Source organism: Antechinus flavipes, chromosome 5 (assembly GCF_016432865.1).
Source record: "Antechinus flavipes isolate AdamAnt ecotype Samford, QLD, Australia chromosome 5, AdamAnt_v2, whole genome shotgun sequence".
NCBI lineage: Eukaryota > Metazoa > Chordata > Mammalia > Dasyuromorphia > Dasyuridae > Antechinus > Antechinus flavipes.
In genome coordinates this window covers 231,331,951-231,392,898 of record NC_067402.1, presented here as the reverse complement: position 1 = coordinate 231,392,898, position 60,948 = coordinate 231,331,951, and the positions used below count along the sequence as shown (strand labels likewise).

Genomic DNA, 60,948 nt, shown 5'->3' with positions numbered 1-60,948 from the left:
AGGCTGTGGCAGGAAGAAACATGCATTTTTGGACATGAACAATTTAGGGAATTTGTTTTACCTCGCTGTGCATATTTGTTACTAGGTTTTGTTTTTCTTTTCAATGTGGGAGAGATGAGGGAGAAAAACAAAATTAAATTTTAAAAAAATACCAAAAAGAAAACCTTTGGGCTTTAGCAAAGCTAATTTTGGGGAAATAGGATTGTTCCTAGAAAGTATGCTTAATATCTAATATGGACATGGCCAATATGAGAATTTTTTTTAAAAAATTATATACATTTGTAACCAGGGTTTTGTTTTTGTTCTTTTCAATGTGGTATAGGTGGGAGAGAAAATAAATGTTAGTTGAAAAGCTAAGTTAAATTAAAAACAAATAAAAAAAAATCTATGGGTTAATAGCAAGGCTAAATTTAGGAAAGTGCGCTCTCCAATGCACTTTTCCAACGCACAGATTACAAGATACAGCTGTAATATCTAAAGCAGTAACTTTTTTTTTTCACATGGCTAATGTGTGAAATTGTTTTGCTTGACTATGCATATTTGTTGTAAGAATTTTTTTCTTCCCGTCTTCACAATCCCCAGAAGGGAAGCTTGTAACTCGAAAAATAAAAAATGAAATGAATGCTATGTCAGAATCTTGTGAGCTGAAGGCCATGATTTTGTAAAAAACAAAAAACAAGTGACCGAGGCAAAAGCAAAACCTATAGCATATACATTTTTTCCCCCTGATGGATGTAAATGGCTCAAAGGTTTATTATGTAGATTTTACTAAGCTCCCATTATTTTGTACAGCATTGTAGTTCGGAAAACTCTGTTCCGGAAGGTTTGAGTTCTATTTGGGGTCCCAGGTGCAGCTCGCCAAGGAAGAGCTCGGCCTGGTGCGCAACCTCCAACCAGCGAGGGCGCTGTTGCAGCGGGCGACCAGGCCCTTCGCGGCTCCACGAGTGCTTGGGGATAGTATGGGCGGCTGCGCGGGAGGAGGCGGATCCTCGGAGCCAGCGTGACCTGCGGGTGTAGGTCCCCGCCTAGCTTGGGCACCTGAGGCTTCGCAGCTTGTCTCCCGTGTTCTTTCGCCGCTGTGCCTCCGCTGGTTCCCGCGGCATCACCCATGGCGCCGTCTCGGCTGCAGCTCGGCATTCGTACAGCTTACTCGGCGGTCGGCTGTATGACGGGTCTTTCCGCCTTTCTCGCCTGGACCTTCGTTTTCCCCCAGCCCGCGACTGCCGCTATGGGGGGCCTCGCAGGTACCGGCGGGGGCGGGAGGGCGGATGGGAACTTTGCTTCGGCCTGAAGCTCTTCGCTCCTTCCAGCTCCCTGTGCCTGGGCGGAAACACTTGTTCCTTCCCTTCCCGAGGAAGGATGGAGGTCATCTTCCTCTGCTGCTCGGGGCCACCCAGCCCCCCCGGGGCACCGTGAGAGCGCTCATTTGTATAGATCTACATAACTGCCCTGTCTCGCCCCTGGACCTTGGGGTCGCGCTTTTCTGTTTCCTTGGGCACTTGGATAGCCCGGACCCCGCCCTGTGCCTCCCCTCCCACCAAACATGCCCGCCTCCGTTTTAGGATTATTCTTAACACCTGCTCTTTACTAACCCAAACTCAAGGCCGAACTAAAGTGGCAAGGGCTCCAGGCACCTCTTATTCCGCTGGCCTTTGTGTATCATCTATCTGTGCAGCTTTTCTCCATTCATCCGTGGAACTGTCCTCCTTCTTTTAAGGCCTAGTATAAGGAGGCAGGGAAGCTGTCAAAGTGGGGCCTCATCCCGGGGGTTGCCATAGGGAGGAGGGAATTGAGTCACTTCTTTTTGCATTTAGAAATGCCCATCTGGAGCCCAGGGCCTTGCGGGTTAAAGCTGTCCAGTATTGTCCAAGAGTCTGGTAGGGACCTTTTCTTGGACCCGAGGGTAACGCAGTGCTGCCTTTTCCCTCAGGAGCTGGTCAGTGCTGTTGACATTGTTTATTCAGATGGATACTTGTGCTAAGAAAAGGGGTAGGGGGGGAATGTATCCTGGTGCGGTAAGAAAATCCTCGACCCAAGGTGTCATGTTGGTTAGCAGACTTTATTGTTATGTCTGTTTTCTTTTCTCTAAAAGATGGCACCATTCCCTTTATCTTAGGAGTGGATAAAATAAGATTATTTATGGGAAGCCACTTTGGACAAAGAAAAAACAAAATGTAAAGCTTCTGTGATTATGCTTGATTATGAATACTCAGGTATTCTGCCTAGAAGTTTGAATGTCAGTCTTTGAAAAGTGACCAAATCTGCATTATTTATTTATTTATTGTATCTGTGTGTGAAGAAAAATGTGGCTTTTGCTATGAAATAGGGCCCTAATAATAAAAGCTTCTATTATCTCCATTGATTCTCATTTATCTATAAAACCTTTGAGTAAATCTCATTTTACAGATAAAGAGACATGGAGAGCAAATGACTTTAGCAGAGCTTGAACCCATACCAATAATCTTTTTGCTCTTTCACATGCTTTGGCTACAAAGATGCCCCATAAAAGTATTGAGTGAAGGGAGTGGGAGTGAACCAAAGACAGGTGTTTGTTTTTGTCAGGCAGAACCTTATTCCTTTTACACCTGTTCAGACATGCCACATCCCTTAAGAAGAGTAGCTGGCCAGTTTCTAGTCTGCATTCTCCAATTCTGGCTCTTTCCCTCTGTCAATTAACCTTGACTTTCTTTTTATTTATTTTTTTTCTACCATAGATTTGCTCTGAATTTTTCCCCTTTGCCCCTTATGAGACCTGCAACTTGATGGAAGGAGTTACCAAGGAGAATCAGCTGTAAAATGATGAGATCTAGGGAAGAGAGACCAGTTTCTAGCAATAGAGAAAGAGCTCTTAAGGATATCCAGCTTGATTCCTTAAAAGGGGCCTGATAGACAAGGTGCTAAAACCTATTTAGTTGAGAAATCTTAAGTAAGTCCCTTTGGCTTTAGATTTTTCATTTGTAAAATGAAGAAATTAGAGGATGATGTCTGAGGTCTCTTCTTATGATATAATTCTAATACTTAGTCATAAATTTAAATATCTTAACATCTGCAGAAAAGAGCCTCTAGTTTGTACTTTGTGCCCAAGTCACAAAAGGCAGAAGTGAGGCCCTAGGGAGTGCTGTGACTCTCCCAGGAGGGTGAATCTCTGGGACTATAAAATCCACCTTAATTTTGTAGGTATTAGTGAATATATCTAGTGATCCATAGGAGAAGCAACTGCTTCTTGATAGAATTTGCATGCTGTCATCCCTCTTTGCCTCCTAGATATTAGAGTTTTAGGGATGAGGGTAACCTCAGTAATTTTTTGCACAAAAGAAATTACATCGCTAACCTCTTGACTTGAGATCACATGGGTTTTGACCCCTTGCCCAGAAAACGCTGAGTCATTGGAGAGAAGCTCCAGCTTTTTTTCTCCTCCCTCCTCAGGGGCATATGTCCAGTAGTGCTGGCATGTGAAGCAGTCTAAGCATGATAACCAGAGAGCAATGAAGGAGTCATGCCAGACAGGCATAGTAGTGAAAGGAATTAGCTCTTGAGCTAGGTGGCATTGACCAAAATGGGGACAGCAGATGAAAGGCCAAGCCCCACTTGCTGGGGCTTGCTTCAGATCTAAACAAAGCATAGCTTTGTTTATAAAAGAAAAAAGAACAAGTTTTTAACAGTAAAACAATAACAACAACAACAAAAATTTGTAAATAATCCTTTAGCTCCAATATACTGGGGGCTGGACTTGGTAGTATCCATACTAATATAACTGATCCACATCTTCCCCATCAGAGGCGCTGGAGGGCAGTGGTTCTGGGAAAATATGATGTGACAAGTTTGTTGCTGAAGTCCCATTTTGATGCCTATATATATATGTTTTTTCTTGATGGGTCAGATCTGTATTGAGTCTTATGTGTGCTAATAATGCTTCTCTTTGAACCCATTCTTTGGATTGAAAATAATCTGACAGGTACCATGGGCACCAGGTATTGGGCACATAGCTTTTCTGAACATATGTAGCCATTTTTACCTATGATGTAGCATGGGCTCCTATGGAAGTTTCCTCAGGTGAAGTGGAGCAGTTTGGGGGAGGGGGAGATACTGATGTAAATGATAGTGACATTTTGCTTCTTTAATATTTTCACACTTCCTCTTTAAGAAATGAATGTTGGGAAAACTGGAGAGAGGTGGGTGTCTCCTTTCATTTCCCTCTCTTTTTTTATATGATCCACATACCAAGAACCCCATGGTCAGCATCTCCATTTGTCACTTAGAAATTTCTAGTTCTAGAAAAAATGCTGAGTCACAGGAGAGCAGCTCTCTAGTCTCTGCTTGAAAACTTGGAGTGGTTGACTAGATTCCTTCTTTGGAATCATGTTCTTTGTGAATCCCCTCTGACCATGAAGGAGAATATCTCTGAAATGATAGTCCATTGAAACTTTTCAAGAAACAGCATTGATGGCATGGTAGAGAAATGCCAGGTCTTGAGTCCACGTTTCAGTTATAATACTGTTATAGTGGCCTCATCTGCATTTAGTGCTTCTTCTTGGCCATAGAAGGGTACTTAATTGTGGTCTTGGCTTTTACTTATTAACTAGAACTCTTACCTCAGGTGTGAAACTTCCCTCTCTAAAGGTACTGAAATACTATGGGAATCTACTAGCCTGAATACCCTTATTCTCTAGAGAGAATGGGATAGTTGTGCTGAGAGCTTGCAGTTAGTCTATCCTCTTTTCCTCTGTATTTTAAAATTATTTTTTATTGTCCACACACATTAGTAGACATGAACAATCACTATAAAGAAAAAAAAGTGGATTGTATATGAAACTTCGATGATATAAATTTTAAAAAATTATGTGTGGTTTGTTTGGCATCTTTCAAATTTAATATGGTAATTTTAACACCACTCTGCTTTTTTCCTTCTGAACTACTTTCTGTTTTCTTCTAGTATTTTTTAAATGATTCATTGACTTTTCTTTTTTATTAGTATCACTATCACTCTTTTTCTATTCTTTCCACTACCTCCCTCCAAAACAAAGGGAAATAAAAGCTCTCCTTTGTAACATATTCACACATTAGCAGCCTGTGGAAATGCATGTCTCATTCTGCACATCTAGTCCATTTCACTTCTTTCACATCAGTCTTTTGGAGTCAAGATTGATTATTAAATTGATCAGAGTTCTTAAATCTTTCCTAACTATTTGTCTTTTCACTGTTGTAGTTATTGTATAAATTTTTCTCTCCCCAATATCTTTGATGACTACAGAACCCCTGGGACCATAACCACATTCAGAGGATTGGTGCTAAGCAAGCAACTGGCACTGCCTGGCACAGAATGATCCTGTTATGCTGGCCTAATGGCTACTGTCATCCTGGGAAAAATGCCTCCCCACGTCCTGAAGGACAGGTTCAGAGAAGGGTGGTGGCAGTGTGTGTGTGGGCATCAGCCCGTCTTTCTTCCCCAAATTCTAACCCTAGGGGTCTCTCTAAATATTGAAGAAGAACCTTGAAAGATATGTGGCCAGAACTAATCAGATATGTCTTTTCTGCCATTTGAGAGAGGCAAAACCAGGATTTATTTGACATGATAGGAAATTTAGTGAGAGCATCCTATCAAATGATCTATACCTGCTGTGAGGAGTAGAGATTTGGGGGGGGGGGGGACTAGTTGTTCTCTTAAAAGAGAGGGAGCAGAGATTTCTGGTTTCTGTCCTACAAGTGTTATGATGGTCAGAAGTGAGACCCCAGAAAAGTAGGTGTTAGTAGTAGTTTTCCTGCTTGGGAAACAAAAGCATGGGAAGTACTTGAAGGGAAAGGAACAGAGAAGGGCTTAGAAAAGATCTGAAGGAAGGTGTAAGGTTCCTTTGAAGGAAGGTGTGAGGTCCCAAAGGAACAGGAGCAGGAAAGGAAAAATCACTTAGTCAAATAACTTTAGCATCTCCGAATCAACTTAATCTCCAGAGCTTTCCTTTTTTATAGATAGGCTAAAGGGGCTTCTTGTTTCTTGTCACTTCAGTTAGTGGAATTGTTTTGGCTACTGCCCCACTTCAAGAATACCTCCTTCCCACACAGGAGATATTCATACCTATGAATCTGTGCTCTTCAGTTTCCTGTAAGGAGGGCCAGGCTGACACTGTGCCCCTTCTCTAGGTGTTTTGGCGCTCTGGACTCTGACGACACACGTGATGTATATTCAGGATTACTGGCGCACCTGGCTCAAGGGCCTTCGATGCTTCCTACTTGTGGGCATCTTCTTCTCCACTGTCTCCGTCACCGCATTCTGCACCTTCCTTGTCCTGGCCATCACTAGACATCACGGTGAGGGCCTGGAATCCATGAGGGTATGCAGCTGGAGTGAAATGGGTATAGGGGAGAGGTCAAACAGGAGGAACACTCTTAAGACCAGACTCAAGATATACCATGTTTCAAGCAGTAGTAGTATCTGTGATGCCCATTGATCAGGTAAAAACTGAATTAATAGAGAATTGATAAATTTGTCATGAGTCTAGAGCATGTTCTACTTTCTAGAGATTTGAGGGGAGTATGGTTGTTCTGGCAGTATAATAATGCATATGTACATGCTGTTTTAAATTTGTTTCCTTGATTCAGTATAGTGCTAGAAAACAAGATTTGGGGTAAATATAAGGTAAGGTAATTGTAGTATAGTAACCCCAGGTTTAAGGATAAAGAGCTATTATGACTGGCCAGCCTCAGATTCATCTTTTAGAAGCCTTGATCATCTTTACTGCCCCAGCCTGTGTCAGTATTTATGCCTACACTCTTTGGACCAGAAAATACTTAATAAATTTTGGTTCTTCCTGTTGGGATGGCTCCATGATATAAAAGGCATCATGCAGCAGAGTTTGGGAAGGGGTTGTCTTTAGCCTTGTATACAATGGCTCCCTTTTCCTTGAGTGTTGGCACATAAGAAGCATTATAGGACAGGATCTGAAGTCATCTTTGGGTCTTTTATAACCATCTTTTCCTTGCTTCCTGCAGGCTTGACAGATCCCACCAGCTACTACCTCTCCTGTGTGTGGAGCTTCATCTCCTTCAAATGGGCCTTCTTGCTCAGCATATATGCCCACCGCTACCGAGCCGACTTTGCTGACATCAGCATCCTTAGTGACTTCTGACCTTTGACTTCTTAGCCTCCCCGATGGGGTGGTTCTTAGTGACTGGACTCAATTTCTAAGAAACAAGAATAGTTCTGTGCTTCTGTTGGGAGGCTCGGGAACAGTGGCAGAGGATATGCTGTTGGTGATGGTTGGGTGGGAGGGGCAGGGATGAGGATCTCCCAAGATATTCCCTCATGCTGTGAGCCTTATTTCTTTTTTAAATTCCCTAGTGTGGGAAAGGCCTTGCCACCTTGCTTCTTGGCTTGTCTAGGAAAGTAGGGAATACTTTATACTTTTTCATATGGATCTATTTTCTTATCATAAGGTAATCCCTTTTAAAGTGGAAAATGGAGCAGTGGAAAAGAATGCTGTGGACTTGTGGGCAAAACAATGGCTTAGGAAACCATTTTTATTGGTAAGGTCAGGAGATGAATGGAGGGAAAGGTAGTTTCGGTTCTTTCAGCTTGAAAGACTCTTCCCCTGTAATTTTCTATAAGGGCAGGATTGGGCCTGAAGATTGTGTTAGTGAAACTATGGGAGCCCCTGAGAGAAGATTTCCCAGCTTCCCTCATTCCCTGTTCCCAAGAAGAGCCCCAAGAAGTGGAGAAAAGGGCTGTTTCCTTTCTTTTATTCTCCCATTATCCTCTCTAGAGACCCTGGGTTAGGCAATAATCCTGCAGCTCAGAGCAGTGTTCTCTTGGGAAACCCAAATTAGGTGCAGATATATTGACAAATGCGAGGGGCAGATGACCCTAGAGGAGATTTGGGAAGTTTGCAAAAATAATTCAGACTGGGAGGGAGGTTTCTTCCAGGTCAACCCCTATGTGAACATACCAGCTTACATTCTATTGCCCAACCAGTCTTACCTAAGCCACTTTCCTGGAGTTGAGGTAATCTACTACAGGCCCCTTGTTTTCTTTCCTTCTTCTAGAGCTTTTATCTTTCCCCCCTTTTTCTGGACAAAATAACTACTTTGTAATGCTGTGCCCTGACCCAGGGACCCTTAATAAATTTTTAAGGGTCTGCTATAAAATTTTTACATCATATTGGCATTGTGCATGCTTCAGTTTTTAGCTCTTTGCTTCCCATTTCTCAAACTAGTTCTTGTGCCCACCTCAACCTCAATCATATACCCATGTCACTGCAACTTTAAGAAAAATACAACAAACAGCTGTTTTATCATTAAATGGCCTCTGGGTATCACTTGTGTGTGGGAGAGCTTCTGAGGAGACTTGAGGATAACAGTAGAATGAAGGGACTGCTAGGAATGGGAGTCATCAGAGGTTGGAAGGTTATCTTTTCATAGAATCACACAGAGGGAAAATGAGGTGAGGATATTCATGGCTTTAGGCATGAAGTAGCTAGGTGTTATAGGGAGTAGAGAATTGGTTTGGACATACACCTCTAGCTGTGGGATCCTGAGCTTAACTCTCATCTGTAAAATGGGGATAATACCTCCCTCCCAGGTTGGTTATGAGAATAAAGTGAGATAATATTTGTAAAGTATTTTGCAAACATTAAAAAACTATAAATGCTAGTTATTAGAACGAGGGAAGGGAACAAGCATTTTAAAGTATCTATTATATATTAAGCACTGTGCTATGCATGCAAGATCTTATTTGAGCCTCACAGCAATCCTGTGATATGGGTACTGTTATTGTCCCCACTTTACAGATGAAGAAACTTGAGTCAGACAGGTAAATCTCTTGCCCAGGGTCCCATAGCTAATGAATATTTAAGGCTAGATTATAATTGGTCTTCCTGACTCTTGGTCTAGTATTCTTATCTGCTACTCCAGGGAGCTTCTTATATTATGTGATAATATACATTCTTATGGAGTTGTCAATATACTTTATTCTAGATTTATATTTTATTAAATTTTAATATATTATTACTGGATCAAGATAGCCTGGGCCTGTCATGGTGCTCATTGTTTGTTTTGCAGTCCCAAGGAACCAGAAAGAGAGGGAAAGGAAGAAAGAACTAGGGCTTTTCAGATCCTGGAAGGATCTCTGCTTCACCTTCTTTTCTCCCCAGCAGGTGATGTGTTCTTAGGAATAATCTGCACCACAACTAACTTTGTAACTTACTGTCCCCTTCCCTGTCACAGGGTTTAGACCTTGGTTACTGGCAGCATTTAATTTCTCTGCTTAATGCAATGAGCCTCCAAGAGCCACTGCTATATTGCTTTTTTCTTTGTACTTCAATAATTTGTCCCTTTCTAATACTGTGTATTCTGTCTATGGAATGATGCCTGATCAAACATGTAGAAGATATAGAAGAAATAGTATCTCTAGATTTTGGAGAGTCTACCTTTCTCTGGCACAGTGGACTAAGCACTGGTTTTTGGAAATAGAAGTTCAGGGTTAAAATCTAGTACTTATTATCCATGTGTCATTGGGAGAGTCATTTAATCTCTGGACTTCAGTTTCGTCACCTATAAAATAAAGAGAATAGGTGAAGATACCTTCCACCTATGGTTCTAAAAGAGTTGACGGTATTCTTTCAGAAAGATGGGCTGGCACTGGCACCCACAGCTTGGGGGAGTGGGAATAGAAGGGAGTTAAGCAAATATTAGAACCAATCTGATTATTTTCAGAAAGGTGAATATGAATGAAAAACCAAGTACAAAAATTGCCACATCATCTCCCAAATTCTCTTTTCTATGTCTGACCTACATCTGTGCTCCCATGTATTCACATATGTAAGAATACACACACTTATGCACTTTATGTGCATAGTGTGTGCATACACTTTAACCAATTCATCACTAGGAGGTCCTTATGCAATTTTAAAGCAAATAAACTTTTATTCAGGTTTTTCTTTTTCTTTCTTTTTTCTTAAACAAAAACATGCACATACACAGGAGTTTTGTGGAAGAGACATACATGCGCACACGCACAAATACTTCTGGCCCCAAGCTAGAGCTAGGAAGCTTCTGTGCTGATGTCCCCAGGAGCAGTCCTCACTGACCCACATCTTAACCTTACCTCCTTCTCTTTAACTAAGGCAGTTTTGTGTGAGGACAAGGGAATGCAAGCCTTAATGGAAGCCTTAAGATGGAAAAACTAAGGCTCCCTGTAAGTTATGTTGTATCCCAGAGAGAAGATAAAGGAGTTGGCACCATCTGCTTGGGGAAGAGGGACAGCATGCTCACTTCCCAGGATACTGAGATGGTTAAATCAAGGTATACACAGTTCAGGCACTGAAGATGGGATGGGGTGGATAATTATCATAACTAGCAACTCTTAAAAAGATTATGCTATGTTCTAGTGCCTGGAAAGGGTGTCCCTGAAAGCCCAATAAGTTTGGGGTAGAGAGATGACAGGATATCTAATCATATTCAGGGAGGAAGAGATCACGTAGGGCCTCACAATGGACCCATCTTCTCTCTCAAGCTCTAACTTCAGGAAGGAGTGAGAATTCACATTTCCATACAGATCTTGAGACGCTGGCAAAGGGACCAGGGCCCCTGGAGTGGAGATAGTGGTTAGGATGGGTTGAGACATGGGAGCCAAGGCTCTTGGAGACTCCTGGAAGAAAGCTGTCATCTTCAGTGGGCCAGAGGTCCTAGCAGGCCATGCTCCAGAGGGCTAGAGGAATCTGCCCCTGAAGAGGTGCAGGAGTGGGAGAATGGCAGAGCACGATTCTCTTATCTCTTTAACTTAATTCCTTTCTGGAGACTTTTCCCTGTTCCCCTCCCTAGGGCTTGGGAGTCATCCCAAGTTCTCTGGGGTGACTGTTAAGGAAAGGGCAGAGCTGACAGGCATCAGACCCTAGGACCCTTAGAATCTGAAGCCTCAAAGACTAGACATGGTGGCCATTGGTTAGAAGATCTAGGTCTGAAGGTGATTTAAGTAGATGGTGTATTGATTTGTCTTGAAGCCTTAGAGATTCATAGGCTCTTCCTCTTCCTCCATCAGCTGTTCTGACGGCCTGATTTGGGAGGGAGAAGAAGCAGAAATTGGCTAGAGTTGGAAAACAGAGGGAATGCTGAGGTGAGTGGGAGACCCTGCCATCTCTGGTTAAGCACTGAGAACAAAAGAAAAGTTAGCAAAGGTTAGATATAATAGATATACTCAAGAAAGAGAAGACTGGAGATCTGTGAATAACAGGTAAGATTCCTAAAGAGGTTGTTGGTGGCACAGAGTAGGGGAGTTACCTCTTTTCATTCAGGATGCCCACTGAAAGAGAGGCCAGTGCTGACACTGTCTCCACTTCTTCTGTGTCAGCCATTGCCACTGAGGGGACCCAGGAATCTGGACTGGAGGCCAACCACTGCATCGAACCCCAGTACTTACCTGTAATAAGAAGCTAAGATTTAGGATTGATTCAGTATACCACCCCCAAGAGTTCAAAACTGTCTGAGTTCAGAACACCTCTGGAGGTTCAGACACTGTCATAAGCTCAGGCCCCGCTTTCCTCCCCTTAAACCTCACTATGTGAACCCATTTTGCACTGCTTTTTAGCTCTCAGATAAGATGTGTAATGAAAGCAAACTTTAAAAAGTACAAAGAAAAAGAATGAATAAAGATTTAGAGATTGACAGGATAGAAATGCTAATGAGGAAGGGTGTGAGTAACAAGGGATGAATTCTTAACACAAAAGTGAAAATGGGCTGCTGTTTATTTATCTTAATGCATTCAGAGGGGCTCTCATACTTACCAATTCTGTGAGGTTTGTGTCCTTGTCCTGCTTCAAATTTGGGACTCAGGTAAATTTGTACAGGATATGCTTTCTGAAAGCCCCTTGGACTATAATTGAGAAAGCTACCCTATTGCTCTATTCCCACTCCATCCTAGTACTGTTCTTAAGAGCAACAATGTTTTCAACTTGTAGATTTCAATACCTATAGATTACATTTTGGAAATGTGTTGGGGGACTTTTAATTCCCCAGATTCATTTCACACACACTTTTGAAGTCCCAGGAACATTTTCACAACTCCCAAATCAGATAGGAACTAGAACTCTTGTTAAAGTCTAAGCTCTGGCTAGCTGTCATAGGAGTACTTGGTACCAGGGGCATAGGATATCTCTTTACTCACTGTGCACCCGGATCACAGCTTCCAAGGATCTAATGGCATTTAAGTTGGGTTTCTGTTTCCAGCTCTCTTCAGAGAGGGGATCCACCTACAGGAAATGTACATACCGATCACTTATAGGGCCCAGATATCTTACCCTCACTCATCTGGAGAGTCTCCTGGGTTCTTGGCTTTGACCTGGCATGGAGATGCAGTCCTTTTAGATTCTAGTCTTCCCTTCTATGCCATAAGAACCTATCTTCTCTGTCCCAGTTGGGTATACAGAAGAATCTTACCTTGTTGCCTAGCAGGGCAGTCACACAAGCTTCAGAGGCATCACATATGGCTGTGAGATCATGGCCACCCTCCAGAGCCAAAACTACTGCTCCTCCTGCCAAGCTCATCAGTTGCTGTGTCATGTACCCAAAACCTGGGATAGGAATGGATGGGGAGGGGGGGAGCACAGAAGCAGAGGCTTCTTCTGCTTCTCTCTTCTGTATTTGATTATTTTCTCCACTGCCTTGGGACCTCTTTGTTCTCTAGGATGTCTCCCACCTATGACTATTCCCCAGGGCCATACTGGCTCCCCCAACCTTGTGTTTGTCTCCTAGTCTCATCCATTAACTAAAAGGGTTGCCAGTTCAATCTGGAACACAATATCCTTGGGAGATGGCTTTATTGCTGACTTATTTCAACTGCTAGAGTGTGGCCTGCATCCCTAAGGAATTGGGCAGTACCTTGTGCCCACAGTTCAACAAGATGACTTGATAATATGAATTGATAAGAATAGATCTTGGTTAACAAGTCACTAGGACACGAAAATTTCCCCTAATTTTGAGTGAATCAAATTCATCATGTTCCTATATACAAACTGATCAAAGTCATATTCCTTCTCCCACTTGCCACTTTTCATGTTTCAGTCTCAGGATGAACATAATCTTTTTTTCCCCAATCTAGAAGTCAGTCACCCCTTGGGAATCTTCTTACATTTGGCAGAGACATGGTAGCCTCCCAGAGGTGGGGGGTGGCCATCTGCAGCATCAAACCCAGCCGACACCAGCACCAGGTCAGGAGAGAATTCTTGGGCGATGGGCATCACAACTGTTCTGTGGGGGTACATATATTCTCATTTGGGAAAGAGTGATCTTTGGGAGCAAAAGGGAACATTATCTGGAGCCTCAGAATCTGGTGAAATTCAGCCTTAGTGACCCATATCATGGAACCTGAGAAAATCAGAACTGGCTCCCATTTTCCCCAGACTTAGGATGGAGAAGGCCATAGCTTACACAAATACTAGATTCTCCCAAATGAGTGAAAAGTACAAAATCTTTGAGAATCTGTTTTCCCTCCCACTCTTCCACTGTCAGGTCAACCAAATATGTCTTTCTCCCTTTGTTAAGCTTGGTCTGTCCTTTTCTTTAATAGATTTTTTTTTTTTAAATTTAGGCATTCCTGGGGCTTTTTACAATGTGATATATTCTCCCGTTTTAAATATCCCATACTTCCACAATCAAGGGAATTGCTCCTCAAAGCTCATTTCCTTCACAAAGCCTTTTCTAACTACCCCTATCCACCTCGAATAGATAACTTAATTTCCATACAAGGAAATTGAGACAGAGAGCTTAACTGGCTTGCTTAGGCTCACACAGCTACTATGTGTCTGAAGTAGGATTTGAATTTGGGCCTTCCTTACTCCAGTGTCTTTCTACGGTGATTGCTCAGTAGATGGCTGATTGGTTGTCTAACCTGGAGCTGTTGGAGGAAGAGGCAAGACAGAGAGGACTATTTTGACCTATCTTATTTTATCTCCCAAACTCCCTCAGCAATCTTGCCATTGAGTACAGACCTGAAGGCTGCCAGGTATTCAGGGTCTCCCATGGGTGGGTCGAGACCTCCACCCCAAGCAACATTAATGTTGAAGCCTTCTCCATTGCCCGCTCCCACCTTCAACACAGGAAAGAGAAAAATCAATGTTGGGAAGAATTTGAGAGACCATCTAGTTTAATCTTATTTTATAGAGAAGAAAACTAAGGTTAATTAATGGCAGAGTTGGGACTAGAATTCAAGTCCCCTGGTTCTCAATCTTAAGCACCTGCTGAGCAATTCATGTTGAATTATAGACTCTTTAAGCAAAGAATCAATGCTCTCATCTACCATATCAAGAAGGGAAACGTCAACCTTGGGGCCATCTTTAACTCTTCACCCTCTCTCTTCATATCCGATTGATTGCCAATTTCTGTCATTTCTACTTATTAACATTTCTTGTTAATATGCTCTTTTCTCTTTTGAAACTGCCATTATCTTATTGCAGGCCCTCATTATCTCATGCCAGGACTGGTCTAACAGCCAGTGTCCCTGCCTCAAGTCTCTCCACATTCCATTCATTCAACTGCCAAAGTGATCATAGGTCTGAGTCAGTCATTCCTTCCCCATCTTTAACCCCCACATATACCTTCTGATAAATTCCACTGTTTCATTATTATCTTCAAAATCTAACATAAAATCCTGTTTTGATTTTTTAAAACCCTTCATAATCTGATCCCTTCTTATCTTTCCATTATTCTTATTTATATATTCTCCACGCACTTTGTTATCCATTGACACTGTCCTTTTTCTTCTTCCTCACACAAGACACTTCATCTCATGTTTCTTCAATATTTTCACTGGCTGCACTCTCCCTCCACTTCCCTTCCTATGTCTGGAACTCTCTTTTCCCATTTATACCTCCTGGCTTCTTTGGTTCTCTTAAAGTCAATGTTTTGGTTTTTTTTTTTACCTGTGAGAAATATTTCCTAGTCTTCCTTTACCTTAGTGTCTTCCCTTTGATTATTATCTCGAATGTATCCTGTCTATCTTGTTTGTACACAGCTGTCAGTATATTGTCTGTGCCATTAGCATGTGAACTCCTTGGCCTTTCTTGTATCCTTGACCTTTCTTTGTATTCCCAATATTTAGCATCATGTTAGGTACATAGTAAGCACTTAATAAATGCTTTTTGACTTGTCACCTATTGGTAAAGACCCAGAAGAATAAGTGGTAATTGAAAATGGCTTGTACTTTTGTTCTCTGTTGACATTGCCTTACTACATGCCTAGCTTTATGAAATATCCCTGCTCCTGAATAATGTCAGATAAACTGAATATCTTTTCTATACTAAACAACTTGGGATGATATGAAATGTGGTGACAGGAACATTGGATTTTATGTCAAATGATTTGGATTTGGGTCCTGATTCTACTACTCTGTAATTTGGGATAAATCACATGTTTGGACTACAGTTTCCTCAAATATGAAATTAAAAAGTTGAACTCTTAAGGGCCCTCCTGTTACTAACATCCAATGGTTTAGCTTAGATGACAACTTCTAATCAAGCCTCACACCTGTGCTCTCTCCTATCTCAAATTATTTTGTATTCATTTGTGTATATGTTGTATCTTCCAATTAGAATAATAGTTTGAAGGCAGGAATTGTTGTTTCCTTTTTGTCACTGGCAGGCCTTTATTCAATTGTGTTCGACTCTTCATAACTTCATTTGGAGTTTTCTTGGCAAAGATACTAGAGTGGGTTTCCTTCTCCAGCTCATTTTACAAGTGAGGAAACTGAGGCAAACAAGATAAAGTAACTTGCCCAGAGCCATACAGCTAAAAAGTGTCTGAGGATTTGAACTCATGTCTTCCTGATTCCAGGTCTGGCACTCTAACCATTACACTACCTAGCTGCTTTAGTATTCCTCGCAGCTAACAGAGAAGGCATTTAATAGAGATTTTTTGAATTAGACTTAAGACAATTATTGTACTTAAGGACATTCAACATTGTTGAGGAAAAGAGGTTATACCTAATTTTGACTGAGACCAGGTATAAACATGTAAAGCATGGAGAGCCTACCCCATTCTGATCTCTTCTTTACTTCATACCTTTTCTCAGTGTTTCTCTGTACTGCCTGGGCTGCCCTTACCCCAATCTCCCTGTTTAAAGAAACAGGGCCATTGACTTATCTTGCTGTCTTAGAAAACCTTTTGAGAATCTAGGCACAAGAGGTAGAAATTTTTAATTACCACGAAAGACTCAGCCCAAAGGGCTCTACAACTTTACCAAGTCTAGCTCCCTGGCAGAATTAATTATCCTGGAAAAGGAGTCAATTTTTTATTTTCTCTCTTTCCTAATCAGTTGACCCTCATTATTCCATCTTACTGATAGTGCTAAAATCCTAAGAACTATAAAGGATTAAGGACAAGAAAGCTGACTGCCTAGAGGTTGATAAATCAGCCTGTGTCCACTGCTTTTTGTCAATATTGATAAGCCAATAGATGGAAGAAGGGAAGGGGCTCTAAATGTTACCTCATCAACAGCCCCACTGCCTGGAAAGAAATTGCCATCATCATGTCGATGTAGAGAGATGTAGAGCACGCTGGGGTCCTCATAGAAGGTTTGCTGAGTTCCATTGCCGTGGTGAACATCCTGTTTTTGATGAAATGAACATTAGTAAGGAAGGAATAGTCTAAGAACTAAATAATAGAATTGAATAGAGCCTGGAGCCTGGGAGAGGACTGTGTTACTGGGCCAGCAATTTATATGACCATTAGAACATACTCCTCATTTAAGGCCATATGAAATAAAGGGCTGCCCAATATACCAATGTGGAGAAAACACAAAGGCCAGGTACAAAGACAGGAAAAAAGGCAACTGTAGATATCACTGGCAGAAGCTTTCTTCTACTTTGACTCCTAACCTCAAACTGCTGTACACTGCACACATGCCTAGCCTATAAAAACCATTAACAGGGAAGCCTTTACACTGATGACCTGAATGATCACTTGATTGATCACTTGTGTCTGATTAAGCAAAAGAAGTTATTGTTATATGAAATATTGCTGGGTGTCATAGTTAGGATGCTCCCAGGTTGTGTGATCCAGGGAACTCCTCATCTGAAGCACTGGAATCCCACTCTTTAATGTCTAGGTTTCTTGGTTGGTGTGTATCCTTGGGAACCTGCCTCGCTGGGTTTGGGTCTAGAGAACAGTGTTGATTTGTGGGTTCCTAGCAGAAGCCCTGGCGAGGGTTTTGTTAGTCAATGTCTGCGCTGGTCAAAAGGATTGGAACTGGTCAGTTTCCTATAGATGACTGCTGCTAAACCTCTGCCACTGAACCTAAGCTCAGTCAGTTCTTGTGTAGAAGTAGAGCTTAGCAGTACCATTCATCTCAACTTTCCAGGAGGGACTTCTGACAAAAAAGCCAATACTGAGTTCTGGCTCTGCTGAACACTGACAATTCTCTGAGCCTCTCTGAATCTCACTTTCCCCATTTATAAAATGAGACTAAGAGTATTGGTGCTACATCCTTCCTGGAGTTATGAAAAAAGTACTTTGAAAGAAGAAAACTGTCTAATCTTAACATCACACCTGGAGAAAGAAAAAAACCACTTGATGGGCTAAGAATGTCAGATAGGGCTTTATCGTCTGTGATTGATCAATCTTGAGTAAGTCAATATATCCTTCTTGGGCATCAATTTGACTGTTTATATCTATCTCCTTTACTTTTTTTTTTTTTAATTCTTTTCCAGTGCTAGAGTGAAGCTATAATGAAATCCTAGAAAAGAGTTTAAGCTCTGAGAAGAAAAGTATAAAAGACACATGAAATAGGCTTTAGAGGAACAATAATGTCATTCTTTAGCACTAATATCTCATTCTCTTAGGCTGCAGCCAGTAGAAAAAAAATTAGGGCAGCTGCAGTCAACCCAGCTTTGGAGCCTCCCCATGTTTAGGAACTGCGTCCAGAGGAAAGCAACAGACTTACCCAGTCCACAATGAGTATCTTGCTAACCTTCCCCTGCTGCTGTAGCTGCCGACTTGCAATAGCCACCGAGTTGAAGAAGCAAAACCCCCTGGGAAGAAGAAAGTATTCCTACCAGTTTGATCTTTCCCTAGGTCCCTCCCTCAATGTGGCTCATGTATAGCCTATCCATTTGTCTCTTCTAAAGAAGACAGGGAGAGGGAAACTGGGGACAAGGGATGGCTTGCAAGCCTTCCATTTGGTAAATCTCTCAAGGGGCATTTATTTGTGTGTATATTGTAGAGATCAGCCTATTGCTTCTCTGGGAACTTTCTTACCCTTTTCCCTCCCAGACCTCCTACACCCAGGCCTTACATGGCAGTTGAATGGTCTGCATGGTGTCCTGGGGGCCGCACTACTGCAAAACCATTCTGGGGACAAAAAAATTTAGTGTTAGCATTACCCAACCAGACTTCTGTCTCACACCTTTCTTCATAGGCTGATACCATCCTACCCTTCTCTTATACAGACTGGTCCTGAAGCCCAGACTCCTGGTTGTTCTCTTGGCTGCCCTGATTAGGTCAGGAATGGTCATGGTCTCCCCAGTCCTACTTTTCTCCTCAGTGCTTCACTTATATTTATATGCCCACTATAAACTCTCTTACCGTGACTTGGCCTAGATATTAATACTTCATCTATCAACCAATAAGCATTTATTAAATAATTACTATGTGCTAAGTATTATATAGAAGGCATGGAAAAAAATAAAACCAAGACAAGCTCTGCCTTTAAGGAGCTTCCAGCCTTGGTTGGCTGATTTTACTTTGTCATTTTAATTTTTTTGGGTCAATCTGTCTTAGATTCTAAGTGCTTAGAGATAATGGTGTTTTGGAGAACCAGAACTAGGATTAAGCCAGATAGGTAGCCTCCTTAAGTACAAAACATACTAGGTGTGTGTGTTGGGGTATTGAGAAGGCGAGTTAGGGAGAAGAGGGATGAGTATAACAAAGGATACTGATGACTTTAATTTATGCATTTTAATACCCCTAGATTTCCTTCTAATGCCACAAATGTATGTTATGTGCATGTGCGTGTATATAGTAATGTCACATATTTTACATAATGATAAAGGCACAAAGTCTTTGGTACAAAGTAATAAACGGGTACATTTTCCAAATTGTGTATAGGGAAATTAGGGTTAATGTTGTTAAAAGATTACATATATAACCTTCTTTTATTAGGGATTGCAGGTTTTAAGAAAGAGAATACAATTATGAAGTTTAGAAAGAAACCAATCTCTACCTATGCTGTAGAGTGGCAAGTTTATAATATCACTTATAAATATACATGAATCCAAAAGCTTCTTTGAGTTCTGGTGTCCAGCAAAGGATCACATACAGAAAAGGGCTCTTAAATAATTTCTAAGATCTTAGAGCTGGATAAGATCTTAGAGAGATGACCTCATCCAATCCTCATTTTTAAAGACAGGAACTGAGGCCAAGATTGAAACCTGCCCAGAGAGGGCTAAGCTGTTTACTCAGCTGGTTAACAATTATATTTTGGATGGTTGAGATAAGGACTTCCCTTAGAGATAACTGAACTTACCAGTTTACAGTTCTGAGTTTTTCTATGTCCTAAATAATAGGTATCTTAGGGCTGAGACCCAATATTGGATCTGCCTGCCCCCAGTCCTTACCCCAATACAAATCCTCACAAGCCCATGATAGATTACAGGATAACTGCTGGATCTGAATTTCTAAAACATCGTAATCCTGTTTTCCACCTTCTCTAATCCTCTTCTACTTTCACCTCTTACCTTTAGTTCTCGGGCAGCCACCTTGAAGGCAAGGTCAGTTACGCTTCCAGCAGCCCAACGGGCTGCATTGGAGGAGTGCAATTCATTCCAGATTGTATCTGTGTCCACCTGTAGGGGCCAGAGTCACAGCCAATATCATCTAGGATTCTACAAATAGTGAAATGGTTTAAGGGCCCCCCATAGGACAGGGATCAAAGCAGGCAGTAGGATGGGCAATGCCCACTCCATGGCAAAAATGCCAAAGGTCAAAGATCTGGGTAGACAGTTCTACCCCTCACGGCTGAAGAAGGTCAGTGCCTTGCACTGTCCAGACTGGGTCAGGCCTGTTGAGGCTCTCAAATCCCATGTGCTTTTTCTTTCCCATTTTTAAGTCACTGGAACTAGTTCCAGATTGGCTGGCACATCCTGCCACTGATATTATCCCTGCCTCCCCATTCAGGTAAAGGGACATGGCATTACCTGGGTGGAGCTCAGGGTTTTAGTCAAGCTGGGGGTTTAAACCTCAGCTGACCCTGCTCAGGCCCTTTGGGATGGTCCAAGCTGGAGGGGCCGTCTGCACCACTGTCTTCCACTCAGGGCCCTAGCCTGGGCTGGGAGGCCTCCCTCAACCGAGCCCCTGGGCCATGGTTCCGCTCCCCTCAAAGGCTAGGGAGGAGCCAGGAGGGAATGGAAGGGAAGTGGGACGAGGTGGATCAAGAGAGACAAGGAAGGAAGAAAGAGTCATAAGAAGCTGGAGAGAGAGAGAGAGAGAGAGAGAAGGAGAAGGAGAAGGAGAAGGAGAAGGAGAAGGAGAAGGAGAAGGAGAAGGAGAAGGAGAAGGAGAAGGAGAAGGAGAAGGAGAAGAGAAGGAGAAGGAGAAGGAGAAGGAGAAGGAGAAGGAGAAGGAGAAGAAGAAGAAGAAGAAGAAGAAGAAGAAGAAGAAGAAGAAGAAGAAGAAGAAGGAGAGGAGAGGAGAAAGAGAGAGAAAAAGAGAGAGAGAGAACGAGAGAGAGAGAGAAAGAGAGATAGAGAGAGAGAGAACGAGAGAGAGAGAGAGAGAGAGAGAGAGAGAGAGAGAGAGAGAGAGAGAGAGGTAAAGGTAAAGGGAAAAGGGAAGAGAAAACAGAAGTAACAACAGTTGGAAAAACCAGAAAGTGGCAGGAAATAGGAAGTTTTAAACAGGGTAGTAGCTGCTCCCAAGTGGTCGTACCACCATTTGCAGCCTCCTGTTCTCCTTCCTGTGACCAAATACGGGTCCTGAATTTTATAATTTCATACTCCAAGTTATAGCCAAGGCTACTAGGGCATTCAACCCTCTCACTAATGTGGGAGGGGAGCTAACTGGTGGGCCTGCATGAGATATGAACATCCAGCATGGAAAAGACCCATTATGGTGGAGCAAGGAAGGATCCCATGGATACAGTGATGCTTTGCTCTCTAAGATGTGGGGCCACTAACCTATGCCTGCAAAGCCAGACTTGTTTGATATTAGTAAATAGCCTGATTAATTAGGTCTGATCACCAATTATACTTCAGGATAGGGATGAGGGGAATCTATAGCTCTTGCACAAGGGAGACCCTGATGTCACAAATTCAGATCTTGGTCCTGCTTTTCAGGCCCTTGATTTATTCAGTCAACAATGATTTACATGTTTATTATGTACTAAACAGTGGTATGAAGGGTCCAAAAGAATCAAAGACAAATTGTTATCCTCCCTAGTCTTATAATCTAACAAGTCTTCTAGCCAATGGCAGGGAAGGAGAAGGGGCTGAGGACTAGTGAGAGCTGCCCTAGAAAGCTCTTTCTGACATACAAACTAGGTAGGGAACTTAAGCACTAGGGAATATAGAAAGGGAAAAGGAAGCTGGCAGAACAGGAATGTCGCCAACAGGTATAATGCTCACTCAGTGGGCTACAAGGGAGCACTTACCCCAACGCCACCACAAGGCAGCATCACAAACATCCTCTGTGCCAGGATCCCTGCAGGGAGAGTGGGTACACAGAGAATTTTATGGCATATGAGTCTTCTCTACCCAATAGCAAAGGGATAGAAGGAATGAGGCAAAGGTGAAGAGTGGAGAAGCAAAAGGAAAAGAGGACCAAAAAAAAAAGATGATTGGGGTAAGTGCATGGAAAAGGAGCAAAGTCTAGGACATCAAAGCTAGGTGACAAGTTGAAAAGGGGCAGTAGAAAGCTCAGGGTGAACATTTGAGAGGATGTGAAGGATAGGTTTGGGGCAGGAGGCAGTAGAGAGGGAACAAAATGGGGGAAAGGCTAGAGCTGGGAATGATGAAAAGGCTTGCAGAAGCTATAGGATAAGATAGACTAGACATGGTTTCCTACCCGCAAGCTTTCCATTGTCTAGTTTGAGTCGGCTGAGTGGGTTGGTGCCATAAAGCAGCACATGTCTCTCATCATGGACTGACTGTAGCTCCTCCAATGAGGCCTTCCTGCCTCGGAGACACTGGGCAGACAGAAGTTGTTACAGCCCAGCTGAGCTCCTGACTTCTGCTGCATGTCTACCCTCTTCTGCTTGTTCCTCATCCTCCACACTCCTCTGTCCCCATTCCCTTTTCCTCCCACCCCCCCATCCCCATCCCTCACCTCACACTGGCTCCGTAGCCCCCGTTCCTGTAGCCGTGACCAGATACTTTGGATTCGGCCTGCATGCTCAGGATGATTGCTGTTGTCCCCACAGGAGCACTGGTGTTTGAGCATCACTGAATCATAGACCAACCCTGCCAGGGTGCCAGGCAACAAGATATTTTTTGTGTGGGGATATCGCCCCACAGAACTATAGCTATGTTCAGTACTCTCAGATACCAATACAGCCTAATACAACCAACTACTTGGTCAAAGCTCAGCTTCCTTTTATAGGACCTAATGTACTTCTCTACAAATATTCTCAATTAGGACAGTGTTTATCCTGATATATCTCCTTACAACTATACACAACTGCAACCATTGGTATTCTGCTAGCCTCCCAAGTAGTTTCACAGATTCACACCCCCATGATTGTAGCCCAACACATCCTCCCAAAGATCAGAGTACTCATCCCAACAACCTCCTTATACACACCTACAATCACCATGACACAAACCAATGTACCTCAGTTCAAGCATGCATGCACATAGAAATCACACTCAAACACAATTATAGACATGCAAATTAGCATATGTCTGTGTCCATGCCACAAGGCAAATTAAATGATAGTCTCATAGGATAATCCTAACACTGAATGTCTCAGTCCTAAAGAGGTTTAGAGATTAGAATCTGGAAAGCCTAAATGGTGGTTTGGTGATAGCTGAGTGGATAGAGTGCCAGGTCTGGAGATTCAGGAAGAGCTGATTCTGGCCCTAGACATTTTCTATTTATCACTTCTCTGGTGAAAGAAATGGGAAACTACTCCAGTATCTTTGTCAAGAAAACTCCATGGACAGTATGATGTGCAATTATCCTCAGGGACACAAAAAGTTAGGCATGACTGAATGACTGAATGATATTCCACAATGCAAATTGATATTCCAACAGCAAATAAGAAATCTATCTATCTATCTATCTATCTATCTATCTATCTATCTATCTATCCTTCTATCTATCTACCTTCTTTTACTCTTTACATCACTGCCACTGCACCAAGATTTGAGGTGGAGTAATAAAACACTCAAATAGTTCTCCATTATTTTCCTGATCACCATTTCTGAGAAAGAGGCAAGGGAGAGCAGAAGAGAGGGAGGGAGAAGAGAGGATTGAAGTAAATAGGAGAAAAAATAAAAGAAGGGGAAATGGAAAAATCGAAACAAGGAGAGGAGGAACCAACACACAAAGGAAACGAAGAGAGACTACGGCCATTCTTGGATAGTTTTAAATGATTCAGAAGCTGGAGGATGGAATAAAGGCCCCTTTTAAGTCTATGGCATAGCTCAGACTCAACACTTAGCTACTTGGCCTATTCTTTGTTCTCTATCTCCCTCTCATCACTATTGTTAAAGCTCAGGTTGTCTGTCCCCTTTGCTCAGGATACCCTCCTTACCTTCTGCCTCTTAGAATTTCTACTTTCTTTCAAAGCATAACTCAGACGTTTACTACATGGGAGCTTTTCAGAGGGGAACTCCTTCCCCAGTATTGAGTGCTCTCTGTGCTTTGACTTCACTTTGTATTTTCCAGTTTCTATTTTGTATTTATAAGGCAGTTGGTGGTGCTACATCCACAGACAGGAAGACTCCTCTCCCTGAGTTTAAATCTGGCCTTAGCCACTTACTAGTTTTGTGATTCTGGGCAAATCATGTAACTTTGTTTGCCTGCTTCCTCATCTGTAAAATAGGCTGGAGAAGAAAATGGCAAACCACTCTGGTATTTTTGCTAAGAAAACCCTAAATGGAATTATGAAATGTAGGAAACAACTGAACAAAAATATTTTGTATTTGCACTATATGGCCTTAGGGACACATAACTCCACAGGAAAAGTTCTCTTGGCTTCATTAGCATCTTGTATACTTAATAGACATTTAATAAACATCTGTTAAATTGAACTGACCATCTTGTTTTCCCAACCATTTCCCCTGTAGCTTGGCCCAAACAAATCTCTGGAGAGATCTGAGACTGTGTCTCCAGATAGAAGCAAATAGGTACAGTAACAGATCTAGGAGAAAAGACTGCCTTCCGCCCAGCCTTTTCTTTTGGCTTACTGCGAACCCTTGTCAGGGAAGGAAGGGGAACAGATATAGACTTCCTTCTCAGCTCTGCCTACTGAAATCCTCTTCTTCTAGAGTTTGGCTTTCTTTTTCAAGACACCTCTGACTATTCTTCCCTACCAGACTATAGAAAAGTTTTCTACATCTGCAAAATGTTGTTAAAAAACATATTGGGTCTGTCTTTTACTCTATCCATCACATACTATAGCTATTGTTTTACTGATTTCTGTAATAAAGCATCCTCTTTCCTTCTGGTAGATTGTAAGTTTCTTCTTTGCTTTTTTAGTGCCAAAAAGTATGGCTATAATAGTTTCTTAAAAGATACTTTTGTTGTTGAAATTAAATATATGAGGATACTTCAGAGGATGTGGAATGGATAGGGAAATAGAAAACTTGTGTTCTCAGGTATCTCATAGAACTCGAGAGAAGAAGATAGATAGGAAGGGAAGGATTCCTAGATGTAGGACACTAAACACAGAATGTCATAGTTGGACAAATGCACCTTTCCTGGGCATTACATACTAGAGAAGCAGGGCTTCAGAATTCATGTTCAGGGGCAGCTAGATGATGCAGTGGATAGAGCACCAGCCCTGAAAGCAGGAGGACTTGAGTTCAAATCTGGCCTCAGACACTAAACAAGTTCTAGTTGTGTGACTGGGCAAGTCACTTAATGCAAATTGCCCCAGCCCCCCTTTTCTCCCCCCCCCCCCCAAAGAATTTATGTACAAGAATGGATAAAGAGCAGAGGTTCTTAACTTGAGGTATATTGTTTCTTAAATATTTTGATAACTATTTCAATATGATTGTTTTCCCTTGTAACTCTATATATTTTGTCTTATGCATTCAAAAACATTGTTCTGAGAAGGGAATTGTAGGTTTTACCAGAGTGCCAAAGGGATCTATGACACATCTTAACCTACACACACACACACACACACACACACACACACACACACACAATTGCCCTGGTCCCACTCTCAGTCTTACCAGTTGTATAGGGCAGGGTCCTGGCAGGAGTTTCAGGGCAAGATAGTACTAAGGTCTGGTTAGGTGGTTCTGAAGTTGGCAGGGAGATGGGAGCAGCTGGAGAGGACTGAGCCCTGGACAGGGGCCGATGTCCACTCTGGGTAGAGGGCAACAGCACTGAGTCCCCCAGACTTCCCCTGGCAAGCCGACCTAACAACCGTTGCTGCTGTTCCCACAGGAGTATCTGGAAGAGAAGACAACTTCTTAGTAATTTGATTTCTCCAGCCCTAAACACTACTTATCTGCTCTTGTCCCTACACAGTAGTTTTAAACTCAAATAGAAACAAATTTCTGCTGGCTGCATATTGACTAGAAAACCTCAAATTAGCATTATCTATATTGTATTGTATTTTTATCTTGTTATACATTTCCCAATTACATTTTAATCTGGTTGGATCAGGGTGCACTTGGGAATTTTGCCTGCTGCATCTGCCAGCCCTTAAGTTTGACACCTGTGTTCCAGACTTCATAGGCTAATAAGATGATAGATTTTGAAGCTGGAAGGGAATTTGGAGGCTATGGAATCCAACCTTCTTCTTCTATAGGTGAGGATACTGAGGTCCAGGAAGATTCAATGACTTGAGAAATAGTATTTGAATCCCAATCTTCCAACTCTAAAGTCAGACATCTTTCTACTAAATTGACTTAATGTAATTTCCCTAGAAAGCCCTACCTATGGATTCTACTGCTCATTGCCACTGATGCCTTTGGAGTTTCCCTAACTTCAAAAAGGCCTGGCTTAATTATTGTTGTCTCTCAAAGACCCAGATCTTCATACTCTAGAATCAGGACCCAAACTGGGTTTTCCAGTGTTCTCAAATAGTAACCCTGCTCAGATCATAGCTTTTTCTTCTGGAAAAAGCATGAAGATTTCCCAGTTCCTCACTTAAGGGTGAATGTATATTTAATCTTTGGCTAGTTAGTTTAGAATACAGAACTAACTAGTTAGAATACTGAATCAATGAGGCCAAGATCACTGTTCACATGGAAAAATTAACTCTGGTTTCCATAGGCACAGATTTAAACCCTAAGCTCCTGCCAATTGCCCTAAAATGTGTGCTGCTGGTCACAACAGAGACTGGATGGGAGAATGTGAATGGACTTTAGAGTACATCTCTCTGGAGACAAAACTCAGACTGCCTGTCCTCTTGTGGTGATGAATTGTTAATTTTAAGAAGGCTGTAACATTTTTGTTGTATGTATGTGACTTGAATTCAGTTGAGCTCCTGCCACTGTGAAGCAGCTATTGTGGTGAAGCAGGAAAGAAAGATACTAGTGCCCTGGAGTTGCTTCCTGCTCTGATGGTACCATCTCCTTCCTGTCCTTGCTGTGCTCCTAAAGCCCCCAACCCCTGCCCAGAGAACTCTGTAGAAATGGAAGTCTCTGGCTGTTGAAGCTGTCTACCTGCTGGTGCTGCTGGGAGGAGGCAGCACTACCAACTTCAGGTTTCCCATGGCCAAGATCTCTGTGTTCTGGGCCTTGGATGAGTGCCTCATTTGTCTCTAGGTCCTCTGCTGAAGGTATCTGTCGAAGTCGAGGCTTCTCACTTGATTTTGTTGGCCTCTGAAGAGGAAAGATGGCAAGGGCTGTTAAGTGCAGTGAAGCAGGGGGTAGGAAGTAAGCTGGCATGGGCAAACCGGATCTGTTTACCCTGCCACTGACTCCTAGGAATCCATGTACCTTATCTAGTTAAGAGTAATTGCTACCAGCCCACCCTGGTCTTAACTCCTTTCTCTCTTAACTTCTCCCTCCTCTTTTACATCAACTCATAGTAACCTAGCTTAGCACCTTATCATCCCTGAATCCCACTTCTCCTCCCTCCCCTCCCCACCGCATTTCCCACCTCACCTTGCTCTGTGAGTGCTGTTTTAGCCAATCCAGGCGGGGCTGCAGGGAGCTTGATGGCTGCGGAGCAGTGGCGCTTGGGGGCAGGGGCTCTGAGCGTGTCCGGCTCAGTGGCGTGTGAGGGCCTGACCCTGAAAGCCGTTCACTGGAGAGTAGTGATTGGGCAAAATGGAAGGGTAGTGGCCCAATCCCAGGCACTACAGAGAATGAGAATTAGGTGAAGAAGGAAGGCAAACATGAAGAACATCTCAGAAGCTCAAAGCAGTTGGGTAGGGAGGGAGGAGGAGGAGGAGGACATAGTCACTGGAGGGAGAAGGGGGGGGTGGGGTGGAAATGTGGGCATAGAGGGGTGGGGTTTAGCAAGGAGGTTTAGAAGGCTGTTGGCAGGAAAGTTATAAGACAGTCTTTCTGGGAAAGAACCAATCACTTCTGCTATATATTTGTTATATATACATTTGGGTACAGGGACCAGTTCTCTTATAATCTATTCTCTTCCTCCCTAATACCTTTCTCAGGAGTAAGATGAGACCTCACCAGTCAGCAGTGGGGGATGAGATATTGAGGGCTCCAGGATGAGGATGGGTTGTAGGTGGGATGCCAAAGTACTCCCTGCCTCGGATTCTAAGCCTGAGGGGAGGAAGAGGGGACCATGCGGGCTCCCCAGAACAGGTCCCCGAGACCCCAAAGCAGGATGAATCCTTCGGTCACCATCAGCCTGGGAAAGAAGCAGAGGGTGAACTGGAGGAGGCTAGCTAAGGAGAACTGAGTTATAGGGTAAGAATAAAGAAGATTGGATTGGGTGGAGGTAGAATGAGGGAAAGACTTAGATGAAGAAAGAAGGAAGAAACAAATGCCAAGTAAGAGTTAGAAAGAGGCTTGGGGGTTTGGAGTAGAGAGGAAGTACCCTGGCCACTTACCCTAGTGGTGGCAGGCAGGCCCAGGGTGATTTCGGGAAGTGTAGACACCGTTGACAAGGCAAATGGGGCAAGTGAACTTTCCTGGAGTCGAAGTCGTTGGGCTAAAAGTTCCTACGATAGGAAGCAGGAGGAGAGGTCACACACAACTCTTAGATTTTTTCCCAAATGAAACCATTCTCTCTAGGATCTGTACCCTAAATTCCCAAGGGTGCCAAGTTGAGTTCCAAAAGCTTGAAAGTATTCCAGTGGCCCTCCCTAGGTCCCATGAGCATTGCTTGGCAAATAGTATTTGATAAGGATGGGGTATTTACCTCTGAGCCCACAGCAGGTATAGGACCATGTTCACTGTCATTGGGGGAGCTGCAACCTGAAACAGGAGTGCTGCTACTGCTAGGGGATGAATCTGGAATATTGGGAAAAAGGAAAGATGTACAAAGATGAGGAACAGGGTCTAGTTCTGCTAAGCCCTCAACATTCTCTTCCCTCATTCTTCCTCTCCAAGAACAGATTTTTCATTCATCATTCTCTGCGGAGCCCCAACCCCAAAGTTAGTCCAGCAAATAGAATTCATTTGCTTAATCAAACTGCCCTTTCTTTGAAGTCAGTTATCACCTCCCACTGCTACCCACATGGAACTTTGACCCTGGTGCCTGGCCTGTTTGGAAAGGTCCCCCTCTCTTCCCTAAATCCCCCTCACCCCCAAGGGGCTCGGTTGGACGTCGACGAAGGCTGGGAGGAGCACTCTCTTTGCGGAGCAGTGGATTCTTCCTCAGCTCCAAAGACTTCTTGGGCTTGTAACGTAGCTTCAGGTTGGGCTCTGAGACTGTAGAGAGTACTAGAGTCACCTCCCTGCCTCCCTGCCACTGACCCTCCAAGGGGTGTCCCTCCCCTCATGTTTTCTTCCCTCTCAGATCTGTCCTTATATCCCCTGATATGAGTTAATTTTTCCCATATTTTCTCTCACAGTCCCCTCCACCTCTGTCCCCTCTCCCCTTCCCCTCCCCTTGTCTCCCCAACTCACCTGTCTTACGAAGGGGAAAGTGTTCTGGAGAGTCACTGAGCAAGCTGGGGACCATGGGCAGGAAACTGTTCAGCATGGTGGAGGGTGTTCCTTCTGTTTCTAGAGACCCCAGGGTTCTGTGGAGAAGATGTTCAAACTATTCCACAAGAGCTGGGACCCTAATGTCTGGCGCAGCCTTTCATGTAATTAAATCTATCTAGGTACCAAGGCTACAGTTTTTGAGGCAGATAGCTAGAGCTGGGCTGTGTGTTAGGAAAACCTGAATTCACATCTGGTTGAGTCACTTAGTTTCTACATCCATAAAATGAGGATAACTAATAGAACCTATCTCCCAGTTGTTGTGATGGTCAAATAGAATAATAGTTGTACAGTGCTTAGCACAGTGTCTGACCCACTATATAAATATTAGCTTTTATTATCCCAGAAGGACATCAATGAGTTTTAGTAATTTTTTGTGTCATTTCATAGGACCATAGTATTTAAGGCTAGAAAAGAACCCAGATATCATTTAAACCAAGTAATCATTTGACACATGAGGAAACTGAGACCCAGTGGAAAAAAGCTGTTCAAGGTTACATCAGTGGCCAAGTCAGGATTTGAACACAGGCTCTCTAACTATCAATCTAATGGGCTTTCTTCCGTTTCAGTCAATCCCCTCAGTTTTCATAAGCAAAGGAACCGAAATCTGGAGCTGACTTGTCCAAGCTCACAGAGGTCATAAGTAGAAGAACCAGGATTCAAATTTGGTCCTCAGATTCTGTCAGCATCCTTTTCATTCTACCCCACTGCTTCTCTGGACAGGCAGGAACTCAGTTACCCTCACACTGATCACTTATAGGCTTCCAAGGGCAGTATTGTAATCATAAATGACCTCTGCTTCAGTCTTTCCTTTCTCTAAATCACACTCTCTTAGAGATCATGCTCTTCTACAGCAAAGATATTTTTTGTTCAATAAATTCCAGTGACTCCCATTAGTATCTCTAGAATCAAATACAATCTTTTCAGTTTGACATTTAAAACCCTTTACAATCTGGCTCCAACCTACTTCTTCAGGTTTTTATACATATTCTGTACTCTGTGGTTCAGCCAAATAGTCCTTGTCCTTACATATAATGTTATACTTCCATGCCTTTGCATATGCTATCGCCTTTGTTTGAAATGCCCTTCCTCCTCTCTTTAGCTTTTAGTTTCCTTCAAACCCTACCATGAGGCCTTTTATTATCCTCTAGTGGTGCTCCCTTCCCAATTACTTCATATTTATTTGTATATATTTATAAGTGTACATGTTTCTTCTAATAGAAAGCAAGCAGATCCTTGAAGGCAGAGACTAATTGTTTAGCAACATTCCTGGCACACAGAAATCACTTTAAAAATTCTCACTGATCAATTAATCAATGGATGGAAGAGGAGTTCAGTGCACTATTATCTAGCATTTTGGAGACTTTAAGGCTCTTGGATCAGGTGGTCAGACCAATGGAGCATGGATTATTCTGGCCACTGAAGATTACTTGCCCTAAGTATTGTGAAACATGTGTGTATTGAAGAGGATTTTAAAGGAGGGGGATTTTGTGGATAGTGGGCTGCTGTTGGATTTGTGTTAGGTATGTATGTGTGAGAAGGCAATTGTGTTTTTTTTTTGTGGGATGGTTGGTGTCAGAGAGCTTGAGGGAGGTGAGGGAATGGAGGGAGCTGATTTATGTGTGCTTTTGGGGTCATAGCTTTTATGTTAGAAAGTAGGGTGTTAATGTACATGAGTGAGAGGAGAGGAGGAAAGAACTCACCTGAAGGGGATGCTGGAATGGGTAGTTCTTTCCAATGCTGCCTGCTGCTTCTTTAGAATGACTTCAGCCAATTTCTGTTTCACGGCATGGCTGGCTACAGCACCTGGAAGTAGGGGAAATTAGAGGGTTGGAAGGAGTAAGTGGATGGGTCCTCACAAATTCTCTGTCCAGTGCCCAGATTAAGTCCTTAGCACTGGATGTACCAGGAACTCTTTCCCCATCCCCTAGGCCTTTCTGCTTTTCTTCTCTGTTGAAGCCAGCAAACAAAGTTATACCACACATACATGATTAAGGCCAGATAAATTGCTGTGTTGGAGCTGACAGTTATAGAGAAGACCAGAGAATATACAACACTTCCTTCTATCCCCATTCCCCCTCCTTCCCCTTGCCTCCTACTTCCCACCAACAAGGTGGACAACTAGTGAAAGCCAACCAGCCCTGGTGCTTGACCCAAAATGAGTCAGGGGCAACTGGGGGTGAAAACCAAGGAGATGAGATCTCCTTTATTTACTCCGTTTGCTCTTGTCCTTGTGGAGAAGTTGCCTCAGCTCCTGCTCTTGATGGCCTCCTGGTGCCTCTTGCACTGGAGTCTCCAGGGAGAGCTGGGGATAGAGTGATGAAGAAAGATCAGGAGAGTAAAGGGGATAAGGGGCTGAGCAGTGGAAGCTTGAGTCTGGGGAGACACCAGTGAGGGAGACACTTAGGGACTAATGTATGGGTGTATGGCGTAGATTTAGGGATGTATCTAAAGTCCTGGGAGAGACTTACCTGAATGTGTTTTACCTGTTGATGCTGGAGACCAGCAAGAAAGAGCTGATGGTGCAGATGCTGAGAGCGCTGAAGGGCCAGCAGAGTTGGTTCTGATACAGGCTCCACAGGGGGCCTCTGTCCCACCCGAAGGTCCATGGGCTGGAGCTGAGGAACTGGCAGCCCAGGACAGATGGTGGAACTGGCTGAGGACACAAATTGGAAACCTGGAAGCATTGCACAAAGGAGCCGGAGACCTACCCTGATCACCTTTCCTGCCCATCTCATCCATACACCATGGCTTACAACTGAGGCTCTCTTTACAGGGGATAGCCAGTAAGCTTTGGAATCATTGAACGAGTCCCTTTGGCCCTCTGTTTTAGCCCTCAGCTCCTTAATCCCCTTAATCCTTCCTTTACCTATGACCAATCCTGCTTTCTCTAGAATTCAAGGATCTCTTCCCAGTAGAAATAGATTTTAAATGGACTAAATATCAAGTTAACAGTCTGTTATGAACTCATTCAACTCCTCCACCAACATGGTAGGACCTAGACTACTCTTGGACCTTGCTTTCCCCATATGCTAAATAGAAAGAACCTGCATGAGAAGAGGCTAAATGGCTGGTACCTCCAAATTACGGTTCTTTAGGCTTCTAACTCCTGGTTACTGGGGGCAATTTTAGCCATGGAAATGAATTGTTCAGTTCATTTGGGTTTATGCTAATGTAGAGCCTGCATCCTCCAGTGCCCTCTGTACCCAATGGCACAGCAGGGACTACAGGCACAGCTGCTTCTTTCTGGAGTGTCCTCCCCACCCACAGTCAGGCCAGTCCCTCCATGGGGCTGGGAACCCTGCCAAGGTTTTGGATGAAAATGGCTATTTATAGCCAGCTCCCAGAGCAGGTTCCACCAAGCACAGCCGGTCCCTTCAGTCAGAGAAACTCAGGGTGGGGAGGAGGGAGGGAAGGAAAGAAGGAGGGAAGGTTATAGAAGGTGGAGGGTAGTGCTTGTCCTACCTGGTAACACAACAGAGCTGAAGAAATCTTCCAAAAGAGGGGGCTTTTATCTTTTTAAACATTGTAAATTAAAAAAAAAATCTAGGGGAACATTCCTGATGTAGGGAGCTCCTTTAAAAGGGACTTCCTCTAGCATAGCAGATTAGTACTTTTCCAGACAATTTTTAATCACAGAGAAGTGCCTGGGGCAATGGCAGGCTAAGTGAATTACCCTCAGGTAATTCCTGACAGTGCTCACAGAACCTCCTGCCGGACTGCATGGCAAAAAGTTTTCCATTGAAATGGATGTCAAATGTTCCAAAGCTGAGATTCCTTAAAGGAGGGCACACAACAAGAAGCCATGCTGCCAGGTGTTAATGGAAAGGTGTGGAATAGTGATGAAGGACCCTAGTTTATGATCCAGGAAACTAGAGTTCTAGTCCTGACTCTTTTACTAACTAGCCATGTGACCTCAGAGGAGTCATGAGATTATAGAGATTATATCTCTGTGTACCTCAGTATCCCTATCTATAAAATAAGAGGTTTGGATTAGATCAGAAGTACCTAACCTTTTTGGTTGGACCTGGAGAAACCTATGTATGCTTTTTCATAATAATATTTTTAAATATTGAAGAATTATGACAATAAAAATGCTATTCCTCTCCTCCATTTCAGGTTCACATATTCTCTGATACTTTCTAGTTATGTCATGCAAGTTACTTAACCTTTTTGTACTTCAGTTTCCCCATTTGTAAAATGGGGGTATTAATAAAGGGAAGGCAGTGAAAGGAATAACTCTTTTTAAGGACCTGCCATGTGCCAGGTACTGTACTATGTATTTTAAAATATTATAGTAATGAACTAATAATAACATTAGCAATAATAGCACCCTATTTGTGAAGATCAAATGAATTAATGTAGTGTGCCAAGTCATACTTTGCGGACCTTAAAACACTATCTACATCAATACAAATTTATACCAACTGACACTCAGCTAGAGGGCTTTTCAAGTGGGAGGGTTGCTGCCTAGGTGCTTGAGAATCCCTCTCAAAGGAACCCTCCACAGTCTATGCTTATTGCTCTCCTACAGAAACTCTCTGTTCCAGTCAAACAAGTTTATTCGCTATCCTTACAGCACTCCATGCATCTATCTGGCTTCATGCTTGTGTTCACATAGTTCCTCTTACCTAGACTGTCCTCTTTACACTTTGCCATTTATCTTTACTCTATCCATTCTTCAAGGTCCAACTCAGGGTTCTTCTCCTTCATGATGTCTTACCAGATCTATATCATTTATTCTCTGGACCAATTATCTGGCATTTTCCCAATCTTCCTCACTAATTTCAAAATTCTTCCTCCCATAGCATCTAAAATGGTGTCATATGTATACTAGGAGAGTGGTTTTCCTTGTTACATTTTGTAGTAGGAGTCAGGCTGATATGTACCTCCTTTTGCTTTTCTCTCCCTGCAACTCCTGCACATCTCAGTCTCTCTCTGTCCCCTACCTCTTCTTCTTCTAGATCTTAGATACACTTGGTTCTTTCTTCAGATGAGCCCTCTACCTTCATGTCCTAACTTATCTAACATAGGATGGATTTGGAAGTGGGAAGGATTGGGGGCATGATGGATGGGTCACTGACCAAGATTTCAGGTAGCTACTGGAGGTGGGTAGGTAGAAGTAGATATGGGAGATATGGGAGTATGAGATTAAAGTTATAGTGGAAAGCTCAAAGACTTTTAGTTTTTCAGACTTTCAGTGGACCTGAAGCTGGAAGGCCTGAGTTGGAGTGCTAGTTCTATTGCTGGATACTGGGTAATCTTGGGCAAATGGTCTTTCTAAGCTTCAATTTATTCATCTATAAACTGGGGATAATAATACTCACTCTTCCTTTTTTACAGGGTTATTGTGAAAATCAAATCAGATAATGTATGTGAAAACGATTTAATGCATATATGTGTATATATGCATATATAAAAATAAAACACACTGAATAATATTTGGCTCTAATCCCTCCCAGTCTAACCGACCAGCAAAAAAAAAAAAAAAAAAAAAAGGAACCCTAGGGTTTCAAGGAAGTTGTAGAGCAGGAGGTGGGGAATGGCAAGACATGGACAAACTGTACATAACCTCCTACACAAGGATTAAGCCTAAATAACAGAGCATAGACAGTATTCTTCTCCTTACCTCTCTATCCTGTCTCCTTAATAGATTCAATAAAGATAAAAAGAGGACCTGTCTTCTTCCTTCATTTTAAGCTCCCTTGAATCAGGGATGAGATCTAGGACTTTTAATTCTTTCTCATGAAACAAACTAACTTTTCTCCCTATTCACCTGAAGCTTAGAATTCCACCCCTACATTTTCATTCTATTTTCCTTAAAGGTTTATCTCTTCTTTTCTTGTCCCTCATTTTCCTATTCTTCCTGTGCCCTGCCTGTAGTACGCCTTCAATTCCCCAACCTTGAGGTCCAGCTCTTACCTGTGCCAGGGGGACTGGGATACTGGGGGCCAGGGCTCACCTGGGTCCCATCTGCAAAAAAAGAAAGATGAGGGAGGAAGGTGCAGTGAATAAAGTAAAATTAAGGAGAGACAGGGCAGAATAAAAAAAAAAAAGAAAATACCAATACTGGGGGATCTCTGAGGCTTTCTATTTCCTCAACCTCACATCAGCCTGAACTGTTACAAACCTGGAGTCTTGATCATCAAATATAGATGTTGGCTGAGAGCATGTTTCTCAGCCCTCTTTCCTATCCAGCCAAATGAGATTCACAGACAGAAGATCATAAAATCTAGACCTGGAAAAGCCCATAGAGATGAACTATCCCAGGGATTCTTTTCCTGGGGTTCCATGAATTTTTAAAAAATGTTTTTGATAATCTCATTTTGATATAATTGATTCCCTTTGTAAGTAATCTGTATATTTTATATTATACAATTAAAATATCACTATGACACCCAACTCTTTGACATTGTTAAATGGTTCAACATCAAAAACTGATAATTTTTATTAGTAGAAATATCATTAAAGAAGTATTACAATCTGTTTTATCACTGCACCCTAAAGACCTTGGGGCTTTTCCATCTGACAAGCAGTGGAAATTTTACCTATATGTTGCCTCCCTCATTAAAAAGTGAGTTCCCTGAGAGTAGTGACTATCTTGCTTTTCTATTTGCATCCCAGTACTTAGAACAGTGTTTTGCACATAGTAATCACTTCATAATTGCTTTATTCACTCATTCATTCATTTTCACTCATTTATTTATTCATCTGTCATTCATAAGATTCATGAAGCTACCAGTGAGGTCTATGACATAGAAAACCCTAATTTATTTTAATCCCCTCTTTTTATGAAGAAGAAATCAAAGATAGGAACAGAAATGATTTGCCCAACAATATGCCAGTAGGAAATAGTAGAGGTGAGATTCCTACCCAGGTACTTTGACCACAAATCTAAATACTCTTTCTATCTATTCTGCTTTCCATCATGTATCTGCCTAGTCTAAAGTTGCTTCATGAAAACATTCTGACAGTTTCCTTCCTATAATCTCTAAATCCTTATATTATCCCTTCCCTGAGACAGCCATTGTTCATCAGGGTGATGATGAGAGGCTCCCTTCTGTAGTCTGAATGTGAGAAACAGAAAGGACCCAGAAAAGAGAATGCTGGAGAAGTTTGAGACTAATAATTAGTATTAGCATAGTACATGGCATATGTTAAGTACTTAATAAATGCTTTACCTGAAGACCCAGAGAACTATTATTCACCCAACCCTGCAATTTCATTGCTTCAGGAAACACCCAAATGTTTACCAATGCAAACACTTTCTCAGTTATGTAGCGTCTTGGAGAATTTCCAGAGACTTGTCCAATAGTCATAGTCTCAGTATGTGTCAGAGATGGAACTTGAATTCAAATCTTCTTGACTCTGAGGCTGGTCTTTTATCATTATTTTACCTCTCAAGCTAACAATAATACTTTATATTTGTATGATATTTAATTATTAAAAAATATTAGTGCTCTATTCTCATAAGATTTACACTTTGGGTAGATATTATAAGTATTACCTTTATTTTACAGATGAGGAAACTGAGATTGAAATATTAGATTTCATCAAGGTCATACAGCAAATAAGTGACAAAGTCAAGTTTGAATCTTAAGCCCAGAATTCTGGGTCTGGAGGAAAAGGCTGAAGTGAAAATGCCAGTCAGTAGTGGAAGTCAGAGAATTAAGCCCTAGAAAAACTGGAGATGAGTGAGAGAATATATGGGATCTAGGAGAAGGGAAGTGAGATTTAAGTGGCAGGGCAGGCTATAAGTTGAGATACTGGGGAGAGGACCCTTAAACTAGGGCTACCTCTTACTTATTTTCCTATTCCCCTTTCTACTTCGTTGCTGCAAAGATAGTCCCTTCCTGGCACAGCTTTCCTAAGCTGTTGGACCCAACCACTTCATCTTTGTGCTTGGAATCTATATGGCCCTCAAGTTAGAACATGGTCCAAAAGTCATTCAGAAATGGCATCTGAAACCTCTTCTGGAGAAAGGAAACGAGACAGTTAAGAAAGAATGAGGCAGAGGCAAAAGTCTGTGTGCTTGGGGAAGATACTGGAGGGAAAAAGAGCCAAAGCCAGTGAAAGAACGTAAGGAAAAGGGCAGGGATACCCAGTGTGATAAGAACGATCTATCTAAGCCCCACTTCTAACTGTAATCTTAAATTCAGCCCTAAGGCTGGAGTCTAAAGAAAAGTTATCAGGCTGAAGTTCTGAGGCTGCTTGGAGAGGTGCCAGTTTCAAAATTCTTTGACCAGAATGAGTAGATGTTGGTAACTCTTGCCTTCCCCAGAATACCTAGAGAAAGGATGAGAAAGGTAGGAGAGGTCAGTGGGACTCAGGAAGGAGTGAGAAGGAATGGTACCTAGGTGAACACACCGAAGAATGGTGCCTAGGTGAACATACTGAACTAGTTAGTGCTACTTTGTTCTGGTTTCTCTTTTAACAGCAGCTGTTTCCAAAGACTGAGATCAGAGAACTCTCATACAACTTAAGGGGTGGAGAGGGCAGGACATAAGAGGGTATAGAACTATACTTATTCATTGTCTCCTCTCTCTCATTCCCCCCAATTTGTTCAGCTTCCAAATTACACCAAAGCAGTCCTGACTTAGTATTTTAACTCATAACTTCTAGGGCTGTCCTTATTCTAACCTATCTATTCTTCAAAGCTCAACTCAAGTATCAGCTCCTCTTTGTAACCTTCTTTAACCACTCTATTGATTTCTATTTTCTGACTTCCTTAACTTCCAAGAATCTTGATGACTTTTCATAGAACCACATACTATGAGTTTGGACACTTAACTTTGCATTGGTGTTGTGCTCTTTTTAATCCACTCTTTTTGTCTTCCTATCTAAATTTAAAGTTTCCCTCAGACTGTATTCTACTATCTCCATATTTCCTAAAGTTCCTACCACAGTGTAGGGCCATTGCAGATGACCAATAGTTATTTGTTCAACTGATAAACACACTCCTTCCTAGCCACCTGCCCTATCATCAGAATGGTTCTTTAGAAGTTGGCATTTTCTTTTATAATCTGAGCAGATACCCCTCCCCATGTGAGAATTCTTTTTCCATTCTGGGACCAATAAGACCTTCATTTTTTCCAAATAAATTCTACCCTATCACCTCTCCAGAGAAGATGAGGTAAAGGCCCATGACCCTCCAAGATTTTTGAAAGACAAGCTAAATCAAATCAACACCCATTTATAAGTCAGTCTCCTTAGCTTTAACTCTATGAAGCATACTCAGTCACCAATCAATCTCTTTTAGCCACTCTTCTACTTTGTCCCATCCCAATCACCTTAGGTCAGTGGATGTTACCACCTTTAATGCCCTTGAATTCAGCCAGATTTCCTTAAGCTTTTGCTTAGGCCTGGTAACCTCACACATTAAGCCCCATACTTTCTTTCCAGGGAGGAAAAGAATCAATGGCTCTAAACTCTGAAGGGTTTGTTACTGGGCTTGAAAAGGATGTTTTCTGAAGACCTAGGTTATAAAAAATGCTCAAAAAAGCTTGATGTTATGGCAACTAGAGCTGCTTTTCTGAAAGCAATTCCTGGTGAAATCATTTGGCATCTCTCAATGCTATGCTTAGCTAGGAAGCCTGAAGCCATATGGGGCAGAAAGGGAACCCTGGCAGACACCTTTTTCCCTTTGTCACACAGGGGAGAAACAAAGGCCTAGAATGGAAAAACAACCCATTTAAGGTTTTGAAGTACAAAACAGAACTAGAACATAAACACTGATTCTTAGTCTGGTGTTGGATTTGGGAACCTTGCCCTTTTAACATTTTCAAAGAACTGTTTTACCTGCAGTTAGAAAGAATTAAAAACAATGAGCAAAGAGGGAGGAAATGGGACTACCCAGGGGATTAGAAAAATGGAAGTAGTAGGTTGAGGGTGAGATGAGGCAGAATAAAGAGTGAGGAATGACCTGCCCAACTAATCATAGTGGTTTGTGGAAGAAAACTCTTCTATATTCAAGGATCTTTCCTTTCAGCTTCTTTTTATAGAGTCCCAAAGATGGACCTCATTTTGCCTTTCTGGAGAAATGGAACTTGAAAAGTGTTGAGGTGGTACCCATTGAAATACCTTATCTGTCCTCTAATTGGAGTACATGGCTACAATGGGCTAGACAGCCTTAGGAACTTACATCTCATCTTGCCCTGATAGATTCAACCATAAATTATAGTAGTGCCCCAAATGACAGCAAGTAATCGCAGCAGCTACAAGTTTACCAACCCCAGTCCCTTCAACCTTTGTCATTATACTATTCTCCAGCTCCTGATTTATGGTTCAAGCTTGTGGCCTTAGCCTCATTTACTCAGCATTTCAGAAGTAAAGAAAGCCGCTACAGAAAACCAAACACTATGTTGACAGTAACAACAGTCAGTGAGCTTCAAAAAGTTGCTTGAGCTCTCAGTCTTGCCTGATTGTGTTCCTCACCAGACACATCACTGGCTGCATTGTATGGAGCATATCAAACTAATAGTACAGTTTCTATCCTAGATCCCAAACTTCTAAATCAATCATACCTTCCTTTTTCAGCCAACCTGAGGGAAAGAGCAGGGGCGCCTCTGGATCACAGAAGTGCTGCCCCAGTAACCAAGTGAGGGTAAAGAAAACAGACCTCAAAGGCAAGAGTTCTACATCTTTGATTGAATACCCCTTCCATCCCTCTTTAAGCTTATTTCCATTTTTGATTGGAAGGGGAGGTCTAAGAAGTGAGAATAGTCATGAGAATTAAGAGCCAGAAGGGAATCCTTTCCCTGAATTCATTCCTCCTCATTTTATGTATGCAGAAACTTGAGGCCCAGAGAAATTAAGTACTCAAGGTGATACAGATGGTGACAAGTGGAATTTAACCACACCTGATTTCTAATGCAGTTTTCTTTTCTGTTGGGTCATATTTGCTCAGTAATATTTCCCTGCATAGGAAGAAAGCAAGCAATCTTAGGCACGAGCTGATTTCAAGACAGATTCAGAAATCCTGCCTCACAAGTGTGACAGTAAAACAGGAAATTTAGGGATAGTCTGGTAAAAAGGGAGCTATTCTTCCTGCAACAGGGCATAGGGTGGGAAAAGAGTCTAGCAAAGAAATAGATAATAACCTCTAGAAGGCTTTGTCTTTCATGGGGAAAGTTTGTTAATATTTGGACCTAGGATTTTTACTTCTTGCTATACAATCTTCTAAACTCTAAGGGCCAGGAGCTATTATTATCACATAAAACCTGGTCACTATTAATAGCTATTTGCCTACTTCTTCTACCATCTGAATCACTCTCTCTGACTGAATTTCTTTCCATCTCTGGTTCTGACTCTATGTATCCCTCTTACTCTATTTTCTCTTCATTACTTCTATTTTATCTTTGTTCACCTCTCCACCTACCCCTGATCCCTACCCGTTCCATTCTTCTCCCTAGCTCTGTTCCCAGTTCTCTTCACCATCCTCCTCATTCTGTGTTTATCTGCTCTCCCTTTTCACTCCTGATCTCCCTATAGCTTTTTTCTGCACACAACAATGACTCTAATGCAAACCTCATCATCCATCTCCTAAATTAACCACTTGCTTTTTTTTTTTTTTAAATACATGCTACATTCCAGTCAAACTGGTTTCCTTGTGATTATATTTCCTGCATCTGTGCCATGGCAAGGTGGTCCCCTCCATCTAGAATCTCTCCTTTCTTCATCTCTTCCTTGGGGAACTTCTAGCTCCTTTTAAGTTTCAACTACAGTGCCACCTCCTTAAAGAGATCCTTTTCCAGATTTTCCCAATTGTTAGTGTTTATAATCCCCTCACTATGTATTTATTTTTGCATATATCCTATATTTCTTTGAGAACATGTTATATTCCCCTACAATGCAAGCTCCTTGATGAGAGGAACTGTCTCACTTGTATATTTGAATCCTCAGTCTCTAGTGAGTTCTATATAAATGCTTGTGGACTGGTTGCTCCTTTCACCATCATTTCCATTTGCACAAATCACCTGATGTGGACAATACATGGTTGAAGGTTGAGAGCAGAGTGAAGATGGGGAATAGGATCTTAGAATTTAGTGCTAAAAGAGGACAGATCTACTCTAGTTGCTTAATTACAGAGGAGTCAAAGCTCAGAATAGTTACATGATTTAAAGGCAAACAGGACATTTTTGTTGATAAGGATAATTTTTCATATTTTTCATTCTTAGTCTGATATATACTATGCACTTAATAAATGTAAATTTAATTTATAAGATGAATTGAAGCATATCTGCAACAAATTAGTTAGGTGGCAATAGATAGATTGCCAGGTCTGATGTCTGGAAGATTCCTTTCCCTGAATTCAAAACTGGCCACAGCTACTTACTAGCTGTGGGACCCTGGGCAAGCCACTTAACCTTGTTTGTCTCCTTTTCCTCATCTCTGAAATGAGCTGGAAAAGGAAATAGTAAACTATTCCAATAAATCTCAAGAAACCCCAGATGGTTTTTCAAAGAGTTATATATAACTGAAAAACAACTTTAAAAAAGGACAAAATGTAGGTATAAATTTGAACAATTCAGAAGAAATGATGATCGATAGATCAATTAATAAGCATTTATTATGCAACGATATGTGCCACGCACTTGCTAAACACTAAGGATACAAAAAAAAAAAAAAAAAAAAAGACAAAAGTCGATTCTTGCTCTGAAGGAGTTCATAGTCTAATGGAGGTGACAATAAGATATAAACAGGATAAACCAGTGATAATAAATAGAGGAAAGGACCTAATTTTCTGCTGAACAAAGCAAGTCAATCTTACAGGCTCTGGTAGAGTTATGGGACAATGAAGCAGTGAGAAATAGAGGGAGAGGAGCAATATCAATAGTGAGGAGAGAGCTATTAGAGATATTTCCCTATGCTTAACCTAGTTCTGCTGCACCAATCCTTGGGTATCTGATGGAATCTCAAGTTAGAACTTAATTCCACTGGTTTATCTATACCTTCTCATTGTTTCATATTTAGTATAAAGGTAGTTGTGTTAGTCATCAAGGAGTCAGCTCCTCTGACAGTGGGATAGAATAGGGGCCATCCCACACCACAGGGACACTTTTTTTTTTTTTTTTTTTTTGGCTGAGGCCATTGGAATTAAGTGACTTGCCCATGATCACGCAGCTAGAAAGTGTGTCTGAGACAAATTTGAACTCAGGTCCTCCTGACTTCAGGCTGGTGCTCTATCCACTGCACCACCTAGCTGCCCCACTACAGGGACAGCTTTACCTATCAGCAGAAGTGAAACACCTTTAGAAGTTGGGAGTAGAAGGGAATAGTGCTAACTGAACCCATGGCAAAAGAGTGGGAGCACATGCCTGCTCAGGAGAAAGGTCAGGTTGAGCCAAGCTGAGACAAAAGAGCTAGAAACACAGCAGGCTGGGAAATTGGCTGGCAGGTAGAGTAGTAGCTTTCTTCCATTGTAGGTTGTTGTACTCTACTCCCCTGTGCACCAGCCACCTTTGAGGCAGCCGCAATAGAGTTATTTTTAGCCTGTGACATCTGGGTATTTTGCTACCTCAGGATGTCCGGTTTGGAGCCTCTTTCTGGGAATCCCACATGCTGCTGTTGTAAACAGCCCCACGAGGCCAGCAGTGTCGCCTGGGAGCCTGCCCGGCCCCTTCTTTTTGCTCCTGCTTAGGGTGAGTCAAACAGGAAGTGGCTGTAACCATGACAGTGGGAGGGAAAGCTCCATGGGGGTGGGAAAAAGGTTTCCCTGGCTCCTTGCCTTTTGGCATCAATAAAACAAGTATTTATGAGTCAATCAGCATTTATTAAATGCCTACTATGTGCAAGCCTGTGTGTCTAGGGGATGGAGGGGTACAAATATAAAGAAAGAAATAATACCTACTATCAAAAAACTTAAATTCTAGCTTGAGAGATAAATACATATTTTAAATATAGAGAATAAATACAAAGTAGTTAAATACTGTGTAGTTTAGGAGGGGGGTCATGAATAGTGGTAGAGGGGAGAGGAAGAGATCAGGAACACAGATCAGTCCCACTGGCAACAAGTGCTGGGAGCTGCCCAGTCTGCATATGCCAGGGACAGTGAAGCTGCCAAGCCCGAGTCATTGAACCCCAGGGAAAATCAGGATGCTGAAAAGGTGAAGGTCGGGGACATCAAGGATATGAAAAACAGAGTTCTTTGAAGGTGCTATTATTATCACCATTTTACATTTGAGGAAACAGGCTACCTCAAGGGTTTGAGGCCAGATTTTAACTTCCTCACTTCCTCCCATCCTTCAGCTACAGATTTTTCCTCATTGAGTTGAAAAATGAAATGGGGGTTGAAACAGATATTAGGAAACGCAATGTTACTTCCTATGGAGTATTCAGGATAAGAGGCTTTAATCTGGGCTTTTTCACAAAAGCTTTGGAGCCCACAACCTTCTGGGGAGTATTCCTAAGATTTCTCTTCTCCAAGATATCCAGAGAGTTCTTACCCTGACAGAACTTTAACAAAAAGGTTATATCCCATAAACTGAACAGCTTTGGGATCCTTTCTGTTCTCAAAGATCTTCAGAGAAAGTTTGCATTCTCCCCACCTGCCCATTTATAGATGGGAGCTGGAAAGTGTGCTGAGATGTTTACCCAACATGTTTTAATCAAGTTTTGGGTGCATGAGTGTCAAAACCTGTCCCTGGTCAAAAGGAAATGAACAAGCCATTTTCAAAGAAGATTTGCAAACTATCAACAGCCATATGAAAGACTGCTCCAAATTACTAATGATAAGAGAAATGCAAATTAAAACAACTCTGAGGTTTCCCTTCACATCAAACAAACTGACAAAGATAAAAAATAGAAATATTCAATGTTGGAGGGGGTGTTAGAAGACAAAGTGCACTGATACTCTAATGATAGAGCTGTAAGTTGGCCCAAACATTTTGGCAAATAATTTGGAAATATTCAAGAAAAGTCACTCAACTATTTATGCTCTTTGACCCAAAGATCCTACTATGAGTGTGCTATAAAAACATAAAACAAAACTCATTTAAAAAAAATCTGTTTAAAGCTATTTTTAAAGATTCCTTTCTTATATCAAGGAATATCCTCTCATCTCTCCTAATAGGCCTTAAAAGAGCCTTGGGGAATGATCTAGGATTTAAAATAGAGAGGTCATCTAGTCAAACTGTCTGGCATTTTGGGGATCTTATTGATATGAAAAATCAAGGAGGTGTGATTTGCTTAGAGTCTAATAATCCCCAGAAGGGACCTCAAAAGCTATGTAGTGGAGTCATACCTGAATAAAAGTCCTTTCAGTAACACTCCACACCAGTAATCATCCAGCCTTTGTATGAAGATCCCTGGGAGTTAGGGGGAACCCACTAGGAACATAACCCAGTCTAATTTTGGATAGTTCTAATTGCTAAGAAGTTTTTTGTTATTACAAAGAGCCTAAGCTATTCCTTGTTTTATTTTTTCACCTTCCTCATGAGATTGTGAGCATTGTCAGTCACCCCCACTCCTTGAAGGTGTTTTTCTAAATAGTTTTAGGATCTATACTTGGGAAGTAGAGGAGGGATTAATTGGGACACAGATTGGTCCCTCTGACTTTGGTATTCCTTCCACTATACCAGAAGCTCTCCAACTTAAGTACTCAATATCTTTATACTATTAAAAATTATTAAAGATCTATCCAAAGAGTTTTGTGGGTTATATTTATAGATATTTATCATGTCAGAAATAAAAACTAATTTTGAATTAGCCCTGAAAGGGCTTCAGGGACCCCTGGGATTCTGTAGTTCTTTTAGAACTAGTACACTACACCATGTTATTTCCTAATTATTGCTCTTACAGGTAGTACATAAACTCTGTGGGCCAAGGAAGTCCTATATGCACAATAGTATATGGTATACTAGCATATAAGCTTTGTATATTATTGAAGCTCTTTGTATATTACTGGTTTTGTTTTGTTTTTTCAGTTCCTATAGGTCTGTTTCTTGATTTTTAAGCTTAGTTTTGAATTACCTGCTTTGTTCTGGACTCTGGTATTTAAGTCATCTTGTTCTACCTGGATTCTGACCATTTTCATTTAGACTTTGATTCTCCATCTTGCGTTGATGGTGCCTATTGACAGCATAAGCTGCCTAACCTTATAACTTTCTAGCCTAATCTTAGTTCCTTCAGTCCTAATTCCTAGCCCAGTATCTATTGTCCACTGCCTCCCCCACCCTAGTATGACACTGAAATTGCTTAGAACAAAATCTTCCAACCTCCCAGATTTGTGCCTAAGAACCAACATGTTTCTAGAACTCTTTAGGGAAGATGCCTCCCACTCCTTGTCTCAAGTCCTAAGACAGATGTACCTTGAAATACACCCTAGGCAAGAGATGCTGCAAAGATATCCTTACAATGGAAAGAGTGCTGGATTTGGAAATGAGGTTCATATACCAGCTTTGCCATATTTTACTCTCTGTTTAAACTTGGAGAAGTGACTCTATCTCTCTAAGCTTTAATTTCTTATCTATCAAATGTGGGAATTGTACTGTTGACCCCTAAGCTTCCACTAAGCTCTAAATCTATGACCCTCAAAAAGGTTACCTGGGCTAGAAATGCAATTCAACCAACTTCAATTATTTTCCAACCACATGCCTTCAATTTTGCTCATGCTGACTGCACCTCTTACCCCTAACTCATGCTGGAGGGAAGAGGCATGTTTCACTATAGGAATCTTGCTTCATCCTGGGACCTGGAAGTAGAGGGTTATACATCTTAGGCCAAGCAACCTCTCTGGGGAGGCTCCCAGCCATTGTGCCAGTAGTATCACAAATATTCATAAGTCCACAAATAGCAAAAAACAATGAATGCTGGCACTTATATTGATGTCACATTAATATAATGTTTGTATGAATTATTATGGCTCTTTGTTTCTAATAGATGCCAAAATACTCCATTTCATACTAGTCTGATTTTTTTTTATTCCTCTGCCTATTATTCCAAGAGACTGGCAGAGGCAGAGGCTCCATATTATTTCTTCTGTTTCCTGAACTATATAGTGGGAATACTTATAGAGATACATTGTAGAGAGTTGTCTTTTCTCACCTTATAGGTAACTAAACAGGATTATTAACTAGCTTCCCTTTCTCCTAGAGTGGATGATGGCCAGCCAATATTCCTAGGACAAGAGATAGCATTTCCACAAGCTTGGTCATTGCTGTTCTCTCCCTCCACTCAGAAAACCAAATTAAAAAAAAAAAAAAAAAAAAAAAGGCAAATCAACTGTCTTCTGGTTTGGTCATGCTCTCGTTTTTGTTTCAGTATCTCACAAACCTTTAAAACACCTTCCACCTTCTTGTTGTCTAACTGCAATTCTTGCTACATAGGGCTTCTGCTACAGACAGTTTTCTCTTTTCTTTCCATCATAGTCTCAGGGCTCTTTAATTAATCAGAATTACTTGGTTTATAAGCTCCTGAAGACTGCATTCCCTAGAGCTACAATTACATATCTATATACTCAGCAGAGTGCTAGACACACAGTAGACACCTAATGAAGGTCTTCTGAATCATTAATTCATGTACTGAGAAATGTTTTATACTACTCACTAGGCCTCTGTGCTAGAAATACCAGAGACTGACATCAGTGTTTTTCTCATTTCTTTTCTGTCCCATGTTCATAGCATATTTCAGCTGGAAGTGTCTTTCTTCAGGGCTGCCAAGGATAGAGTTCCCTAAGTGCTTACAGAGATAGTGCTCCAAGTAGGGGCCAGCAGAGGCCATCCCATTCCTGGACCTTTCCCAGAATGAGACAGCAGCCAACCTGATTCCCAGATCCAGGTGGTTGACCCCTGGCTGACTTGGAAGACCTGCTTCATTAGGAAAGGTTGGAGGATAGAAGTGAGAGAAAATTTTGGATCCACGACAAAATTCTGGCTGCTGACGTACCTGCTTTCCCAAGTCCCTCATGGGTGGAGGAGCCTGGCCTAGAGAATTTGGTCTAGTTCTCCCTATGTAGAAAAACTGAGTGAAATTGTTAATCCCTTATCTCCAACAATCCTGTCCCTACTCAGCACATCCCGCTTCTACTCTACAATATCTTCAATCCAACTGTTCCCTTCCAAGGATAATCTGTTCTGAGTTGCCCCACCCCCCAGCAACAGCTCATCTCTTAATTGACAAAAACCAAGAAGCTCCCATGGTCATCCCACATTTCCCTCCAAGTCTAGTTAGGCCAACCTCTCTCCTAGGCAATACTGATACGTAAGCACAGGTAAAGAGTTAATATTAGAAATCAGACGAGGATCCTAAGCCCCTTTACAATCTCAAAGATCTGAAAAGGAGATTCCATACCCTCTTTCAATCACCCCTTCTTCATGGGCTCTACCAACTTTGAGATTCAAACATTGCTGGAGTATAAATTCCCTTGCTTCAAGGACCAGAAGGGGTTTAGGCATCCATCCCTGGGGTGGTAGGGAACAACGCTACTTGTCAGTATCTCCAGTGACTCACTCCCAGGTCTCAGGGGAAACACAAGGCTGGGGCAAACAGCATTTAATCTCCACCCCCACCTCTATGCTGCCAGCCTCACATTTGCTAACTGAAACCCAAGTTGTTCTATTTTTAATTCTCAGGCTCCCCCTTGTCCGGGGTTCTTTCCCCCACCCCCAGTGCTACTAGCCCTGTCATTCTGAGAGCACATTTCCAAATCCGAGACACTCTAGGTAGCTGATGTAGGGTTAATGGGGCCTAAGCTTAAGGGACTGGAGACTCTTAGCAAAACAAGAACACTGTAATTGTACTCCCGAATTCCCCCACCCCAGACTCTTTCCAAAACAGTAGCCCCCAGACCAACTCCACAAAATCCTGGTATCCTAGGAATTATTTGGGGCCTGACACAGCAGAATATCTACTGTAAGGACAAGAGTCTGGCTTTTTGGAGCTTCAGGAAAAAACAAAGGAAGGTTCCCAGAGGCCAAGTTACTTAACAGCTAAGACTGGGGAATAGTGTAGCTGAGCTGCACCAAACTATAGACTCCTATAAAAAGGTTTCTGGATATTTAATCTTTCTGATAGTCAACAACTGTTGTTCCTTGCAGGGTCTCTCATACCCACTCCAGGGAGTAGGATAAGAGAAAATGGAAGCATATAAGAAGTCGGGGCAAGCCAGTGGAACCCAAAGTATATCTAGGCCCTTTATTATCACCCTAGCCTCCCTGTCCTATAATCTGCCAAGGAACAAAGGGCTAATCTCACTGGGAAAGTACAGACCCCAAAAGATCAGAGGCATAGGAGATAAGCAGGCAATTGTGCTCTCTGGGGGTTGTATAGGAGGTCTGAGAGTAGGAACATATTCTTCCAGACAATCTAGTATGGGAATGAATGACACAAAGGCTAGGGTTGCTTCCTTAAGTCAAGGAACAGGAAAGTCAGAAGACAGAGAATGGATGAGAGGATGTGAATGTTGAAAGTTGGTAACAGATAGCTAACTCCAATCTAATCCTAAAGACAATTGTAGTACAAGGTAACTTGCCTGCATGGGAATGGATATGAGGGCCTAAGTCGCAATAGTTTTTCATTCAACTTATAAAAGCCTTAATCGGACATCTCCCCTGACCATGGAAGCCTCACACAATTTAGGAACCAATGGCTCAGTCATTCTCCAAAAAGAAAACAGTAACAGCCTATAATTGAGGTCTAGCTCTGGCTACCAGCTACCCTCTTTTCCCTTTGGCCTGGAATCTCTTGGCTAGTTTGGTCTTGTCTTTGATCCTGTCCTATCTTCCAGACTATGTTTCTTCTTCCTGACTTTAACCCCTTTCTGGTTCTAAAGCTTGTCTCTGGTCCTGTACTAGCTTTCAGTCTCGGTCCCTTCTTTCGGGCTTTGAAATTCTCTTTAGTTCAATCTTCTCAATAGCCATGGTGCCTCTCCCTGTTCCTGTCCCTTTCCTCTAGTTATTTCCCTTTTAGGCAGTATTTCCTGTGCAAGGTGAGGGTAGAGACTTTAAAGTATTCCAGAAACACTGCAGAGGAAGCAGAAATAACTAGGCTGGGCCTAAAAGAGAGGAACATGGCTCACTGAAGCTCTACGTGGGTTGGTAGAAAGGAAGAGAAAGAGGTAGTAGGCAAGAAAGAGGCAAGGCTACTGGGCAGGAGACTCCTCAAAGGAATGCAACCTCCATACCACCATTCAATTACTCTAAAAGACCCTGAATATATGGTACTAGGAAAGAGAGGCTCATGAAGAACAGATAAAACCCAAATGAATCATGAGAGCCAAGTCTTATCTAGTATCTCTCTTCCTTTGACTTGGTCTGCACCTTTTCCTCTTTGACCCCAATCCTGCGTCCTCAGATTTCCTCTTTAATTCTATTCCTTCCTAAACTTAAACTAAATCAGTCCTTTAGCCTCCACCTTACAGCCTGGCTCAGGATATCTTTGAGAAGGCAGCTTATTTCATATCCTGGGGACATGGTCCCTCATCTCTCCATCAACTTCTCAGGACCTAATAATGAACATCACTACTCCACCTATGCCCAATGCCAGCTCAGCCCATTAGCCAGATATAGCTAGAGCATAAAATGGACTGGGAAAGAGATAGGAAGGTGGATACTTCAATGTACCCCAAAGAGAAAACACTAGGTACAGTAGCTCTGAGTTCAGGAAAATGTTTTGATTTATTATCAAAAACATCTGATCTGTCAACCAAAAAAAACTCCAGGTTTCCCCTGGGGAGGGATGAATTAAAAAGCAACATGGGTCCAAAGGGGGAAGCAATATCAGAGGAAGGAGATGATGGCAGCTGTAGAACATTGTCCAGAGAACCCAATATGAGCATCATCATTATGTCAGGTGTATATGCATAGAGGTACAGTATAACCCCTGTCCAAGAAACAGATGCTGCTGAGTTCTTTAGTGAAGAGGGTATCTAATTTAGGCTGTACTGTTAATTGAGTAATGTTTGTCAAGTCATTTCATCATTCTTCTAAACTATAAAATGGAGCACTCACAGTAGTTACACTAACTTCCTCATAAATAAACCTTAAAGGTATCTTGGTGGTAAGATGGATATAGAGCTGGGCTTGGAGTCAGGAAAAAATGACTTCAGATCTGGCCTTTAACATTTACTAGCTGAGCAATACTGAGCAAGTCCCTCAGTCTCTTTGCCTCAGTTTATTCAACTGCAAAAAGGGGATGATAATAATAGCATCTACATTCCAGGGTTGTTGTGAGGATCAAATGAGATATGCACTTAGCACAGTGCCTGGCACATAGCTGGTACTTTATAAATATTTACTCCCTCTCCCTTAACCCTATATCCATGTCAATTAATCTTATTTATTAAAGGTAATATTATTTTCTTCTCAGCCTTGCCACTAACTACTTGCATAAGCCTGAGCACATCACGTAATCTCTTTAGGCCTAGGCTTTCTCATCTCTGAGAAAAAAAGCATGGATTGATTATGATCGCTAAGGTCTTTTCCAGATTTAAAATCTTAAGTCTATGATAACATATTCTTACATGGATATACATATTCTACAAATAGGTACATACTTGCCCCCTCACAGTCTACATATGTACAAATCCTTCAGAGACCATACTTTATACCGCAACATATCCTACATCATATAACTAACACATAAACACACAAGGACATGCATCCTCCACATGTACCATCTCAGCACACTTCCATATACCAACCAACATTTACTTGTACCTATATATGTTTTTATATGAACATATTGATACAAATAACATATTGCTTACCTACAGTTAGTCAGAATTTGTTCTGCTACTTGGCACTGGTCCAAGACCTGAATCATTTCATTCTAGTGATGCTCCCTCTACTCCAACTGCTCTAGTCAGAGAAACATATCTGCCCATCTCTTACTACATTACATTTTGGAGTTAGTTGACAGAGGAACTCAGCAAGGAAACTGGGCTTAGAGTTGGAGACCCTAGTGGTACATTCAGTACTTTTGACAAAATTATTCTGATGTCAGCTTAGCAATCAAAATGGGAAGGAGGCAAGGAGAAAAAAGCAGAAGAAGATGGAGGAAGAAGGGACTCAGCTTAGATTCCCTCTTAGCTATTTCTTTGCTGGGAAGAGTTGTCCTTATTTCCTTGGAGATCTAAATCCCTATTTTATATGATCTAGACTCCTTCAGTTTTACCCCTGCAAAACAAAGAAACAGAATAGCCTGAGGGTGGGAGGGGCTACTTAACCATTGCTTTCCCCTTCCCTCCAAACTCCTGCTCTTCTATTCCCCACTAAACTTGTGTGCATACTCTCCAACCTCTCCCGATATCATATGTGTGACCTGAGGGATCAAAAATGTTAGGATTTGATGTGGTGTAAAAATTGGTCCAATATTTGTTACTCTAAGGAATGAGCTGTCTGGGGCATTTCCCAATGGCCTAGACCCTTGAATCCCTTTGGGAAAGTTACTACAGAAACAAAGGAAAATATTACAAGGAAGCACAATACCCGGCTAAGTCACCTGCTGACCTAGCTTCCTGCTGTGTTGGCCCTTCCAGCCCCCTGCCTTCCCCTCCCCTCACCCCTCCCGTTAGAATCAGCCTTCCCACTGATGCCCTCCCTTTGCCTGCTTCCTGGGGGGAGGGGGAATGGAGGATGGGCACAGTACAAAGCCAACATCCCCACCTCCTCTACCTCTCTAAATCCATACAACAATGGTAGAAATGTCCCCAATATAAAGTCTCCCCACCCCTTATTCCCCCCTCAAAGGAAATCTAAACTTCCTGTCCCAGAGGAAGTGTCCCATCTAGTGAACAGATTCAACATACACACCCAGTCAAAGGGGCCTTGAAGACTGGGCAGACCTCCCTCCAAAGGTCTAACTTTATCTTCTGTTCCAGGACTATCCCACTACAAAGCCCCTTCTCCAATCCCTAGCCCAGAATATGACCAAGGCCAACCATCAGTTGTGGAATGGGTAAGCAGAAAGGGCACAGGGCAGACTGTTCAGGAAGCCAGAAAAGAGATGAGAATATGGATAAAGAAGGACTGAGTTAGGAATAAGAAGGCCCTAACCTAAGCAGCATGGTGTAGGACACAGGTACCTGGCCTAGGATTCAGGAAGTTTTAGCTCTGCTACCATTAAGATTAGTAAGCTAATGTCCTTTGACCTTCAATTTCTTCATCTGTCAAGTGAGAAAATTTAACTAGTAAATGATCTCTAAGGTACATTTTCTAGCTCAAAAATCCAATGAGTCTGTTATTGTGAGAAGACAAGTTGACTTTGGGCTAGCTTCTCTTCCATTCTTTTAGATTAGAGTTGCACATGCCTCTTCCAAAGAATGTCTCTAGGAATGCTCCTGGGTCTTCAACGTGTGGCCTTACCATGAAAATCCTTACTCTTTCCAACTTGTACTCCACTAGCACATGTTTCCCACTTCCTGGAATGGCAGTGAGAAGGAGTTTCCCCAGTCCTCGATTCTCTGAAGGTCCAAATTAGGAACAAAATAGAGATAGAGAATGCCTATAATGGCACAAAACTGGATACTAAAGTTGAGATTAGGAAGGCTAATTCTAGCCTCATCTGCACCAAAAGTAATGACTTTTTTTTCTCCCTGTTTTATTGATAGGAAAATTAAGAATCAAGATTAAGGAACAGTCACTTAGGAAGGTTAAGAAAGCAGAATTTTTTGGGGAAAAAAAGGTCTTTCTGACCAAGCTGAGCAGCTTGGTTGCCATAAACAACAACATTTTGCAAATGTCTACTATGTACAAGACATGGTACCATTTCTCCTATGTGATCCTTTCCACCTCCACACACACTTGAATACACATATACACATATTTAAACACACATAAAGGAAACACAAAAATTCAAAACTCAAGATCAGAGATTGTCTTTTGCCTTTCCTTGTATCCTTTGCATTTAGCACAATGCCTGACATGTAGTAGGTACTTAATAAATGTTTACTGAGTGACAAAGATATGTTATATTGTGTTACAAGTTCAACTCTGAAGAAATAAGCACACAATCTAATAAATAATGAATTTGTTTACATTCATAGATAATCTTAGACATAGTCAGTAAAATACAATATTGAGGCCCATCCTGGATATAACATGAGACAACTTTGACAGAGAAACAGCTCTCATCTATAGCTAAAAGGCAGTGAAAGAATCCCTTTTAACCCAGAATCCCTGAATTTCTACTGTAGCCTCATTGGGCCACATTCCATTAGCCCAGTTCTGTTATGTGCCTTCCTTGGTTACAAGTAGACAGTGTTCTAATCTCCATTTGCTGGAGCAGCTGTGAAGAGGATGGTGGTAAGTTGTTTTACATAATAGAGTAGCAGACAGGAAAAGAAGACAAGGTGAAGGGCAAGGAAAGCAGAATTTCAAGAAAGGGCCAAGGACATTATAGCATCAGGGCTGAGAAGAGAAGTTACTAAGATTAAGTGGTAAGGAATGAGAATCCTTCAAGGAAATCCTGAATCATAATGGAGCTCCTACTATTGAGAGCCTTACGGGAGATTACAAGAAAGGTGCAGATTTAATGATAGAAGATAACTTGGACCCTTGGATAGAGGGATTGGAATACAGTTTCTCAGTGGAGAGGAGGAAAGGATAGGGACCCCACTGAAACTAGAAAGATGGACAACAAAAAAAAAAGGGTGGAGGACATGAATTTTGTTGAGGAATGGTTGTACAGGGGATCATATGCTGAATGGGACTCAAGGGAAAACAAAACCAAACTAAACCAAACCATAAGTTGCCCAGCTGAGTTTGGCCTGAGGAACTTCTTCCTTTCCCTTCGAAGAAGCCTTCCCCCGTTGAAAACACTCGTTCTAGAAGGAAATGCAACTGTCTATGGCTCCAGTACCAAAGACTCTAGTCTTCTAGTACAAACTCAATCTCCCCCACCCAGCAATTCCCCCATCCCCCAAATACAAATTGTTATTCTCCACTTGCTTTGCCCCGGAACCTGCCAGGCGGTGCCACCACTTTTCACTTTCAGACACGGGTCTCTATAAACATTAATGAATATCAGAGGGCGGGGGTTAGAGAGGTGTAATGGTCACAAGAAAGCTCTCTTCTGCCCTAATTCCTCTGATTTTCAATTTCTTCCTCTATAAAAGGAGAAAAGTTCAACTAGATGCTTTCAGTAGTCCCTCTAAAAGTCTATGGTTGTACCCCACACTGCAGGAGGGGTGTGCCCTAGTCCCAGGGCCAATGGCCTTAGTCAGGAAGGCACCAAAAGACAAATGGCCAGCACTGGTGCATCGCCCGTTCCCTTCCTCCGCCCCTCTCTTCCCCTCTCTTCCCCCCCTTCCCCCCAGCTTAGTGGACTTGTTTGGCTTTCCCTTCCCAGGCTCAGGAGTGGGGCATGTAGACTTGGGGCAAGAGAGCACAGGGAAGGCACCCCGCGGACCTCCCTCCTCTGATATGTTGCTATCCCAGGAGCGGGCCAATGTGGGAGCCCCACCGCCCTGGAACCGGCCCTATCTGGAGCTAGTCCCCCTTGGGGCCCAGACAATCCAAGGGCCCCAACTGTGGAAGAGAGGGAAGAAAACGCAGCACCAGCTTTGCGCTCAGCTGCATTGGAGGTTCTGCGGGCTCGGGGTGCGGTGGGGGGCCGGGACTGTGCCAACGCAGGGCAGGGGAGGAGGAGGCGGAGACCTGAGGCCGGGGCAGGGCCGGGCCCGGCGATGTACTCACCAGCACCCGGTCTGTGCATCCAGGGACCGGGGCCCTCAGAGCGGGGGGCTCATGGTGGGAATCAGGGCAGGCGCGAGGGGTCGGAGGCGCCGGCCTCACATCGCCGGAGACACCAGAGGCTGCAGAAAATCAGCTAGACCTGGAGAGGAAGGGAGGGGGCCGAGAGGGGGAGGGTTCTGGCAGCGGGGCCGTCCGGGTAGGATGACAATGGAAGGAAATGCTTTATCTGAGTCTGAGAGCGGGCCAAGGGGGAGGGTAGAGGAGGGGAGGAGAAAAGAAGGGAGGAGAGGCTAAGAGAGGAGAGGCTAAGGGAGGAGGGTGCACACAGCCAGCCCAGCCCTGAGAAGCCCAGAGCAGCCCAGCCCAGCCCAGTGCAGCCCTGCTCAGCCCAGCAGAGCACAACCAGAGTTGCACTGGTCCACACCACTCAGACACAGGCGCCACACTGAGGCTCGAAACAGACATACATAACACAGAGACAAACACAGCAGAAACTGACAATCCTTACAAAGCCGAGAAGGCACGACACCCAAAGACAGCTGACGAAGAAGACGGCACAAAAATCAGATGCCCAGATGACACAAATACACCAAGAGGTAGACGCCCAAAACCACACAGATGCACGCAGGAGCATAGTCGCACACACGCACACGAGCAATCCCTGAAAATAGAGACACTCAAATGCATGCATAAATACCCATACTTATATCCACATATACAATATACACACCCATGCTTCAATAGGCAGAAATAGATATACACCTGCAGAGAAAAAAAAAAGATATATAGATACACATCCAGACATATACATTCAAGCACAGAAACATGGTAATTTACAGGCAGTCTCACGCTTGGAATTCCTGTTACACACATAACTTTTGCAGGAGAAAAGATCTGATTTGAATCACTGCCTACCCATTTACCTCCATTCCCTTCCAATCTTTGTCTTTGCTAGGGGGAATAAAAGGGAATTGCCTAATCCTATAAAAAGAAAAGGGGGTCACAACAATGTTTATTTTGAAAGCTTTGAGTTTTTTTTTTTTTAAGGGATTTCCTTCCCTCCTTCTTTCTCCTTCCTCTCTTTTCATTCCTCCCCCTCCAATTCCAATTCCCCCTCCACCCTCCCTGTCCCTATGAGTCAAACTTCAGCAATGTGCCCAGTGTCTCCCAGTGCATTACAGTGGATTGCAGAAATGTTCCCATCTGTGAGTTGGAATGCAGCTGCCTTTAGTCTTCCCTCCCTAATAAATCTAGGGCAGGGATAGCCTGATCACAGAAATTCCTAACCCCCTCTCCAAACTGGAAGTAGAGGTCAGAGTCAAGGATCAGAAGCTAAGGACCTCCCTGCTATTTTCTGTTGGCCATTGGCTGGGTCCTTGGTTATGTCTGAAATGCCACCACTTCTGGGATAGGGTGTGTCAGCCACTCTGAAGCAACATTGGCCCCTCCTGTGTGTTGGGGGCCTTAAACTTGAAAGCACGGAATGTCTCCCCAATTCTTCTCAGGATTAGGAAGCTAAACCATTCTCTCGAGTCTGTAAAACTCCTAAAGGGAAACTGAGGCCCAAAAGAAAGGTCTGTGGGCTATAATTTATCAGATTGCCTACGTTGGAGCCAGAAACCTCATTTGCCTAAAAAAGACAAGAAATATGGGCCTAGGATAGGATCATAATCCTAAGAACATTGGAGAGAGGGTACCCTCCTCTCTCATGCACAATTCTTCCTCTTGTTAGCCATAGCCATACCCTAGGGCCAAGGGCTCATCATTTTGGGCATTGGATGACTACTAACAGAATCCTCCCTCTCAGCCTCCTAAAGACCTGGGGGTTTTAATGGACACCATGTGCAATATGAGTCAGCAGTGTGATGAGGTGACCAAAACATTAATTCACATTTAGACTACATGAATAGTGGCCAGGGGAGAATGTTCATAGGCAGTGTGGTATCATTGAAAGAGCTAAGAATTTGGATCCAAGAGACCTTGATGAAAAGGAGCCAATTACAGCCTTTCAAAGCCTCAGTTTCCTCATCTGCCAAATGGTAATGTAATTAAGGCTGAATAGGGCCTGGGAAAACTTCCCTTCTTTATGCTGGTTCAGAAGTTGGGTATTTTGGGAATGACAGGACTCAGTGCTGCAGGGCTCTCCCTTTGAGACAAAGAAGCAGACCCTTCATTGGTCATTGAGTAGGAAGAGGCAATGATTCAGTAGACCTTTAAAAAGAGAATGGCTCTGCCCTTGGACTCACTTCTCTTCCTCCTGAGGAGCATATGAGGAACCTCTTGCTAGAGGGATGGGGGAGGGGCTAATGCCTTTCCCCTATCCCAGCCACTTGGTGATGGTTGCCACGTATCACTGAGAACAGGGTCTTAATGAGATTAATTTTTCTCACTAGAGATGGGGGCAGGCATTGCTTGGATGGTACCTGATCTAGACTATGTGCATAGAACCAAAGCTGTGAAAGGCTCCTTACTGGTATAGGAAATAGTTCTCTATATATTTTGGAAACAAGGCCTTTATCAGAACCTTTAATTGTAAAGATGTTTTCCCAGTTTGTTGCTTCCCTTCTAATCTTATTTGCATTCGTTCTGTTTGTACAAAGGCTTTTTAATTTGATATAATCAAAATTTTCTATTTTGTGATCAGTAATGGTCTCTAGTTCATCTTTGGTCACAAATTTCTTTCTCCTCCACAAGTCTGAGAGATAAACTATCCTATGTTCCTCTAATTTATTTATAATCTCGTTCTTTATGCCTAGGTCATGAACTCATTTTGATCTTATCTTGGTATATGGTGTTAATTGTGGGTCCTTGCCTAATTTCTGCCATACTAGTTTACTGGTATAGGAAATAGATGAAGTAACTTAGCCCCCTAGGCCCAGCTCAAAAAATTTAGTTAGATGAATAATAATACATACTAGTTGTTGTGAGAAATGTGCAAAAGATGCTATCACTATCCTACTTAGACTACATCTGGAGTACTATATATAATCCTTGCTTAATGCCATATTAGTTCAACAAACATTTATTAAGTACTAAGAAGGGTGACCAGAATGTTGAAGGAACTCTAAGCTATCAGTTGGAGGAAACATTTACTGAGTGCCTAATATGTACTAGGCACTTTTAGGCACTAGAAAAATAGAGACAAAAGTAAAATAGTTCCTACCTCAAAGGAGTTTACAGTTTAACAGGGGAAACAATTCATCTTGCCATCTGCAAAACACATATGGGTATATGTCCAGCATATATAAAAAGCAAATCAGATACAAAGTAACTTTGGAAGAGAAGGCAGCTTGCCCAGGTCCTAGCAGTGAGGGGAATTGGAAGGGTCTCATATAGAGGAAAGAACTTGAGCTGATACTTGAAACAAACAAGAGGAATGAGTGCATTCCAGGCATATGAGAGAGAGAGAGAAAAAGAGAGAGAGAGAGAGAGAGAGAGAGAGAGAGAGAGAGAGAGAGATGGAGTGTTATGTATGAGGAATGGCAAATAGGCCAGAATGGTGGGACTATAGAGTGCCTACAGAGAACTAAGGTATAAGAAGATTGCAAAGGTAAGATGTGGCCAGATTGTAAACAGCCTTTAAATGCCACACAGAGTGTTTATAGTTGATTTTAGGATTAGTAATAAAAGGCCACTAGAGTTTATTGAGTATGGGGGTAACAAGATCAGATTTAAATTTTAGGAAAATCACTTTGTTTACTATGTTAAAGCTTGAAGTAGAGAGGAAAATTAATAGGTAAGAGGTGATGAAAAACCTGAACTAAGGTAGTAGCTATGTGATTAAAGGAGCATATTTGGGAAATTTGTTAAGAAATTATATATGTCAAGTGAGTGTAACACTTAGGATTTGTATCTGGGCTACTGGAATGATAGTGTTGACTTTGACAGTAATATGAGAACATGGGGAGGTTGATGGAAAAAATAGTTCTGTTTTGGATGTGTTAAATTTCAGATGTATATTACACTATATATGTGTATGTGTGTATATATACATTTGAGATGTATCAGGAGAACTAGGTAGTGAAGTGGATAGAGCACTGAGCCTACAGATAGAAAGATGAATTCAAAACCCACTTTAGTCATTTATCAACTATGTGACCCTGAGCAAGTCACATAATTCTGTTTGTTTCAGTTCCTCCTCTGTAAGTTTATTGAGTGTGGGGGTGGCTGTTGGAGGTTTGATTTTATCATTCCCCAGAATTAGGAGAGAGAGTGGCAGGTAGCATGAGGTCTGCTTGCCCCTCACCCATGCTTCTTCAACCACTTCCCCATCCTTATTCCCCTCCCCTATTCTCACTGATCCCCAAATTTATCCTGCCTGTGGACAGTATGTGTGAGAGGGGAAAAAAAGTCAGTCCAAACCTATTGACGCATTTGAAAAATGAGTGTAATGTGGGAGAAATACCCCAGGAAGGGAGGCAACTAGGTGGTCCAGTGGATGGAGCTTTAGACTTGGAGTCAGGAAGACATAAGTGAGACAGATCTTACAGAAAATCCTGCCTTAGATACACACTAGATGTGTGTGACCCTGGAGGACCTTGTAAACTTCAGAGTCTAGAGGATTCAGAACTGCCTACCGTGTTTTCCCGATAATAAGACCTATCCCGAAAATAAGCCCTCCCCTTACTGTGTAAGATTCCTCTAAAATAAGCCCTCCCCCCAAAATAAGCCCTTTTGAGATTGCTACTGTAGTGAAGGTGATCCCCTGCGCTACACGCTATATTATGGTACCCTCTGTATGCACCGCCACCCCCCCCCCCCCCAGGTGAAATGCACACTGCGCTCCGAGCTGCATCCAATCAGAGCTGCAGCAGTGAGCAGGTCATCTTGTTCTTCCCCAGTGATTTGCTTGCTGGCGCCATTGAGAGCAGTGCCGCAGAGGAGAGCTGAGGCAGGACAACATAAAAACCCGGTATGTAAGCAGGAGTGAGGGGGCATGATGGAGGATAAAAGGGGCATGATGGAGGATAAAAGAAGAACTCAGGGGGCATGATGGAGGATAAAAGAAGAACTCAGCCAGCATTCACCGCGCTAAAGAAATGAAGAACTTCCTTGCAGAGAGAAGAATAGATCAAGTAACGATTCCTACAGGAATGACTGCCTATCTCCAGACCCTTGATATTGCAATAAACAAGCCATTCAAGGACCATTTGCGCATGGAAGTCAATGACTACACTGAAAATAGAATGGAAAGAAATCAGCGTGGAAACTTTGTGAAGCCCTGTCTGCAAGAAGTCATGACTTGGGTGAAGAGGTCATGGGATAAAATTACTGACAGCTGTGTCTCCAAGGCACTATGAGCAGGTTATCTGGACAAGACATGTTCATTTAAAGAGAGCTATATTGCTGGACATGACAGATTGGGTCCACTTCTTCTGAAGGAAATAAAGGCGCAAGATATCCAGGACGGAATTCAGGGTATGGACACTTATGATGATGTTGAAGAAGATGACATGATCATTATTGAATAAAGGTACTTTTTTTTGTTTACATTTACCTGTTTATTAAAATTGCTGTCAATGTTCATTAAAATAAGCCCTCCCCTGAAAATAAGCCCACTGGTATTTTTCTGTCCAAAAAATTAATAAGACAGTGTCTTATTATCGGGGAAACACGGTATCTGTTTCCTAGAACCAACTTGGATCAATTAAGGGCAATGTCTCCTTGGGCAGCCAAAGACAGACTGGACATAGATTTACAGCCCTATAAGGGGCCCAGCAAGGAAGCTATATCATGACCAGGGAACTTTTTGAACATTCCAAAATAGGGGAAAAGGACTTCCAGTTGCCTGGAAAGGGACTATATTTCTCCTTTTCCACATGTACTCTCTTAGCTCAAGACCATTTTCCCTTCACTCTGTGCTATAGTGAAAGTGTGTCATAGCCAAGGGGAATTCTTTGTTATCACTTGTTACTGTACCATTTTAACAAATACTCTTAAAAGCTACTTAAGGCTGACTAAAATGATTCTTAGTTAGTTCATAAGCCAAGTAACTTCTCTGCTTGTTCACTGGCTTACGGGACTGTTCATAGTTTAGAAGATGCTGC

The 60,948-nt window shown here is 42.4% G+C and overlaps 2 protein-coding genes across 6 annotated transcripts; one reads left to right on the top strand and one right to left on the bottom strand.

Annotated features, from left to right (window-relative positions):
- The first annotated feature begins 1,015 nt into the window (after positions 1-1,015).
- SLC48A1 (solute carrier family 48 member 1) lies at positions 1,016-9,922 on the top strand. The gene is made up of 3 exons (XM_051961172.1): positions 1,016-1,244; positions 6,136-6,303; positions 6,985-9,922. The coding sequence occupies exons 1-3, from the start codon at positions 1,109-1,111 to the stop codon at positions 7,119-7,121; spliced, it is 441 nt and encodes a 146-aa protein (XP_051817132.1). The 5' UTR covers positions 1,016-1,108; the 3' UTR covers positions 7,122-9,922.
- Positions 9,885-55,693, bottom strand: HDAC7 (histone deacetylase 7). Of its 5 annotated transcripts, XM_051961113.1 has the most exons (27): positions 55,410-55,678; positions 54,902-55,133; positions 35,193-35,243; positions 31,742-31,926; positions 31,485-31,575; positions 30,974-31,076; positions 29,193-29,308; positions 28,869-28,994; positions 28,483-28,574; positions 28,172-28,282; positions 27,789-27,969; positions 27,258-27,451; positions 26,814-26,972; positions 25,371-25,593; positions 22,294-22,427; positions 22,033-22,153; positions 21,620-21,669; positions 19,710-19,817; positions 18,269-18,324; positions 17,918-18,005; positions 16,463-16,582; positions 13,971-14,068; positions 13,112-13,230; positions 12,421-12,554; positions 12,149-12,233; positions 11,266-11,404; positions 9,885-11,039 (listed from the first exon to the last, which is right to left on the bottom strand). In XM_051961113.1, the coding sequence occupies exons 2-27, from the start codon at positions 54,918-54,920 to the stop codon at positions 10,991-10,993; spliced, it is 2,952 nt and encodes a 983-aa protein (XP_051817073.1). In that variant the 5' UTR covers positions 54,921-55,133; positions 55,410-55,678; the 3' UTR covers positions 9,885-10,990. The 5 variants fall into 5 exon arrangements, with proteins under 5 accessions (XP_051817073.1, XP_051817075.1, XP_051817072.1 ...); XM_051961115.1 differs by having other exon boundaries at positions 9,885-11,135; positions 54,902-55,693; XM_051961112.1 differs by having other exon boundaries at positions 54,902-55,678.
- Positions 55,694-60,948: the final 5,255 nt, after the last annotated feature.

Coding starts and splice junctions, on each gene's coding strand:
- SLC48A1 (XM_051961172.1), top strand. CDS start 1,109: ATGGCGCCGTCTCGGCTGCAGCTCGGCATTCGTACAGCTTACTCGGCG. Junction 1,245..6,135: donor CGCTATGGGGGGCCTCGCAG/GTACCGGCGGGG, acceptor CCCCTTCTCTAG/GTGTTTTGGCGCTCTGGACT. Junction 6,304..6,984: donor GGCCATCACTAGACATCACG/GTGAGGGCCTGG, acceptor TGCTTCCTGCAG/GCTTGACAGATCCCACCAGC.
- HDAC7 (XM_051961112.1), bottom strand. Junction 27,970..28,171: donor GCCTGCCTGCCACCACTAGG/GTAAGTGGCCAG, acceptor CTTCTTTCCCAG/GCTGATGGTGACCGAAGGAT. Junction 11,405..12,148: donor AGCTGTGATCCGGGTGCACA/GTGAGTAAAGAG, acceptor TTCTTATTACAG/GTAAGTACTGGGGTTCGATG.